Source organism: Triticum dicoccoides, chromosome 7A (genome assembly GCF_002162155.2).
Source record: "Triticum dicoccoides isolate Atlit2015 ecotype Zavitan chromosome 7A, WEW_v2.0, whole genome shotgun sequence".
Taxonomy (NCBI): domain Eukaryota; kingdom Viridiplantae; phylum Streptophyta; class Magnoliopsida; order Poales; family Poaceae; genus Triticum; species Triticum dicoccoides.
This window is the reverse complement of record NC_041392.1, coordinates 607,306,449-607,364,543: the sequence shown is the minus strand read 5'-3', so window position 1 is coordinate 607,364,543 and position 58,095 is coordinate 607,306,449. Positions and strand designations below refer to the sequence as shown.

Sequence of the window (58,095 nt, the reverse complement as noted above, 5' to 3'; positions counted from 1 at the left end):
GGAATCCTACTCCCGGAGGGAGTAGGACTCTCCTAGCGCGCCCCTTGTGGCCGGCCAGCCTCCCCCCTTTGGTCCTTTATATACTGAGGTAGAGGCACCCTAGAACACACAAGTTGATCCACGTGATCTATTCCTTAGCCGTGTGCGGTGCCCCCTGCCACCATATTCCTCGATAATACTGTAGCGGAGTTTAGGCGAAGCCCTGCTGCTGTAGTGCATCAAGATCGTCACCACACCGTCGTGCTGACGGTACTCTTCCCCGATACTTTGCTGGATCGGAGTCCGGGGATCGTCATCGAGCTGAACGTGTGCTCGAACTCAGAGGTGCCGTAGTTTCGGTGCTTGATCGGTTGGATCGTGAAGACGTACGACTACTTCCTCTACGTTGTGTCAGCGCTTCCGCAGTCGGTCTGCGTTGGGTACGTAGACAACATTCTCCCCTCTCGTTGCTATGCATCACATGATCTTGCGTGTGCATAGGATCTTTTTTGAAATTACTACGTTCCCCAACAGAGGTTCAGTGGTATCTTGTTCTGAAGTTTCATGATCATTATCATTAGCTTCCTCACTAATCGGTGTAGGTGTCGCAGAAACAGGTTTCTGTGATGTACTACTTTCCAATAAAGGAGCAGGTATAGTTACCTCGTCAAGCTCTATTTTCCTCCCACTCACTTCTTTCGAGAGAAACTCCTTCTCCAGAAAGTTTTCGAATTTAGCAACAAAAGTCTTGCCTTCGGATCTGTGATAGAAGGTGTATGCAATAGTTTCCTTTGGATATCCTATGAAGACACATTTCTCCGATTTGGGTTCGAGCTTATCAGGTTGAAACTTTTTCACATAAGCATCGCAGCCCCAAACTTTCAGAAACGACAACTTTGGTTTCTTGCCAAACCACAGTTCATAAGGCGTCGTCTCAACGGATTTTGATGGTGCCCTATTTAACGTGAATGCGGCCGTCTCTAGAGCGTATCCCCAAAATGATAGCGGTAAATCAGTAAGAGACATCATAGATCGCACCATATTCAGTAAAGTACGATTACGACGTTCGGACACACCATTACGCTGAGGTGTTCCGGGTGGCGTGAGTTGCGAAACTATTCCACAATTTTTCAAATGTACACCAAACTCGTAACTCAAATATTCTCCTCCACGATCAGATCGTAGAAACTTTATTTTCTTGTTACGATGATTTTCAACTTCACTCTGTAATTGTTTGAACTTTTGAAATGTTTCAGACTTATGTTTCATTAAGTAGATATACCCATATCTTCTTAAATCATCTGTGAAGGTGAGAAAATAACGATATCCGCCACGAGCCTCAATATTCATCGGACCACATACATATTTATGTATGATTTCCAACAAATCTGTTGCTCTCTCCATAGTACCGGAGAACGGCGTTTTAGTCATCTTGCGCATGAGGCACGGTTCGCAAGTACCAAGTGATTCATAATCAAGTGGTTCCAAAAGTCCATCAGTATAGAGTTTCTTCATGCGCTTTACACCGATATGACCTAAACGGTAGTGCCACAAATAAGTTGCACTCTCATTATCAACTCTGCATCTTTTGGCTTCAACATTATGAATATGTGTGTTCCTACTATCGAGATTCAACAAGAATAGACCACTCTTCAAGGGTGCATGACCATAAAAGATATTACTCGTATAAATAGAACAACCATTATTCTCTGATTTAAATGAATAACCGTCTCGCATCAAACAAGATCCAGATATAATGTTCATGCTTAACGCTGGCACCAAATAACAATTATTTAGGTCTAATACTAATTTCGAAGGTAGATGTAGAGGTAGCGTGCCGACTGCGATCACATCGACTTTGGAACCGTTTCCCACGCGCACCGTCACCTCGTCCTTAACCAATCTTCGCTTGATCCGTAGTCCCTGTTTCGAGTTGCAAATATTAGCAACAGAACCAGTATCAAATACCCAGGTGCTACTGCGAGCATTAGTAAGGTACACATCAATAACATGTATATCACATATACCTTTGTTCACCTTGCCATCCTTCTTATCCGCCAAATACTTGGGGCAGTTCCGCTTCCAGTGACCAGTCTGCTTGCAATAGAAGCACGCAGTTTCAGGCTTAGGTCCAGGTTTGGGTTTCTTCTCTTGAGTAGCAACTTGCTTGCCGTTCTTTTTGAAGTTCCCCTTCTTCTTCCCTTTGCCCTTTTTCTTGAAACTAGTGGTCTTGTTGACCATCAACACTTGATGCTCCTTCTTGATTTCTACCTCCGCAGCTTTCAGCATCGCGAAGAGCTCGGGAATAGTCTTATTCATCCCTTGCATATTATAGTTCATCACGAAGCTCTTGTAGCTTGGTGGCAGTGATTGGAGAATTCTGTCAATGACGCAATCATCTGGAAGATTAACTCCCAATTGAATCAAGTGATTATTATACCCAGACATTTTGAGTATATGTTCACTAACAGAACTGTTCTCTTCCATCTTGCAGCTATAGAACTTATTGGAGACTTCATATCTCTCAATCCGGGCATGAAATATTAACTTCAACTCCTGGAACATCTCATATGCTCCATGACGTTCAAAACATCGTTGAAGTCCCGATTCTAAGCCGTAAAGCATGGCACATTGAACTATCGAGTAGTCATCAGCTTTGCTCTGCCAGACGTTCATAACATCCGGCGTTGCTCCAGCAGCAGGCCTGGCACCCAGCGGTGCTTCCAGGACGTAATTCTTCTGTGCAGCAATGAGGATAATCCTCAAGTTACGGACCCAGTCCGTGTAATTGCTACCATCATCTTTCAACTTTGCTTTCTCAAGGAACGCATTAAAATTCAACGGAATAACAACACGAGCCATCTATCTACAATCAAACATAAACAAGCAAGATACTAATCAGGTAGTAAGTTTCATGATAAATTTAAGTTCAGTTAATTTACTTAAAGAACTCCCACTTAGATAGACATCCCTCTAATCCTCTAAGTGATTACGTGATCCAAATCAACTAAACCATGTCCGATCATCACGTGAGATGGAGTAGTTTCATTGGTGAACATTATTATGTTGATCATATCTACTATATGATTCACGCTCGACCTTTCGGTCTCCGTGTTCCGAAGCCATATCTGTATATGCTTGGCTCGTCAAGTATAACCTGAGTATTCCGCGTGTGCAACTGTTTTGCACCCGTTGTATTTGAACGTAGAACCTATCACACCCGATCATCACGTGGTGTCTCAGCACGAAGAACTTTGGCAACGGTGCATACTCAGGGAGAACACTTCTTGATAATTTAGTGAGAGATCATCTTATAATGCTACCGTCAATCAAAGCAAGATAAGATGCATAAAAGGTAAACATCACATGCAATCAATATAAGTGATATGATATGGCCATCATCATCTTGTGCTTGTGATCTCCATCTCCGAAGCACCGTCGTGATCACCATCGTCATCGGCGTGACACCTTGATCTCCATCGTAGCATCGTTGTCGTCTCGCCAAGCTTGTGCTTCTACGACTATCGCTACCGTTTAGTGATAAAGTAAAGCATTACATCGCGATTGCATTGCATACAATAAAGCGACAACCATATGGCTCCTGCCGGTTGCCGATAATTCGGTTACAAAACATGATCATCTCATACAATAAAATTCAGCATCATGTCTTGACCATATCACATCACAACATGCCCTGCAAAAACAAGTTAGACGTCCTCTACTTTGTTGTTGCAAGTTTTACGTGGCTGCTACGGGCTTAAGTAAGAACCAATCTCACCTACGCATCAAAACCACAACGATAGTTTGTCAATTTGACTCCGTTTTAACCTTCGCAAGGACCGGGCATAGCCATACTTGGTTCAACTAAAGTTGGAGAAACTGTCACCCACAAGCCACCTCTGTGCAAAGCACGTCGGGAGAACCGGTCTCGCGTAAGCGTACGCGTAATGTTGGTCTGGGCCGCTTCATCCAACAATACCGCCGAACCAAAGTATGACATGCTGGTAGGTAGTATGACTTATATCGCCCACAACTCACTTGTGTTCTACTCGTGCATATAACATCAACATATAAAACCTAGGCTCGGATGCCACTGTTAGGTTTCGTAGTAATTTCAAAAAAAATTCCTACGCACACGCAAGATCATGTGATGCATAGCAACGAGGGGGGAGTGTGATCTACATACCTAGTATATCGACAACGGAAGCGTTTGGTTGATGTAGTCGTACGTCTTCACGATTCGACCGATCAAGCACCGAAACTACGGCACCTTCGAGTTCGAGCACACGTTCAGCTCGATGACGATCCCCGGACTCTGATCCAGCAAAGTGCCGGGGAAGAGTTCCGTCAGCACGACGGCATGGTGACGATCTTGATGTACTACAGCAGCAGGGCTTCGCCTAAACTCCGCCACAGTATTATCGAGGACTATGGTGGCTGGGGGCGCCGCACACGACTAAGGAATAGATCACGTGGATCAACTTGTGTGTCTGGGGTGCCCCTTGCCTCAGTATATAAAGGAGCCAGGGAGACGGGGGCGGCCGGCCAAGGTGGGCGCGCCAAGGGGGAGTCCTACTCCCATCGGGAGTAGGACTCCTAGTTGGACAAGGAGAGAGGGGAAAGAGGTGGAAGAGAGGAAGGAAAGGGGGCGCCGCCCCCCTTCCCTTGTCCTATTCGGACTAGGAAGGGGAGGGGCGCGCGGCCACCTCTTGCTTCCTTCTCTCTTCTCCCTCAAGGCCCATGTAGGCCCAATAAACCCCCCCGGGGGGGGGGGGGGTTCCGGTAACCCCCCGGTACTCCGGAAAAATGCCGATTTCACCCGAAACGATTCCGATGTCCAAATATAGGCTTCCAATATATCAATCTTTACGTCTCGACCATTTCGAGACTCCTCGTCATGTCCGTGATCACATCCGGGACTCCGAACAACATTCGGTACATCAAAATGCATAAACTCATAATATAACTGTCATCGTAACCTTAAGCGTGCGGACCCTACGGGTTCGACAACAATGTAGACATGACCGAGACATGTCTCCAGTCAATAACCAATAGCGGGACCTGGATGCCCATATTGGCTCCTACATATTCTACGAAGATCTTTATCGGTCAGACCGCATAACAACATACGTCGTTCCCTTTGTCATCGGTATGCTAGTTGCCCGAGATTCGATCGTCGGTATTCCAATACCTAGTTCAATCTCGTTGCCGGCAAGTCTCTTTACTCGTTTTGTAATACATCATCCCGCAACTAACTCATTTTAGTTGCAATGCCGAGAGGGCCCAGAGATACCTCTCTGACAATCGGAGTGACAAAACCTAATCTCGAAATACGCCAACCCAACATGTACCTTTGGAGGCACCTGTAGTACTCCTTTATAATCACCCAGTTACGTTGTGACGTTTGGTAGTACCCAAAGTGTTCCTCCGGTAAACGGGAGTTGCATAATCTCATAGTTATAGGTGTTGGGGAACGTTGCAGAAAACAAAAATTTTCCTACTCGTTTCACCAAGATCATCTAGGAGTTCATCTAGCAACGAGTGATTGGATGCATCTACATACCTTTGTAGATCGCGCACGGAAGCGTTCAAAAGAACGGTGATGATGTAGTCGTACTCGACGTGATCCAAATCACCGATGACCAGCGCCGAACGGACGGCACCTCCGCGTTCAACACACGTACGGAACAGCCACGTCTCCTCCTTCTTGATCCAGCAAGGGAGGGAGGAGAGGTTGAGGGAGATGGCACCAGCAGCAGCACGACGGCGTGGTGTTGATGGAGCTGCAGTACTCCGGCAGAGCTTCGCTAAGCACTATGGAGGTGGAGGAGGTGTTGAGGAGGGAGAAGGAGGCAACCAAAGGCCAAGGCGTTCAAGGTATGAAGTCCCTCCTCTCCCCCACTATATATAGGGGTGCCAAGGGGGGTGGCCGGCCCTAGGAGATCCAATCTCCTAGGGGGTGCGGCGGCCAAGGGGGGTTTCCCTCCCCCCCAAGGCACCTAGGAGGTGCCTTCCCCTCCTAGGACTCTTTCCCCCTTAAACCCTAGGCGCATGGGCCTATGTGGGGCTGGTGCCCTTGGCCCATGTAGTCCAAGGCGCAACCCCTACAGCCCATGTGGCCCCCCGGGACAGGTGGACCCACCCGGTGGACCCCCGGGACCCTTCCGGTGGTCCCGGTACAATACCGATAACCCCGAAACTTGCCCCGATGCCCGAAACAGGACTTCCCATATATAAATCTTTACCTCCGGACCATTCCGGAACTCCTCGTGATGTCCGGGATCTCATCCGGGACTCCGAACAACATTCGGGTTACTGCATATACATATCCCTACAACCCTAGCGTAACCGAACCTTAAGTGTGTAGACCCTACGGGTTCGGGAGACAAGCAGACATGACCGAGACGACTCTCCGGTCAATAACCAACAGCGGGATCTGGATACCCATGTTGGCTCCCACATGCTCCATGATGATCTCATCGGATGAACCACGATGTCGAGGATTCTATCAACCCCGTACGCTATTCCCTTTGTCTATCGATATGTTACTTGCCCGAGATTCGATCGTCGGTATCCCAATACCTCGTTCAATCTCGTTACCGGCAAGTCACTTTACTCGTACCATAATGCATGATCCCGTGACCAGACACTTGGTCACTCTGAGCTCATTATGATGATGCATTACCGAGTGGGCCCAGTGATACCTCTCCGTCATACGGAGTGACAAATCCCAGTCTTGATCCATGTCACCCAACAGACACTTTCGGAGATACCCGTAGTCTACCTTTATAGTCACCCAGTTACGTTGTGACGTTTGGCATACCCAAAGCACTCCTACGGTATCCGGGAGTTACACGATCTCATGGTCTAAGGAAAAGATACTTTGACATTGCAAAACTCTAGCAAACGAACTATACGATCTTGTGCTATGTTTAGGATTGGGTCTTGTCCATCACATCATTCTCCCAATGATGTGATCTCGTTATCAATGACATCCAGTGTCCATAGTCAGGAAACCATGACTATCTGTTGATCAACGAGCTAGTCAACTAGAGGCTCACTAGGGACATGTTGGTGTCTGTTATTCACACATGTATTACGATTTCCAGACAACACAATTATAGCATGAATAAAGACAATTATCATGAACAAGGAAATATAATAATAATGCTTTTATTATTGCCTCTAGGGCATATTTCCAACAGTCTCCCACTTGCACTAGAGTCAATAATCTAGTTACATTGTGATGAATCAAACACCCATGGAATTCTGGTGTTGATCATGTTTTGCTCTAGGGAGAGGTTTAGTCAACGGATCTGCTACATTCAGGTCCGTATGTACTTTACAAATCTCTATGTCTCCATCTTGAACATTTTCACGAATGGAGTTGAAGCGACGCTTGATGTGCCTTGTCTTCTTGTGAAACCTGGGCTCCTTGGCAAGTGCAATAGCTCCAGTGTTGTCACAGAAGAGATTGATCGGCCCCGACGCATTGGGTATGACTCCTAGGTCGGTGATGAACTCCTTCACCCATATTGCTTCATGTGCTGCCTCCGAGGCTGCCATGTACTCCGCTTCACATGTAGATCCCGCCACGACGCTTTGCTTGCAACTGCACCAGCTTACTGCCCCACCATTCAAAATATACACGTATCCGGTTTGTGACTTAGAGTCATCCAGATCTGTATCGAAGCTAGCGTCGACGTAACCCTTTACGACGAGCTCTTCGTCACCTCCATAAACGAGAAACATTTCCTTAGTCCTTTTCAGGTACTTCAGGATATTCTTGACCGTTGTCCAGTGTTCCTTGCCGGGATTACTTTGGTACCTTCCTACCAAACTTACGGCAAGGTTTACATCAGGTCTGGTACACAGCATGGCATACATAATAGAACCTATGGCTGAAGCATAGGGGATGACGCTCATCTCTTCTATATCTTCTGCCGTGGTCGGACATTGAGCTGAGCTCAATTTCATACCTTGCAACACAGGCAAGAACCCCTTCTTGGATTGATCCATATTGAACTTCTTCAATATCTTATCAAGGTATGTGCTTTGTGAAAGACCTATGAGGCGTCTCGATCTATCTCTATAGATTTTGATGCCTAATATATAAGCAGCTTCTCCAAGGTCCTTCATTGAAAAACTTTTATTCAAGTAGGCCTTGATGCTGTCCAAGAGTTCTATATCATTTCGCATCAAAAGTATGTCATCTACATATAATATGAGAAATGCTACAGAGCTCCCACTCACTTTCTTGTAAACACAGGCTTCTCCATAAGTCTGTGTAAACCCAAACGCTTTGATCATCTCATCAAAGCGAATGTTCCAACTCCGAGATGCTTGCACCAGCCCATAAATCGAGCGTTGGAGCTTGCACACTTTGTCAGCATTCTTAGGATCGACAAAACCTTCCGGCTGCATCATATACAATTCTTCCTTAAGGAAACCATTAAGGAATGCCGTTTTGACGTCCATTTGCCATATTTCGTAATCATAGAATGCGGCAATTGCTAACATGATTCGGACGGACTTCAGCTTTGCTACCGGTGAGAAAGTCTCATCGTAGTCAACCCCTTGAACTTGTCGATAACCCTTAGTGACAAGCCGAGCTTTATAGATGGTCACATTACCATCCGCGTCTGTCTTCTTCTTAAAGATCCATTTATTTTCTATGGCTCGCCGCTCAACGGGCAAGTCAGTCAAAGTCCATACTTTGTTTTCATACATGGATCCTATCTCGGATTTCATGGCTTCTAGCCATCTGTCGGAATCCGGTCCCGCCATCGCTTCTTCATAGTTCGAAGGTTCACCGTTGTCTAACAACATGATTTCCAAGACAGGGTTGCCGTACCACTCTGGTGCGGAACGTGTCCTTGTGGACCTTCGAATTTCAGTAGGGGCTTGATCAGAAGTATCTTGATCATTATCATTAACTCCCTCTCTAGTCGGTGCTGGCACCTCAGGAACATTTTCTTGAGTTGCGCCATTTTCCGGTTCAAGAGGTAATACTTCATCAAGCTCTACTTTCCTCCCACTTACTTCTTTCGAGAGAAACTCTTTCTCCAGAAAGGACCCATTCTTGGCAACAAAGATCTTGCCTTCGGATCTGAGGTAGAAGGTGTACCCAATAGTTTCTTTTGGGTACCCTATGAAGACGCATTTTTCCGATTTGGGTTCGAGCTTTTCAGGTTGTAGTTTCTTGACATAAGCATCGCATCCCCAAACTTTTAGAAACGACAGCTTAGGTTTCTTCCCAAACCATAATTCATACGGTGTCGTCTCAACGGATTTCGACGGAGCCCTATTTAAAGTGAATGCGGCAGTCTCTAAAGCATAGCCCCAAAAAGAAAGCGGTAAATCGGTAAGAGACATCATAGATCGCACCATATCTAACAGAGTGCGATTACGACGTTCGGACACACCATTACGTTGAGGTGTTCCAGGCGGCGTGAGTTGTGAAACTATTCCACATTTTCTTAAGTGTGTGCCAAACTCGTGACTCAAGTATTCTCCTCCACGATCTGATCGTAGAAACTTGATTTTCCTGTCACGTTGATTTTCAACCTCACTCTGAAATTCCTTGAACTTTTCAAAGGTTTCAGACTTGTGTTTCATTAAGTAGATATACCCATACCTACTTAAATCATCAGTGAGAGTGAGAACATAACGATAGCCACCGCGAGCCTCAACACTCATCGGACCGCACACATCAGTATGTATGATTTCCAATAAGTCGGTTGCTCGCTCCATTGTTCCTGAGAACGGAGTCTTGGTCATTTTACCCATAAGGCATGGTTCGCATGTGTCAAATGATTCATAATCAAGAGACTCTAAAAGTCCATCAGCATGGAGCTTCTTCATGCGTTTGACACCTATGTGACCAAGGCGGCAGTGCCACAGGTATGTGGGACTATCATTATTAACCTTACTTCTTTTGGTACTCACATTATGAATATGTGTAGCATCACGTTCGAGATTCATAAGGAATAAACCATTCACCATAGGAGCATGACCATAAAACATATCTCTCATAAAAATGGAATAACCATTATTCTCAGATTTAAAAGAGTAGCCATCTCGAATTAAACGAGATCCCGATACAATGTTCATGCTCAAAGCTGGCACTAAATAACAATTATTAAGGTTTAAAACTTAATCCCGAAGGGAGATGCATAGGTAGCGTGCCGACGGCGATCACATTGACCTTGGAACCATTCCCGACGCGCATCGTCACCTCGTCCTTTGCCAGTTTCCGCTTATTTCGCAGCCCCTGCTTTGAGTTACAAATGTGAGCAACTGCACCGGTATCAAATACCCAGGAGCCACTACGGGCACTAGTAAGGTACACATCAATTACATGTATATCACATATACCTTTTGTTTTGCCGGCCTTCTTATCCGCTAAGTACTTAGGGCAGTTCCGCTTCCAGTGTCCGCTTCCCTTGCAATAAAAGCACTCAGTCTCGGGCTTACGTCCATTCTTTGGCTTCTTCCCGGCAGCTTGCTTGCCGGGCGCGGCAACCTCCTTGTCGTCTTTCTTGAAGTTCTTTTTACCCTTGCCTTTCTTGAACTTAGTGGTTTTATTGACCATCAACACTTGATGTTCCTTCCTGACTTCTACCTCCGCTGATTTCAGCATAGCAAATACTTTAGGAATGGTCTATTCCATCCCCTGCATATTGAAGTTCATCACAAAGCTCTTGTAGCTTGGTGGAAGCGACTGGAGGATTCTGTCAATGACCGCATCATCCGGGAGATTAACTCCCAGCTGAGTCAAGCGGTTATGCAACCCAGACATAGTGAGTATGTGCTCACTGACAGAACTGTTTTCCTCCATCTTACAGCTGAAGAATTTGTCGGAGACTTCATATCTCTCGACCCGGGCATGAGCTTGGAAAACCATTTTCAGCTCTTCGAACATCTCATATGCTCCATGTCTCTCAAAACGCTTTTGGAGCCCCGGCTCTAGGCTGTAAAGCATGCCGCACTGAACGAGGGAGTAGTCATCGGAACGTGCCTGCCAAGCGTTCATAACGTCTTGTTCTGCAGGGAGAACGGGTGCGTCACCAAGCGGTGCTTGTAGGACATAATCTTTCTTGGCAGCTATGAGGATGATCCTCAGGTTCCGGACCCAGTCCGTATAGTTGCTGCCATCGTCTTTCAGCTTAGTTTTCTCTAGGAACGCGTTGAAGTTGAGGACTACGTTGGCCATTTGATCTACAAGACATATTGCAAAGATTTTAGACTAAGTTCATGGTAATTGAGTTCAACTAATCAAATTATTAGTGAACTCCCACTTAGATTAGACATCCCTCTAGTCATCTAAGTATTACATGATCCGAGTTAAACTAGACCGTGTCCGATCATCACGTGAGACGGACTAGTCAACATCGGTGAACATCTTCATGTTGATCGTATCTTCTATACGACTCATGCTCGACCTTTCGGTCTTCTGTGTTCCGAGGCCATGTCTGTACATGCTAGGCTCGTCAAGTCAACCTAAGTGTTTGCATGTGTAAATCTGTCTTACACCCGTTGTATGTGAACGTCTGAATAAAACACCCGATCATCACGTGGTGTTTTGAAACAGCGAACTGTCGCAACGGTGCACAGTTAGGGGGAACACTTCTTGAATTTTATTGTGAGGGATCATCTTATTTACTACCGTCGTTCTAAGTAAACAAGATGCAAAACATGATAAACATCACATGCAATCAAATAATAAACGTGACATGGTATGGCCATTTTCACATAGCTCCTTTGATCTCCATCTTGGGGCTCCGTGATCATCTTGTCACCGGCTTGACACCATGATCTCCATCATCGTGTCTCCATGAAGTTGCTCGCCAACTATTACTTCTACTACTATGGCTAACGCGTTTAGCAATAAAGTAAAGTAATTTACATGGCGTTTCTCGATGACACGCAGGTCATTAAAAGAATAAAGACAACTCCTATGGCTCCTGCCGGTTGTCATACTCATCGACATGCAAGTCGTGAATCCTATTACAATAGCATGAACATCTCATACATCACATATAGATCATTCATCATTCATCACAACTTTGGCCATATCATATCACAAACCACTTGCTGCAAAAACAAGTTAGACGTCCTCTAATTGTTGTTGCAAGTTTTACGTGGCTGAATTAGGGTTCTAGCAAGAACGTCTTCTTACCTACGTTAAAGCCACAACGTGATTTGTCAACTTCTATTTACCCTTCATAAGGACCCTGTTCATCGATTCTGCTCCAACTAAAGTAGGAGAGACAGACACCCGCCAGCCACCTTATGCAACTAGTGCATGCTAGTCGGTGGAACCGGTCTCACGTAAGCGTACGTGTAAGGTTGGTCCGGGCCGCTTCATCCCACAATACCGCTGAAGCAAGAAAGGACTAGTAACGGCAAGAAAGTTGACAAATCTACGCCCACAACAAATTGTGTTCTACTCGCGCAAGAAGAACTACGCATAGACCTAGCTCATGATGCCACTGTTGGGGAACGTTGCAGAAAACAAAAATTTTCCTACTCGTTTCACCAAGATCATCTAGGAGTTCATCTAGCAACGAGTGATTGGATGCATCTACATACCTTTGTAGATCGCGCACGGAAGCGTTCAAAAGAACGGTGATGATGTAGTCGTACTCGACGTGATCCAAATCACCGATGACCAGCGCCGAACGGACGGCACCTCCGCGTTCAACACACGTACGGAACAGCCACGTCTCCTCCTTCTTGATCCAGCAAGGGAGGGAGGAGAGGTTGAGGGAGATGGCACCAGCAGCAGCACGACGGCGTGGTGTTGATGGAGCTGCAGTACTCCGGCAGAGCTTCACTAAGCACTATGGAGGTGGAGGAGGTGTTGAGGAGGGAGAAGGAGGCAACCAAAGGCCAAGGCGTTCAAGGTATGAAGTCCCTCCTCTCCACCACTATATATAGGGGTGCCAAGGGGGGGGTGGCCGGCCCTAGGAGATCCAATCTCCTAGGGGTGCGGTGGCCAAGGGGGTTTTCCCTCCCCCCCAAGGCACCTAGGAGGTGCCTTCCCCTCCTAGGACTCTTTCCCCCTTAAACCCTAGGCGCATGGGCCTATGTGGGGCTGGTGCCCTTGGCCCATGTAGGCCAAGGCGCAACCCCTACAGCCCATGTGGCCCCCCGGGACAGGTGGACCCACCCGGTGGACCCCCGGGACCCTTCCGGTGGTCCCGGTACAATACCGATAACCCCGAAACTTGTCCCGATGCCCGAAACAGGACTTCCCATATATAAATCTTTACCTCCGGACCATTCCGGAACTCCTCGTGATGTCCGGGATCTCATCCGGGACTCCGAACAACATTCGGGTTACTGCATATACATATCCCTACAACCCTAGCGTAACCGAACCTTAAGTGTGTAGACCCTACGGGTTCGGGAGACAAGCAGACATGACCGAGACGACTCTCCGGTCAATAACCAACAGCGGGATCTGGATACCCATGTTGGCTCCCACATGCTCCACGATGATCTCATCGGATGAACCACGATGTCGAGGATTCTATCAACCCCGTACGCTATTCCCTTTGTCTATCGATATGTTACTTGCCCGAGACTCGATCGTCGGTATCCCAATACCTCGTTCAATCTCGTTACCGGCAAGTCACTTTACTCGTACCGTAATGCATGATCCCGTGACCAGACACTTGGTCACTCTGAGCTCATTATGATGATGCATTACCGAGTGGGCCCAGTGATACCTCTCCGTCATACGGAGTGACAAATCCCAGTCTTGATCCATGTCACCCAACAGACATTTTCGGAGATACCCGTAGTCTACCTTTATAGTCACCCAGTTACGTTGTGACGTTTGGCATACCCAAAGCACTCCTACGGTATCCGGGAGTTACACGATCTCATGGTCTAAGGAAAAGATACTTTGACATTGCAAAACTCTAGCAAACGAACTATACGATCTTGTGCTATGTTTAGGATTGGGTCTTGTCCATCACATCATTCTCCCAATGATGTGATCTCGTTATCAATGACATCCAGTGTCCATAGTCAGGAAACCATGACTATCTGTTGATCAACGAGCTAGTCAACTAGAGGCTCACTAGGGACATGTTGGTGTCTGTTATTCACACATGTATTACGATTTCCGGACAACACAATTATAGCATGAATAAAGACAATTATCATGAACAAGGAAATATAATAATAATGCTTTTATTATTGCCTCTAGGGCATATTTCCAACAATAGGAACATGTATAAGTCATGAAGAAAGCAATAGCTACATACTAAACGATCGGGTGCTAAGCTAATGGAATGGGTCATGTCAATCAGATCATTCTCTCAATGATGTGATCTCGTTAATCAAATAACAACTCATTGTTCATGGTTAGGAAACATAACCATCTTTGATTAACGAGCTAGTCAAGTAGAGGCATACTAGTGACACTTTGTTTGTCTATGTATTCACACATGTATTATGTTTCCGGTTAATACAATTCTAGCATGAATAATAAACATTTATCATGATTATAAGGAAATAAATAATAACTTTATTATTGCCTCTAGGGCATATTTCCTTCAGTTCCATGTCTAATTGGCCTGCTTTGGGCGCTGCTTGCCTGCCAACTGGTTCGCATGACAAGGTCTCCCGCACCTCGACACACTATGTCTACGCGATTAGTCTTCTGAGGTCATGCAACACCTCTTGGCGGGCCATGTCTTCACTAATACACTTGGCATGTGGTACTTTCCTGGGTTAGATCCACAACACGCCCGTTGGCCATCAATAATAGCTTTCCACAACATTGGATGACCAGCATCTTCGCCATTGCGGCAAAGGTGTGCAAGGTTTCTTCTATCCTGATCATGCTCACGGTTTGGTCCATCTTGAAGGAGCGGATCACCGCAATCTTCGATAGGTGTCACCCCGGGTGTTGCTCGTTGTGTGCATTTCATCAAGTCCGAGGCACATGACTGGGCTAGGGCTTCACGATTACACGCCCCCCCCCACCCCTTGTGGTCTCGTGTAACCTTTTTCAAGGCCTTTTTGGTCTTCTACATATTCTTCTGTCTATGAAATACATCGAGACACACTCATGCATTTTCTTGGAAAAATGATTGCAATTGTTATGTTTTTCAATATAGTAGCATGTGGTGAAAGTAAGACGCCCCTACAACATTGGACACGAGTAGGGCGTGTGATTCTAGGTTGTTGTTGTTTGGGGCCATTCATGCCTTTGTGTGCATTCTATCTAATGTATTTTGGTCCGCTGAAAATTGTCTTAATCTCTCCCATTTCTCTCAGTTATGTACATTATAGAAAAAAGCTAGATAACTGACATCATGTCTCTCTACATCTCTTTTGTCCTTAGACTGGAGTCACGAAACTTTAGGATTGAAGAAGTCACCATTGTCATCTCGCTATCGACGAAAACTCGTCAGTTACTAATAGAACAATCCAATTAATGAGACACCAAGACGTAAAATGCAATGTTTAATTATTGATGGGCCGAGGATACAACAACACCTCATAAACATCCAACCAATGGTTGGTCCTCGACTTTGGGCTTATTTACATAATAGAATTTAAAATAAATAAGAAGAAAACATGGAATTAATGAGTCACCATATAATAATCTGAAAAACACAATGCTATTTAATATAGTGAATTTGATAGTGCACTGAAAATTAATACTTGAAAACTTTGAGGAATTAAAAAAGAGAGCGAGCGAGAGAGACAAAAAGAGGGACATGAACGGATAAGGAAGAGATTGAGATAGAGAGTGCATTGAATTTCTCAAAAGGACAATAATGTGAATGATTCGCCGGTTATAATCTTGGTGACACGTCGAGGCCAGGTAACGGGTGATGACAAGTGAGAGGGGTTCGACGACCTCAATTCTTGCGGTGATTTGTGCCTAGTGATCAGAGGCGTCGGGTTGTAATCGCCGGGTGTTGTTTGTCTCAAGGTTTGTGTGTTTTGATCACGCCGTAGTCATCTTGTGCTTAGTACTGTAATCGTCAGGTGTTGTCCGTCTTAGGGGCCGCATGCTCTTTCCATAAACACATCAATCCGCGAGGCTTTTGCGTTTTATCGAAGAGAAAAACCGAAATGGGATTCCTACGCGACCGCGGGCACATCGGTGCACGCTATCTGAACTCGATAATTCCAATCGTGTTATCCACGTCACTCTTATAAATCGCAAACATAAAATTTCAAATCTTAAAATTGATGAGAACCTCTTTTTTTCAGATTAATAACTTGGTGGAAAACCGTGCGATCCAAAGATGCCCGAGCCGACCAGTGCTCGCCGGTGGCCGAACAAAGACGGTACATTTCAGGCTCCCCACGCCACATTTTCCATGGCCAGCAGACAGGCCCCTACGCCCTAGACGACGGCAAAATTAATAAATTTAACCTATGGACGAAATTAAATCACAAAATGAACTGTCCGTGAAACTATTTCACGCGGCTGACCCTTTTGTGTGACGCCCAACACGAAGGCGCCACACTATACTGTGCAACGCCTAACAGATAGGCGCTACACGCCTGGCCAGCGTCGCACCCATGTGATCCGAAAATTACTAAGTCAGTGTGCAGCGCCTGAGAGCTAGGCGCCACACTATACAGTGTAGCGCCTAGTTTCTAGGCGTTGCATTAGTGGTTGCTTCATTTTGTAGTGCAAACACTAGTGCAGCGCCTGAGAGCTAGACGCTATACTATACAGTGCAACGCCTAGCTCGTAGGCTCTGCACAATGATTTATCAATTTTTAGGCTGTTTGGGGTGCAACGTTGGCCAGGCGTGTAGCGCCTATTTGTGAGGCGTTGTACAATGAAGTGTGACGCCTTCGTGTCGGGCGTCACACAAAAAGATCAATCGCGTGAAATAGTTTCACGAGCAGTTCATTATGTGATTTGATTTCGTTCACAGGTCAAATTTGTCAAATTTGCCCCAGACGACAGTGGACTCCGGGGCTGCGTGTCCGGCTCGCCCAGAAAGATCGACGCTTTGCGCACCTGACCACAGCTGTACCGGAATTCCGGCACCACCACCCATACTGCGCCCGCGATCCTTCCCGGCAGCGGCAAGCCGGTCAATCCTCTTTCTCTCCCCCGGGTACGCGCCGCGCGGTTTTTTTTTTTGAAAGTCGCGCCGCGCGGTTTGTTTGCCTTCGTCAACACACACCGTGTGTGAGCGAGCGTGTGCTGTGACAGCTTGTATCTACGTATCACTCACCCGCACGGCAAAAAAACGCAGAGGCGAGGGCCGGAAAAGGAGAGAAAATTCCTTCCGCCCCGCCCCCAAATCGCGCCGGGCAGTATAAGAGCACACCCCGCCGTTTGCGCCCCGCATCCAATCCGTCCGTCCTCAGCGCCGACGACACCGCCGGAGATAGCGGCCGAGCACTCCACCTCGAGCCAGTGAGTGGCGGCGGGAGGGGGAGGCGAGAAGAGTTGGTGGAGGAGGAGGAGGAGGAGCTGTGGGCTGTGGCTGGAGGAGGCGGCTAGCAGCTAGCCAATGCCGCAGGGGTAGGGAGGGGATACATGGGGGGAGGGAACGGCATCGTCGACGGCTTCCGCCGCTTGTTCCACCGCCGCACGCCCTCCGGCTCCGTGCTCGGCAGCTCCAACCAGTCCTCCGCCGGCGAGGACTCCTCCGACGCCGAGGCCGCCGAGGACCTGGATCTCGTGGGCCTCCGCCCCATCCGCGTCCCCAAGCGCAAGATGCCGCCCCCCGTCGAGAGCCACAAGAAGGTGAGAGGAGTACTCTGATGCTCTCTGCTGCTTATTCTCGATGCTTCCAGATTGGGACCCGGAGCTTCTGGCAGATGCTATCTCCATTTCTCGTGACCCTCGATTCGTCGTCACGACGAGTTCTTAGCCAAGATCGGATCTTTGCGGCACCTGCTTAGCTCAGATACGCCACTACCGTACAATACTAGCTTGCCTTTTCTTTTTCTTTTCTTTTCTTTTCTTTTACTATTACTAGTAGTTGACACGGCAGCTCGGCAGGCGAGCTTGATTCTTCGATCCAATTTCATATCTCCGGATCGATACGACGTAGGCGGCACTGCTTGTGATCGAGTTACCGATCGGCCTGCTGCTTGACTGATATGGGAAAATGTTATGCAAAACCGAATGTTGTTTCTTCAGAGATGCGTAGTTGGAGCATCTGCCGCATAAAGCCCGGTGCCCTTTGGGGCTTCTCTTCACACTTTTTTTTTGTTGATTTTCAACTACTACGGTTGCTTTCAGCATCCGCATTGAACTTATCCGAAGGGGCTCCTCATGTCCAATTTGTCCACTTGGTTCTACAGCGACTGAATCGGCTACTGACCAGTTAGGCTGACTTGGTCTGGACCTCGTGCTCAACTGCTCATGTCCACCTCACTCTTGCACCATGGTGGCTGCTTCCTTAGTTTCTCGGTAAACCTGACCATTTCCCTGATTGCTCATTGCTGAGAATGGTCCTCCACCTACCGGGCTAGACTTTTTCCGTTCTGGGGGTTCGGGCTGTGTGTTGTGGTGGTGGTACTCTAAGATCTCTTTAGGAGCCCAACGACCTGGGGACTGGGATCGGTCTAATGGGATTGAGGATCCACATCGTTAAAAGAATGGTGTTTGGTCATGATAAATTATAGGTGAAGATATTGTATTTTATAACCAAATGTATTTATAAGCTTGTGCGTTTGCGTATGACATTCGCTTTCCCGTCGAATTGCTTTTACTTATCAACTATTGAAGTAACCTTAGGTTATTTTACTACTAAATATAGTACTTTAACACAATTCTGAATTCATTCTTCAGTTTCTTCAATCCAAAATGTTCCATACATGAGTAACCGGTTTTAACTTGCTCTTGTGAATTCTGGTCTTGTAGAACATAATGGAGAAAGAATTCTTCACAGAGTATGGAGAGGCAAGCCAGTACCAAATCCAGGAAGTTGTTGGCAAGGGGAGTTATGGAGTAGTTGCTGCTGCAATAGATACCCGCACCGGCGAGCGGGTTGCGATTAAGAAGATCAACGATGTGTTTGAGCACGTCTCGGATGCCACACGCATCCTCCGCGAGGTCAAGCTCCTTCGGCTGCTACGTCATCCAGACGTGGTGGAGATCAAGCACATAATGCTCCCCCCTTCTCGGAGGGAGTTCCAAGATATATATGTTGTTTTCGAGCTCATGGAGTCGGATCTCCATCAGGTCATCAGAGCTAATGATGACCTCACGGCGGAGCATTACCAGTTTTTCCTTTACCAGCTTCTCCGTGCTCTCAAGTACATCCATGGCGGTAAGTCAATGAATGCTAATCTCCATGGATCTGCTAGCCCATTTATTAGCACAATCTTTGAGTTGATTTACCAAATTGTGATTGGACTTCTGTTCATATTCTGACATATTTTGCTGTTTATCTTGGCACAGCTAATGTATTTCATCGCGATCTGAAGCCCAAGAATATACTGGCCAACGCAGACTGCAAACTGAAAATTTGTGACTTTGGACTTGCGCGTGTATCATTTAATGATGCTCCTTCAGCTATATTTTGGACGGTAAAGAGCTTGTCATTGTATGCCATAATTCACATTTTACTATAATTCTTACTTTTTGCATTGTTTTTCTTTGTGAAGGATTATGTAGCAACAAGGTGGTACAGAGCCCCTGAATTATGTGGCTCCTTTTTCTCGAAAGTGAGTTCTTCACTCCTGAACTCATAAAGTCTCATCCAAGCAAGATTAATGCTTTTGGAGCACTATATGTGCAGATGCTGTCTTTGGATTTGTAATATATTTATTGTGTTACATTTATATATCCCTATTGCTATTTTTATTTTTGAGTCAATTACACCACAGATGCTAGAACTTGGCACGAATAATCACTTTAGTGCTAGAACTTGTGGTATACATGTAAATGGTTTAAAAACTTGGCTTGACGGTGCAAATACGGTGTTGTATACGCCTGCTGCGTTGACTAGGTGTGTCAGCTAGGCGTGAGGCCCGCTGTCAGTGAGAAGAAGGAGAGGGCAGGGCGTGTGGTCTGCCTTTTTGCGAAAAGCCACTTGATAATTTTTTCTCTCTCACGAAAAAGTTGCTCTAGAGAAATTGTACATAAAAGAAAAATGCTACTCCTCAGATTCAAACTCACGACCTACACGCGCGGTTGGCTATCCAGCACACAGAGTCAGATTTGACAACACAGTAAGATATATAAGCTTTATATACTTTAGGCTGAACAATATAAATTAAGAACTTTAATCCCATAAGCAAAATATAACAAGTTAAATACCCAGGCATACCACCCCAACACAAGACATCTCTTGTTTAAAAAGTATAATTCATGTTAAATAGAATTAATGTGTTATTTTAAAACATATTCATACAATTTAATATACTAATGAATTACAAAATACGCTTATATGATTTGAATAGTACACATCAGAATCTGCAATCCGATGGCACACTAGGCTCCTATTTATTTTTCATACATATTTTATATTTAATTTTAGTTACAAAATATGTAAAAAAAATAGAAAACACATAAAATTTATTAAACACCTGAACTCTTTTAAACAACCTAAAATTTCCTTAAACCATGATCACTTTTATATACTACATGAATATGATATTGAAATCAGGAAACAATTAACATATATATGAATTTATTTAAATATAAAAAATTCTAGAAGTAATTTACTATTTTCTTAAAATGTGAACACGTTTTAAATCATAGTTTTTTTTTAAATTCATAAGTTAATTATATGGTTGTTAAATTTAGTGCGGGGACATGTTTTGATGTTATATGAACTTCTATAATGTAATTTGTTTTCTTTGTATATATATTATTTATAACACATCATTATAATTTACAAAAAATTAAAATGCAAAAAACTAAAACGTTGCAATTGTCCACACTGACTACAATTCAGTTTAGCCACACGATCGTTTTGTGTTATAGTCATAAAATTTAATTATATGGATTTTTGTTAAATTAGTACCTGGATATGTTTCTATTTATATGAACATTTTCAATGTAGTTTATTTTATTTATATGTATATTATTTATAACGCATGATTATAGTTTACATATTTTTTATAAAATTTAAAAAATGTGAAAAATTAAAATGTTGAAAATGGTTGCGCCGAATGCAATTCAGTTTAGTCACACGATCGCGGTGTGTTATATTCATAAATTGTAATTTACATCAAAATAAGTTGCCTTGTCGGTTGTGGTGCAATGCCCGGGCACTTATTTACCTGATTAGGTTCCTGGTTTGAATGACCGACCATGCACTGATTTTTGGGACTAAAAAATGCACTGATTTTTTCCGCAAAATAATGCACTGGTTTTTGGGATTAAAATTGTTCAGGAACTCCGCAGGTCACATGTTCAAACCTCTGGCGGACCATTTTATTTTCTGTACTTTTTTCTGAGATAAAAAATATATCAGGGGCTTTTTGGAAAATAAAAAGGCCACACGCCCAGCCCTACCCTTTCGGCCACTGAAAGTGGGCTCCTCGATGCTGGAACGCCAAGTCAGAGCTGCAGGAGTATACAACACCGTATTTACACAGTCAAGCCAAGTTCTTGAACCACTTATATGTACAGCACAAGTTCTGGCACTAAAGTGACTATTTGTGTCAAGTTTTAGCACCAGTGGTGCAATTGACTCTTTATTTTTCTTAAAAAACTCTGTAATCTACAGCTTGTACTAAGTAAAGTACACAAAATTAATGATTAAACAGTACAACAAGTTTTTGTTGTTATTTCTCATTGTAATTGTGCATACACCCAGTTCTTCTGTCAAAACAAGCTGCAAACTAACTAAATCAGTTGCAAATTAGACTAGTAAAATTCATGTAGAGACTTAGTATACTCTCTGTGCAAGTGTCAGATTCGTCCCATCGTTCTGATAAGCGCCCATTTTTGTGCAGTACACTCCTGCTATTGATATTTGGAGTATTGGATGCATATTTGCCGAGCTTCTCACTGGACGGCCACTCTTTCCTGGGAAGAATGTTGTACACCAGTTAGATATAATAACAGATCTTCTTGGAACTCCATCATCAGAAACCTTATCTCGGGTATGTTTGTTCCCTGTCCCTTATTTTTGCTTCATTCACTCACAAGGTACTTAAACATGTTGCATTTCACTAACAAGGTGAAACAATGCATTTCATTCCTGCTGCACCCTTAAGGGTGTGTTTGGTTCGGGAAGGAAGTAGAATGGAATGTCATGGTTCATTCCATTAGAATGGGTCGGTTCCGTCTTTGTGTTTGGTAGTGACAATTTGAAGGAATGGAATGGTTACATTTTGATGTTTGGTTTGTCAGATGGAATGAAATGGGTTTATTCATCTCACCATAAACTGAATTGGATTCCAGATCAGGAACTACCCAAATACCAAAGTCTGCATCTGATCTGATTGCTACAAGCAAAAAATGCAGCTTGCCAGTCCAGTCTTGACCGCAGCCTTGCTCCTCCAATCCAGAAGATCAACAGCGGCGGCCTTCCTGTCACCACGCCACACGCACACTTGTGTCTCCTCACGAACGGTGGCGTTTGGATCGCCTACTCCGTCAGGGGCAGCGCTTGGAGCTTCTGCTCCGTCAAGAGCGGCAGCGCGGTGTTTCCCAGTGTGACGCGCGAGTGCGGCGGCAGCGTGGCCTCCCAGCCTCGTTCCGCTGATTATGCGCAAAAAAAAAAAAGCCTCGTTCCGCTGATGGATCTCCCGCCATGGAGCAGAGTGCTCGCCTCCTTCTTCCGCCAGATCCTTGGTCGAGGTGCGGGGTGGGGGAGGACGAGGGGCGGGAGACGCCGGCGAGGCTGCACTTCCGGCCGCCGCCATGGCCATCGAGGGAGAGAGGAGGGCACAGGTCGTGGTTGGCTGGGGCGCCAGGTGGCTGAGTCGGGGAGAAGGGGAGAGAGGCGCGAGTGAGGCGTTCCGCGTGGTCCGGCCGATTCGGAGGAACGCCCAGGTTCGGCATAAACAGGGAATATGCCGTTCTCTGGAATTAGTGGGTTCTGGTTCCTTCGCCAATCTAAACACAGGAACGGGCCCTCGGGATGGAACCGACCCGTGACATTCCGCTTCATGATAGAAACCAAACACACCCTAAGTAAAATGCATTGTAGACTGCTAGAGCAATTCCCCAAATCCCATCTAATTATATCTCTTGTGATATATGCTGGCCTTCATCTGCAAATTTTGCAATGGTACATTAGGTTACAGGAGTAATAACTTACAGCTGTCTATGACCATTGCAGATTCGAAATGAGAAGGCCAGGAGGTACTTAAGTTGCATGCGGAAAAAACACCCTGTACCCTTGACTCAGAAATTTCCTAATGCCGATCCATTGGCGGTTCGCCTACTGGGTCGTTTACTTGCATTTGATCCTAAAGACCGGCCTTCAGCTGAAGAGGTAAACTCATCTACATTTGTTTAACAGTTTCACAAACACATATATGTGTCTTGGTATGCTATAATTTTGTCGTGTCTGTAATTCTTCAGGCTTTAGCAGACCCATATTTTGCATCTCTTGCCAATGTGGAGCGTGAGCCATCAAGGCATCCAATTTCGAAACTCGAGTTTGAGTTTGAGAGACGAAAGGTTACAAAAGATGATGTTAGGGAATTGATCTATCGAGAGGTAAGGAGGCATAGCTTGGGTTTCCTATTTTGTGTTAATAAATATATTTATGTCTCTTGATAATTGATTATTTGTTATGAGAACAAACAGATTTTGGAGTACCATCCACAGATGCTGGAGGAATACATGAAAGGTGGAGACCAGATTAGCTTCCTCTATCCAAGGTGTGCAACGCGGACTTGCTTTAATTTTGATGCAAGTTATCAGACTTAATAAAATACACAGCTAACATATCTTTATATGGGCTATTATGACGCTGCAGTGGTGTTGACCGCTTTAAACGGCAGTTTGCACACCTGGAGGAGCATTACAGCAAAGGAGAACGAGGTTCTCCGCTGCAAAGAAAGCATGCCTCTTTACCAAGGTACATATAACACCGCAGTCATCAGAAATTAGAAGTGCCGAGCTTGTTACTCTGATCTCGGTTATTCAGTTATTTGTGCTGAGTTCTGCATTGACTTGTGTGCAACAGGCAGAGGGTAGGTGCATCGAACGACGGTAATAATGAGCAGCATATTAGTGATCAGGAGATGAGTGCAGAGCCTGATGCCCATGGTGCAGTGAGCCCTCAAAAGTCACAGGATGCACCCGGTGTTGGCCAGAATGGTCTGAGCCCCACCAGCTTGAGCTCGCGGACCTACCTCAAGAGCGCGAGCATTAGCGCTTCCAAGTGCGTCGTTGTCAACCCGAATAAACAGCCAGAGGTACTAGTGCTGTACTACCTGAATTCTTCATTGATTATTGCAAACGACTAGGCATGGCATAGCTCTGCACTATCAACAAATAAGAAAGGATGGTGGTGCAAGTTGAACTCAAGCACTGACTCTTTGTTTCTATTATTGTTCAGTATGACGACGCGATCTCTGAGGAAACAGAAGGAGCCGTCGACGGACTATCCGAGAAGGTCTCAAAGATGCATGCCTAGTGCAGCAACGACGACGGAAGTCGGCACCGCATTTCTCATTTCTGTCAGGTACACCGGATGCTGATAGCTGATAGCAAAGCACTGCAAGTTGGAGATGGTTTAGCGGAGTGCATGTTCCTGTCAAGCGTCGTTGCTGCACGCAGGAGCTGGCCCTGCATGGATTGATGTATTTTTACACTCAATGTAACACTGGGATTAGTTCCTACACCTATCATCTATGCATGATTGTAACAACGAACAGAGCAAGACATCTTGACGCTGTCATGTTTCCCTGTCGAAAATTCTTAATATATCAAGAAGCGTTACTGCTGCGCATCTACTGAGTTTGGCGTTGAGTTTTACTTATTGTCGTGTTTGGATAAAAATTGCGATAAGCCGAACCCTGAGTGCAAATTTAGAAATGCCCAGTAGTATGTCTCGATCGATTTCAATTTGTACTCAACGCCGATTCTTAGGCTGGCGTGTAACATTGCTCCGCATCGACTCAAAATTCCACGTCGTCATGGCGGACATGGTTTTTTTCTTCTTCAGAATTTGTACTCAGGGTTCAGCTAGTCAGCCGAGCACAATTTCTTACCAGGACGAAGCCAGAGGTAGAATTGAAGGCTCAGACGCTTGGCGTGGAATTTGTTGCAGGTTTATACTGTATTTTTCAAGCAAGTGCCGCCTGAGAGCACTAGAATTTCCACGGAGTAGTACTGAATCCTGGACGGCAGCAGGTCTTCAATCACACTCGAATCACCAGCGCACGGAAGGGAGGTGTCAGAATGGATGGCTTCAGGGCAAACACCAGGAATTCCCGGAACGACGAAGCTTCAGAGCAAGCGGAGAACGTGGGGGGGTGGAGCCTCCGGGAGAAGACGAACCAAAACCACTCGACTCGTCGCCGATCTGCCCCGACACTTGGAGCCCGAGGCCGCTGAGGCGCAGCGACCAGACCCTGTTCTGGTCGGCGGACCAGCACTCCACGCCGGCGAATCCGCATATGTAACCCTTTGCTGTGGCGTTGTCGAACCTCCACCAAGGATCTCAGCGCGCCGCAAGCTCTTGAGGCGGCGGACGTCGGGCTCATCGCCGGAGCCGGAGCACGACGCTGAGCCCAGAGGAGGGATTTCTTCAGGCAGAGACTGTGATTGACGACGGCTGGTGTGGTAAAGTGAGCCAGCCCAAAAAACTCCTTCGTCGCGAGAATTGGGCTGGCCCACTTTACCACACCCAGATATCTATGTTTTCTTTTACCGTTTTTCTGGTTTCTTTTTTCTTTCCTTTTTCTGTTCCTTTTCATTTTTTTATTCTTTTTGATCTCCCCCCTTTTTCATCTTTCATTTCTTTTTTCTTCATTTTTTCATAAATTGTTTATGTTTCTTTAAATTGTGCTTTCATTTTATTTTTGAAAATTTCAAAAACTATTGGGGTTTCAAAATTTGTTCATTAATTTGAAAATGCTCGGGATTTTGAAGAAATGCTCTTGCTTTTCAAAATTTGTTTTATAATGTCAAAAAAATGCTCTCATTTCAAAAAAAAAACCTCACAACCTCAAAAATGTGCACAATGTCAAAAAATGTTCGGGAAAGCCAAAAAAAATCATGCCTTTCAGAAAACGTTTAGGATTTTTAAAAATGATCCCATTATCAATTTTTGTTCTCACATAAACAGGTATAATGCTTTTCGTTACAGATACGTGTGTACTGCTATACGAGCGTGAATACATGAATCAGACAAACAAATTTCCGAATCTTGACGCAGATCGATGACCCACAATCAACATGCTTCAGCCCCTGCGTGCCACAAATCCCCTCTCAAAGTTGTCCTTGTGTTTTGTTTTTGGCGAAGATCCTTGTTGTTGAATTTTCCAAGACTAATCTGGACGGGGGACGACCAGACCGGTCTTTTGTTCTTTTTGGGCGTGTAATAACATGGAAGGAAATTGTCCCATGGTCTGCGAAATACCGAAGAAAAGTCTAAGGCCACGTGGAGGGATTCTCCCTTTTAAGAGCTGTGGGCATGCAGTTCCCGGCACAAAGCTTCGAGCAGGCGACGCACCTGGCTGCAACTTAGAGCATCTCCGGCCTCGTCCCTAACAAATCCTTCTCAGACATTTTTTTCGTATCGGCGCCTAAAAAACGGCACAGTCGCGTCTTCAGGAATCCGTTTTTCGTCGGCTCGGGCCAAAATTAATGCCGGTGTACACAGGCCGAACCCGGCGTGCTGGGGGGCGTCCGGGGGCGCCGGGGCGAGCGTTTTTGACGCGAAAGAACCGCGGGCCAGCCGCGTCAGCGAAACGGCGCCTCGTCTTCCCCTAGAGCTCCTCGGTTTCCCGCGGGGAATCAATGGCAAGGCTGCCGCCGGTCAGTCAGCCTTGCCATTGATTCCTCACGGGCGGCGCGACGACGCTTCCCCTCCCGCCACGCGTACACACGACGCGGACTATAAAACCCGCCGCCCCCCTCGCCCGCTGGCCACACTAGCCCGAGCTCAAACCAGCCGCCGCGCCACCGAGCTCCCCCGTCTCTGCTCTCTCCCGTCCGCGCCGCCAAGCTCCCCCGATGACGACGACGACGACGACGAGGACGGTGGCAACGTCGGCGACTTCACCGCGCTCAGCGACTTCTTCGCCCCATAGGTGTCTTTTTTTAATAATTTATGTACCGCCGAACATGTTGAATATTATTGTCAGGTTTGCCGAATTTAGCTGAACTTTGCCGAATTCAGATTTTTTAAAATAAAAAAAACCGCGTCTGGGGCGACCCTGGGGCGAGCGGCTGGGAACCCGCTCGCCCCCGCGCCGATTTTAGCGCCGGCTCGCCCCCAGGGGGCGCGTAAAATCGCCGCCTGGGGGGCCAACGGCTGGAGATGCTCTTAGAAAGTTAGAAGGCCGCGCAGAACAGTTGTTTCCACTCCTTCACGTAGCAGTAGCACGTCTCAGAGAATGTCCGATGGTATGAGGAAATCCATCCTCTCGCTGATGCTCCTCTTGAGCTGCTGCTCAAGGCCGTGCTCCGGCTCCGGTGACGAGCCTGACGTCCGCTCACTAGTAGAAAACAGGGTTTTGGTCCAGGCCGGGCCAGCCCATTAGTCCCGATTCAGTCATGAACCGGGATCCATGGGGCAACGGGCCCGGTTCGTGAGGCCAGGGGGCCGGCCGGGTCTCGTGGGGCATTGATCCTGGTTCGTCTGGACCCTTTGGTCCCGGTTCCAGCCATGAACCGGGACCAATGAGATGTCTATATATACCCCCTCGCCCGCGAGCAGAGCACTCCACTGCTCTGTTTTTCTGGCCGGCCGTTGGAGACCTTTGTGGCGCTCTAGCTCACCTCCTATGCTCATGAGGTGTTCGATGAAATGCCCGAGCCATACTTAAGCTTTCTCCTCTCAAAGCTCCTTGTCCAAACTCCATTTTCCTCGAGATTTGTCTAGGTTTGGCAGTCCGTCCTGTCCCGTCCCCGTACTCACCGCCGTCGATCGCCCGCGTCGATCTTGTCGCCGGCACCACCGTGGTGAGCCTCTTGATCTTATGTTCTTTCTAAAAAAAAGTTCTTACTTGTATGATTTAGATAGATACTTGTGTACTTTTCTTACTTTTATTATTGTTTGTTATTATATAGTGCGATGATTTTGGTATCCGCCTTCGTCGGCCCTCGTCCTGTCTATGATTCAGATGTGGCATATATTATCTTTTACAACTATTTGGTTAATTTATTGTTTATGACATTTATGCCAACCAACGTGACATATTTTTTTATCTAGGAGGTATGTGAACCGGAAATTCCAACCGATTCTATTGTCGAGAGGTTAAATTTAGTTGAAGAAGAAAACAATTACTTGAAGAAAAAATAAAAAAAATTGAGGAGGAGAAGATGATATTGAAGTTGCGTGTTGCGGATGTCGTCGATGATCACACGATCAAGATGGATGCAATACACTTGAAGATTAGAAAGATTAGAAAATATGCCATTCATACCGAGCCTTGGTATCACTATGCCATTGGATCAATTGTTACCTTGGTTGCGATTACGATCGCATTTGTTGTTGCATTGAAATGTTTTAGATAGTTTCAATGTATGGTTTAATTAGATTCTCTGGAGAGCTATATGTTGTTCAATGAGAACTATGTATGTACTTTGGTTTTAATATGATGATGGACTTCTATTAATTTGATCACTTATCTATTCATGATATTCTGTAATGGTTTTTGACACACTTAATTATATATAATGCACATACATGAACAGACAATGATTGACCTGCTCTCAGCAACCTTTCAGGACAGACAAACAAGGGATACCACGCATGCACGCTTGGTTTAGATGACACCGAAAGTATATACCTAGACAAATGCATGAAGAATGTGTACCTGGGGCATCGTCGATTTCTTCCGACCAACCATCAATGTCGAAAGAAAGGCAAGCATTTCAAAGACGAGGCAGATCATCGGAAGAAGCCCGCCATCCGTACCAGTGATCACGTACTTGCTATGATCAATGATTTACAAATAATCTTTGGAAAGGGTCCCGACGGACTATCTGTTCTGAATGATGCTGAGGGACGCACACCCATGTGGAAGAATAAATCTATATTTTGGGACCTACCCTACTAGAAGGACCTAGAGGTCCGCTCTTCAATCGGCATGATGCACGTGACAAAGAACCTTTGCGTGAACCTGCTAGGCTTCTTGGGCGTGTAGGGGAAGACAGAAGATACACCGGAAGCATGGGAGGACCATCAACGTGTGCACGAAAAAGACGACATGCCTCCAAAGCAGTATGAAGGTCCTGCCAGTCACACTCTTACCAAAGAAGAGAAGGAAATCTTCTTTGAATGCCTGCTCAGTATGAAGGTCCCGTCTGACTTCTCGTCGAATATAAAGGGAGATTGTCGTTCCAGAACCTAAAGTCTCATGACTGCCACGTGATTATGATGCAACTGCTTTCAGTTGCATTGAGGGGGCTTCTAACGAAAAATGTTCGATTAGCCATTGTGAAGCTATGTGCATTCCTCAATGCAATCTCTCAGGAGGTGATCGACACAGAAATCCTACTAAGGTTAAGGAGTGATGTGGCGCAATGTCTTATCAGTTTCGAGCTGGTGTTCCCACCATCCTTCTTCAATATCATAATGCACGTCCTATTTCATCTAGTCGACGAGATTGTCGTTCTGGGCCCTGTATTTCTACACAATATGTTTCCCTTTGAGAGGTTCATGTGAGTCATAAAGAAATATGTCCGTAATCGCTCTAGACCAGAAGGAAGCACCTCCATGGGCCATCAAACAGAGGATGTCAATGGGTTTTGTGTTGACTTTATTCCTGACCTTAAGAAGATTGGTCTCCCTCAATCGCGGTATGTGGGGAGACTGACTGGAAAAGGCACGCTAGGAGGGGCCTCAATAATATGTAGGGACGGGAATTCTTGGTCTCAAGCACACTACACAGCTACAGAACTCTACCTTGGTGACTGCGTATGTCGATGAACACAAGAACATTCTGCGCTCCAAACACCCGGAGCAGTGTGACGACTGGATTACATCTGAACACATCAGGACTTTCGGCAGTTGGTTGCAAACACGTCTCAGGGGTGACAACACTATTTCTGGTGAGTTGTACTCGTTGGCCAGGGGACCATCTTAGACTGTATTAACTTACAAAGGGTACGAGATAAATGGGAATACATTTTACACGATCGCCCAAGATCAAAAGAGCACCAACCATAACAGTGGTGTTCGCTTTGATGCATCAACCAAGAGAGGAAAGGACACATATTATGGTTACATAGTGGACATACGGGAACTTGACTATGGACATGATTTAAGGTCCCTTTGTTTCAGTGCAAATGGGTCAATCTATCAGGAGGCGGGGTACAGGTAGACCCATAGTACGGAATGACAATAGTGGATCTGAACAATCTTGGGTACACAGACGAACCATTCGTCCTAGCCAATGATGTGGCGCATGTTTTCTATGTGAAGGACATGTCTACCAAACCGAGAAAAAGAAAAGATAAGGAAGCGAATACATCATACGATGAGCCAAAGCGCCACATAGTTCTTTCAGGAAAAAGAGACATCGTGGGATTGGAGAGCAAGACAGACATGTCTGAAGATTATGAAAAGTTTCATGAAATTTCTCCCTTTAAAGTCAAGGCTGACCTAAGCACCCTATTAAACGATGAAGATTATCCATGGTTACGGCGTAATAAGTGCAAATGAGTAATGACGGCTTAAGTAAGGGCTAATGTCATATAAGGGAAAAGTGAGCCGGCGTAATAAGCCGCCATGACTACAGATATTTGAGAAATGCTAGAAACAGAATTGGCCAAGTGTTGAGGCAAACAAGTTTCCTAATTTCTTGATATTATTCTGGATCAAATGGCCATTCAAAATGGAAAATATTCTAGACCTAAAAATCTAGCACAGATGTTCATGAGTTCTAATGAGGTATTTGTACCAGAAAAAGGGATCTACTAGTATCAAGAATGGGCACAAAACAACTACCACATGAGTATATGTTCTTTTTGGATCAAGAAGAAGCTGTAGTGGAAGAACTACGAAGAAACTGTGATGAACTATGAAGAACACGCAGAAACCTAGAAACCCTAATGCGGATCTGAGGAGCAGGAAGGTAAAACACTTACAACCACAGATCTTCTGCGGAGGGTCGCCGCCGTTCTCTGGACCGATTCAGGTTGATGCAGCGGCCAAGGTCGACGAAGACGAGGTGCTCTGCGACGGCGGCGGAGCTCGAGCAGCAGTAGGGTTGCGAGAGGAAGAAGATGAAGAGAGGGAAGAATGAGAAAAGACCAGGTCGTGCCTATTTATAAGGGGATAAGCGAACAGGCAGGTGCGAAAATCGAGGAAGACCCAAATAATGATTATCCAACTAAAGACCAGGTTGAAGATGATGTCATAGCAGGCTTTCGTGTTTTCAGAAGATGACATCATGGCGGGTTACAGAGTTTTTACGAAGAGAGGAAGATGGATTTCGTTTAAGTATTGAAGATTGACAAAGAACAAAGTTCAAGTCAACCTGGGGCCTAATGTTGGGAATATAGCTACCAGGTAAGACCCGCCAGGAGGGGCCGGGTCAACCCCAATGGCGGGTTACAAAAGAAGCCCAATAATATTCAAGGCGATAGTTTATTAAGACTTGTAGAAGGCCTAAGCCCAGAGGCGGCTTAAGGCCCAATATTGTAAATCACCGTATGTAAAGAAAGACTTGTAAAGAAAGGCATATAAAAGAAGTCACCGAGCCAGACACGTTTTATGAGCCGTCCGGGACTTTATAGGCCGCCAGGCGTCAACCCATGTATATAAGGGGACTACCCGGCGGCGTCTTAGGACAAGAAACAACAACTCGAAGCCAGGCAAAGCGGATTCGCTCCGTGGTCATCGAAACCCCATCAATTCCAACACAACTAGACGTATGCTTTTACCTTCATCGTAAGGGGCCGAACTAGTATAAACCTCTCGTGTCCTCTGTCCTGATCAACCCCTTTAAATTTCCTAGTTGCGATGGCCCTACGACTAAGTCCTTTTTCTAGGACATCTGCTGTGACAATTCCACGACAGAGATCATGACGGTGCTTTGGAGATGGAGATCAAAGGCACAAGATGATGATGGCCATATCATGTCACATATTTTGATTGCATGTGATGTTTATCCTTTATGCATCTTATTTTGCTTAGTACGGCAGTAGCATTATAAGATGATCCCTCACTAAATTTTAAGGTATAAGTGTTCTCCCTGAGTATGCACCGTTGCTATAATTCGTCGTGCCGAGACACCACGTGATGATCGGGTGTGATAAGCTCTACGTTCACATACAACGGGTGCAAGCCAGTTTTGCACGTGCAGAATACTCGGGTTAAACTTGACGAGCCTAGAATATGCAGATATGGCCTCAGAACACAGAGACCGAAAGGTTGAACGTGAATCATATAGTAGATATGATCAACATAGTGATGTTCACCACTGAAAACTACTCCATCTCACTGAAGGAAATATGCCATAGAGGCAATAATAAAGTTATTATTTATTTCCTTATTTCATGATAAATGTTTATTATTCATGCTAGAATTGTATTAACCAGAAACATAATACATGTGTGAATACATAGACAAACAGAGTGTCACTAGTATGCCTCTACTTGACTAGCTCGTTAATCAAAGATGGTTATGTTTCCTAACCATAGACAAAGAGTTGTTATTTGATTAACGGGATCACATCATTAGGAGAATGATGTGATTGACATGACCCATTCCATTAGCTTAGCACCCGATCGTTTAGTATATTGCTATTTCTTTCTTCATGACTTATACATGTTCCTATGACTATGAGATTATGCAACTCCCATTTGCCGGAGGAACACTTTGTGTGCTACCAAACATCACAACGTAACTGGGTGATTATAAAGGAGCTCTATAGGTGTCTCCAAAGGTACATGTTGGGTTGGCGTATTTCGAGATTAGGATTTGTTACTCCGATTGTCGGAGAAGGTATCTCTGGGCCCTCTCGGTAATGCACATCACATAAGCCTTGCAAGCATTGCAACTAATGAGTTAGTTGCGAGATGATGTATTACGGAACGAGTAAAGAGACTTGCCAGTAACGAGATTGAACTAGGTATTGAGATACCGACGATCAAATCTCGGGCAAGTAACATACCGATGACAAAGGGAACAACGTATGTTGTTATGCGGTCTGACCGATAAAGATCTTCGTAGAATATGTAGGAGCCAATATGAGCATCCAGGTTCCGCTATTGGTTATTGACCGGAGACGTGTCTCGGTCATGTCTACATTGTTCTCGAACCCATAGGGTCCGCACGCTTAAGGTTTCGATGACAGTTATATTATGAGTTTATGAGTTTTGATGCACCAAAGGAGTTCGGAGTCCCAGATGAGATCGGGGACATGACGAAGAGTCTCGAAATGGTCGAGACGTAAAGATCGATATATTGGACGACTATATTCGGACATCGGAAAGGTTCCGGGTGGTTCGGGTATTTTTTGGAGTACCGGGGAGTTACGGAAATACGGGGGAAGAAGTATATGAGCCTTATTGGGCTTTAGGGGAGAGGGAGAGGCAGGCCGCCCCCCCAAGGCCTAGTCCGAATTGGACTAGGGGGAGGGGCTGCGCCCCCTCCTTCCTTCTCTTCCCTCTTCCCCTTCCTTGTCTCCTACTCCTACTACATGGAAGGAGTCCTAGTTGGACTAGGAAAAGGGGAATCCTACTCCCGGTGGGAGTAGGACTACCCTAGGGCGCGTCATAGAGAGGGCCGGCCCTCCCCTCCTCCACTCCTTTATATACGGGGGCAGGGGGCACCCCATAGACACACAAGTTGATCTTCGTGATCGTTCTCTTAGCCGTGTGCGGTGCCCCCCTCCACCATAATCCTCGATAATATTGTAGCGGTGCTTAGGCGAAGCCCTGTGACGGTAAAACATCAAGATCATCACCACGCCGTCGTGCTGACGGAACTCTTCCCCGACACTTTGCTGGATCGGAGTCCGGGGATCGTCATCGAGCTGAACATGTGCTAGAACTCGGAGGTGTCGTAGTTTCGGTGCTTGATCGGTCGGGCTGTGAAGACATACGACTACATCAACCGCGTTGTCATAACGCTTCCGCTGTCGGTCTACGAGGGTACGTAGACAACACTCTCCCCTCTTGTTGCTATGCATCACCATGATCTTACGTGTGCGTAGGAATTTTTTTGAAATTACTACGTTCCCCAATAGTGGCATCCGAGCCTAGGTTTTATGTGTTGATGTTATGTGCACGAGTAAAACACAAGTGAGTTGTGAGCGATATAAGTCATACTGCTTACCAGCAGGTCATACTTTGGTTCGACGGTATTGTTGGATGAAGCGGCCCAGACCGACATTACGCGTACGCTTACGCGAGACTGGTTCTACCGACGTGCTTTGCACACAGGTGGCTGGCGGATGTCAGTTTCTCCAACTTTAATTTAACCAAGTGTGGCTACGCCCGGTCCTTGCGAAGGTTAAAACAGCACCAACTTGACAAACCATCGTTGTGGTTTTGATGCGTAGGTAAGAACGGTTCTTGCTAAGCCCGTAGCAGCCACGTAAAACTTGCAACAACAAAGTAGAGGACGTCTAACTTGTTTTTGCAGGGCATGTTGTGATGTGATATGGTCAAGACGTGATGAAATATAAGTTGTTGTATGAGATGATCATGTTTTGTTGAAGTTATCGGCAAATGGCAAAATCCTAATGGTTGTCTCTCTATTGCATAAGATGCAAGCGCCAAATAATTGCTTTACTTTATCGCTATGCGATAGCAATAGTTGCAAGAGCAATTGTTGGCGAGACGACCATGTGACAACACATTGATATAGATCAAGATGATGGAGATCATGGTGTCATGCCGGTGACGATATAGATCATGATAGTACTTTGGAAATAGAGATCAAAGGCACAAGATGATGATGTCCATATCATGTCACATATTTTGATTGCATATGATGTTTATCTTTTATACATCTTATTTTTGCTTTGTTTGACGGTAGCATTTCAAGATGATCTCTCACTAATTATCAAGAAGTGTTCTCCCTGAGTATGCACCATTGCGAAAGTTCTTCGTGCTGAGACACCACGTGATGATCGGGTGTGATAGGCTCTACGTTCAAATACAACGGGTGCAAAACAGTTGCACACACGGAATACTCAGGTTATACTTGACGAGCCAAGCATATACAGATATGGCCTCGGAACACGGAGACCGAAAGGTCGAGCATGAATCATATAGTAGATATGATCAACATAGTGATGTTCACCAATGAAACTACTCCATCTCACGTGATGATCGGACATGGTTTAGTTGATTTGGATCACGTGATCACTTAGAGGATTAGAGGAATGTCTATCTAAGTGGGAGTTCTTAAGTAATATGATTAATTGAACTTAAATTTATCATGAACTTAGTCCTGGTAGCATTTTGCAAATTATGTTGTAGATCAATAGCTCGTGTTGTTGCTTTCAAATGTTTATTTTGATATGTTCCTAGAGAAAATTGTGTTGAAATATATTAGTAGCAATGATGCGGATTGGATCCGTGATCTGAGGTTTATCCTCATTGCTGCACAGAAGAATTATGTCCTTGATGCACCGCTAGGTGACAGACCTATTGCAGAAGCAGATGCAAACGTTATGAACGTTTGGCTAGCTCAATATGATGGCTACTTGATAGTTTAGTGCACCATGCTTAACGGCTTAGAATCGGGACTTCAAAGACGTTTTGAACGTCATGGACCATATGAGATGTTCCAGGGGTTGAAGTTAATATTCGAAGCAAATACCCGAGTTGAGAGATGTGAAGTCTCCCAACAAGTTCTATAGCTAAAAGATGGAGGAGAATCGCTCAACTAGTGAGCATGTGCTCAGATTGTCTGGGTACTACAATCGCTTGAATCAAGTGGGAGTTAATCTTCCAGATAAGATAGTGATTGACAGAATTCTCTAGTCACCATCACCAAGTTAGTAGAACTTCGTGATGAACTATAGTATGCAAGGGACGACGAAAACGAATCCTGAGCTTTTCATGATGATGAAATCGATGAAGGTAGAAATCAAGAAAGAGCATCAAGTGTTGATGGTTGACAAGATCACTAGTTTCAAGAAAAGGGCAAAGGAAAAAAGGGGAACTTCAAGAAAAACAGCAAGCAAGTTGCTGCTCAAGTGAAGAATCCCAAGTCTGGTCCTAAGCCTGAGACTAAGTGCTTCTACTGCAAAGGGACTGGTCACTGGAAGCGGAACTACCCCAAGTGATTGGCGGATAAGAAGGATGGCAAAGTGAACATAAGTATATTTGATATACATGTTATTGATGTGTACTTTACTAGTGTTTATAGGAACCCCTCAGTATTTGATACTAGTTCAGTTGCTAAGAGTAGTAACTCGAAACGGGAGTTGCAGAATGAACAGAGACTAGTTAAGGGTGAAGTGACGATGTGTGTTGGAAGTGGTTCCAAGATTGATATGATCATCATCGCACACTCCCTATACTTTCGGGATTAGTGTTGAACCTAAATAAGTGTTATTTGGTGTTTGCGTTGAGCATGAATATGATTTGATCATGTTTATTGCAATACGGTTATTCATTTAAGTTAGAGAATAATTGTTGTTCTGTTTACATGAATAAAACCTTATATGGTTACACACCCAATGAAAATGGTTCATTGGATCTCAATTGTAGTGATACACATATTCATAATATTGAAGACAAAAGATGCAAAGTTAATAATGATAGTGCAACTTATTTGTGGCACTGCCGTTTAGGTCATATTGGTGTAAAGCGCATGAAGAAACTCCATGCTGATGGTATTTTGGAATCACTTGATTATGAATCACTTGATGCTTGCGAACCATGCCTTATGGGCAAGAAGACTAAGACTCCGTTCTCCGGAACAATGGAGCGAGCAACTGACTTATTAGAAATAATACATACTGATGTATGTGATCCGATGAGTGTTGAGGCTCGCGGCGGGTATCGTTATTTTCTGTCCTTCACAGATGATTTGAGTAGATATGGATATATCTACTTAATGAAACACAAGTCTAAAACAGTTGAAAAGTTCAAAGAATTTCAGAGTGAAGTGGAGAATCATCATAATAAAAATAAAAGTTTCTACGATATGATCGCAGAAGTAAAATATTTGAGTTACGAGTTTGGCCTTCAGTTAAAACAATGTGAAATAGTTTCACTACTCATGCCACCTGGAACACCACAGTGTAATGGTGTGTCCGAATGTCATAACCGTACTTTATTAGATATGGTGCGATCTATGATGTCTCTTACCGATCTACCAGTATCGTTTTGGGGTTATGCATTAGAGACAGCTGCATTCACGTTAAATAGGGCACCATCTAAATCCGTTGAGACGACACCGTATGAACTATGGTTTGGCAAGAAACCTAAGTTGTCGTTTCTTAAAGTTTGGGGTTGCGATGCTTATATGAAAAAGTTTTATCCTAATAAGCTCAAACCCAAATCGGAGAAATATGTCTTCATAGGATACCCAAAGGAGACTGTTGGGTACACCTTCTGTCGTGGTTTTGTCACGGCAGATGTCCTAGAGAAAGGACTTAGTCGTGGAGCCATCACGACGGGTTAGCTTGAAGGGGTTAAAGCGGACACAGGGACGCAAGAGAGTTTATACTAGTTCGGCCCCTTCGATGAAGGTAAAAGCCTACGTCTAGTTGTGATGGGATTGATGGGGTTTCGATGACTAGGGAGCAAACAAGCTTCGCCTATGTCTCGAGTTGTTGTCTGTTGTCCTTGAACCGCCGCCGGGTCGTCCCGTTATATACACGGGTGACTCCCGTCGGTTCACAGAGTCCCAACACCGGTCGATATTCGTATCCGGGTTGGTCTCTCCTTATTCCTAACTTATAATACAAGTTTATATACAAACGCCGGTTTATAGCTACAAGTCTTGCACCAACTATGGGCCTTAGGCCCTCAGTTGCCCTCTTGGGCTTTAGCACTCTTGAACTACTGATGAAGTTGATTCGGCCCAGATAGGCCGGTTTACGCCCAGAAGTAATATCCCCAACATTAGGCCCCAGATTGATTTGAACAGGTTCATGTCAATCCTTTAACAAAAACTTCATCTTCAACATCTTCTCATAAATTGGTGAACCGCCATGATGTCATCGTCTCTGATTGTTGTAAACCGGAGTGACATCACCTGTCATAACGAAGATATCCATTGTGCTTCTTTGTTTAATAGATATGCGGAAATCGAGGTGACAGCTCCATTTCGTGGCCCCTTGATTGTCGCGCCTGACACATGTCCTTTGCCTTATAAATAGGACCGAGGGGTCATTTCCTTTCTCTTTCCCTTCTTCCCCTTCTGCTTTGTCTTCCTCGCATCGCCCGGCTTCAGAGATCCGCCGCCACCGTCGACCTCTGCCTCAACCTTGGCCACTGCATCAACCTGGGCGCACTAGAGCATCGCGGCAACTTTCCGCGTCTTCCTCAGCTCCGGTAAATCTTCTATCCTTTCCCCCGCAGATCTGTTTTAGGGTTTCACAGTTCTTCAGTGTTCATCGTCTGCCGCTTGCTCATACGACAGATCTTTAGATGAATCCGCAAACCTTTATCCTGTGCAATGGTAGTTGTTTAACCTTCGCCTTCACTTACGCATCTCAAAACCATAAATCTATATGAATGTTTTGCTCATTGATTCGGTACTGCTCCTTTTGAACCTCTAAATAATTATCTCTTTTCTGAACTTGCTTCAGATCCAACGCTGTAGAAAAATCTTGTGAAACCTGTTTCTGCATACTTATCCATCCGCAATCTCAGCTGTTTCAATGTTTAGACCAGGCGGTTTAACCTTGTAGAAAAAACTTGCCAAACCGGTATATACCATTAGTCCCCTTGTTGAACCGCCAGATGTTGTTGCTTCATAAAACTCCGGTTCAGATAGATCTGTCTCCGGTTTAGCATTGCACATATCAATGTACCTTGATCACTGCATTTTTGAACTGGGATCTTCTACCTTGTAGATTTTATCATGGCCAAGCAAGTATATGAGTGCAATTGGGTTCCTTCTCGCGTCACAGAGTCTCAGCTGGACGATTTAGTCCTGATCGGCGCTTTAGGAAGCAAAGATACCATCCATTGGAGGGCTCCTGGCAAAGAATGCCCTCCCACACCTCAAGAAGGAGAGGTCGTTGTTTTCGTAGATCACTTAGCCCGGGGCTTTAAGCCGCCCGGTTCCAAATTTTACCGGGATGTTTTAGCCGATTTCCAACTCCATCCACAAGACACTGGCCCCAACTCTGTTACAAATATGTGTCACTTCCAAGTGCTCTGTGAGGTGTTTTTTCAAGAGGAGCCCACAGTGGAATTGTTCAGAGACCTTTTCCATCTAAACCGCCGTACTGAGTTTACTGACGGCTCTAATACGGAGTTGGGTGGCGTGGCGATCCAGAAAAGGAAAGAGGTCACATACCCTCACGCCAAACTACACAGCCACCCCAAAGAATGGAATCAGACATGGTTCTATTGCAAAGACACCTCCCCTGCTGGTGAGAATCCCTTGCCTGGCTTTCATCCGGAGCGGCTCAGCAATACACACCCTTTTCCGCAAAGATTGACTGCCCAGGAGAGAAGCAAATATGCTCCTCAACTGTCAAAGCTCAGAGCCTTTATGGCCAACAGTTTAACAGGGGTTGATCTCGCTCGCTGTTGGATATCATGGAGCATACTGCCCCTTAGTCAGCGCTCCGGTTTGATGTGCGAGTATACCGGCAGTGTTGATGACCCACTGCGACATTCCAAAATCCAGCTCACCGATGAAGAAATCATAGAGGCTATGAACAAGATGCTGAATGAACCGGAACACATCTGTGCTAGAAACGACCTACTTCCCTTCTGTGCCACCAACAAACCGCCAGCTGTAAGACTTTGATTTTTCTTTTTGCTGAATCTGTTATTGATATATCTGGTCATTGTTTAATATCAGTATCTGTGTAATCAGGGCAATGATCCGTTTTGGAGAAAGAAACTGCCGCAGGAGAAACCAGAAAAGCCAGACAAACCGGAAAGAGCAACTCGGCAAAAGACTAAAGCTGTGAAGAAGACTGCCCACAGGAAAAGAACCACTGCATCCTCTAATCCAGCCCCTGATGATGATGTGGATAATCCATACCTTGAGGTAGAGCTTGACTCACTTGGTTTATTTTCATGCGTCTTATTGATGATGATATTTGTCAGGATGATGCCGAAGCCAGCCACACGGATGCTGCAGAGGTAATTATTCTCTCTTCCGATTCAGAACCTTTGCCTTCACAAAAAATCCGTCAGGCAAACCGGAAAGTTAAATTTTCTCACCCTCTTGCTTATTTGGATCCTAAATTTCTTATGAAGACCCAACAACACAAAGCTTGTCGCACAACCCGGCACAACGGCCAGGTAGTTACCTCCGCCGGTTTACCGAACAGTCCGGTTCGGAAACGTCGTTCAGAGGTCTCTAATTTGCTTGTCAGTGCTTGTCCTAAAGCGGGCTGCTTTTGTCAACCTCTTAATCCGTCTGACTCCGATTACCAGGTTACTTCCCACTCATCTTCTGGCGAGTCATCGACTACTCAGCTGCCACCGCTTAAAACGGTGCTTGGGTAAGCTATTCTTATCATAATATTTACAGCACATCGCCTTGGAACATATGTTGTATTTGATTTTGTTATTCCTTTTAGGCCAAACCTAGGCCAAGCAAGAAGGCTCGCCTGGACAAAGCGGCCGAAGAAGATGCCTTCCTTGAACCGGGCAAGACGCCAAATATTGAAGCGACTATTCCTGATGATATACCCAATGATCTACCGTAGCAAGAAGACTATCTTATTGCTGAAGAAATACCTATTGATACCTCAAATCCTGTCAATCAACCCACAAGCTCCATCCGGATTGAGAAATCCACCGGTCCAACAAAGCCTACTGACAAGCCAACAGCCCCAGTGCAAACCAGTGGTACCAAGGATGATGAGGTTGTCATTACTGGCACTGGCCATACTGAGCCAAGCAATCCTGTCGCTTTGTCCAAATATTCTGCCAAGGAAGAATTTGCTGCCTTTGGCAAAGGCAAGTGGAATGCTGATCTGGTGACTTACGCTGCTCTGAACGCCCAAGATATCCATTCCGGCTACCTGAACCGGCTGTATACCAGTCGTGACTATGAAGCCGGTCTGGTTAATATGATGAAAGATAAATATGAGGTAACTTCCATATGCTCTTTCCTGCTTGTATGCTTCAATTCTTGCTGACTCTCCTAGTCCCCAAGGGCCGGTTTGTAATCTTCTTTCAAACCGGGACTTACTAATATAATCTTGATGCTTTGAAATTCGCTGACGTAGCCCCCAAGGGCCGGTTCAACTTAGCATAGTTAAACCGGTACTTTAAGTAATTGAGATTGCCGCATCAGAATATATACGAGCAAATAGCCATTAGCCCCCAAGTGCCAAGTTGAATACTTGTATTGATCTTGGGACTTTGTAAGCAATTGAAAGATGAAGATCGAATATGCATTAGCCCCCAAGTGCCAAGTGCATAACTTGTTATGTGGTTGGTACTTCAATCCTTGTACCATTTTGTTGAAGCATATAACTGTCTGCATGCAGGCTGAGCTGAAGATGAAAGAAAACCAAGTCGCCGATCTCCAAGAAAACCTGAAAACCCAACAAGCTGAAACCTCCAAAGCAAAAGAGGAATTAGCCAGCGCTTTAAGCACCATGGAACAGCTTAAGGAGAGCTTCAAGAAGAAGCAGGAGGATTGGGCCACTGAAAAGTCCACTTTAATCAAACAAGCAGAGGATGCCGAGGCTGCACTTAAACCGGTGGCAGATGAACTGACCAGTATAAAGCGGCACATGCATGCCATGACTACTGCTATCTTTGGTAAGCCAGTTTGACTTCTGAATTGGCTCTGCCTTCTTACAGAGTTGCCGGTTTATTAACCCTTTATGGTATTTCAGGGACACGCATTGGTCACTTGGGGTCAGATGTGCGGAAAAAACTGAAAGCCGCCTATACATTGGTTGAACAATTGTATATTGGTGCCCAGCGGATCATCTGTACCGCATCCCATAACAAACCGGCGCCCACTTTGATTCAAGACACTCTGATGAAACTGTCGGTGCTTCCTGCCCGGGTTGAAGAGCTGAAAAAATCTGTTGCTCGAACCGGTGCGATCAATGCCTTAATCCGGGCAAAAGCATGGGTGCCGGATTTTGATCCTATTGAAGCGGCTCAGGGCTATCCCAACTTGAAGGAAGACGGGTCAGAGTTTGGTGAAGCGGATCTGCGAGCAATAAACCGGGAGGTACGTCCGCTAGCTTGTCAATTGGCTGAAGAAGCAGACTTGTCTCATTATCAAGCCCAATATGACAATCAGAACAAGCAAATAGCTGCACCAATCCATGAATCAGAAAATCTGATCCCTCCAATCCGTAAGCATACTTACGCTCCCGATATTGACCCGTCATTGCTGATCCATGATGAAGCTGTTTTTCAAGCATTAATGGGAATCGACTGGACAACTGTTGATTTCCAGCCACTTGGTAGAGAAACGGAGGCTGAAGCGGCGCAGGATGACCCACAACCATCAGGCCAGGCTGGTGACCAAGCTTGAACCGGAAGCCGGTTTTAAAACTGCCTCTCCTTTGCGAAAAACAATGATATTATTATGGGCACCGTGTTTCCTTGTAATAGGCTAGCTGATACTTTTGATGTTGATATGCCTTCGTGCATAATTTGCTCTTCCTGTGGTGATGAACTTTCCAAAGCACTGTCTGCAATAAGAAACTCTTCAAGTGCCACCGCGGTTGTACCGTCCGGCGGAATATGATGTCTGCATATATGAAGTCAAAACATCCAAAAAATTCTTAAGTATATGACCAAATTTTTGAGATACATAATACCTGCCATCGTTAAGCGTGAAGTTGGCTTGGCCAATCTTGAAGCGGAGTTTTGCAAACCCACACTGTTGGAGGAGATAACAGCTCCTGTATATACATGACGCTGGTTTACCATGTAAACCGTGCTGGGTTATAATAAACACCGTGTTACTCCATAAGAGGATGTTAACAACAAGGATCAAACCGGGCAAATAGTCTCTGGATTGACGTGAACTGTGTTCCGTCAATTGATTGGTTGAAAAACTTTGTCGGTTTAAAAAACGCAATAAAAAGCAAGAAAACCCCTTCAAAGAAAAGTGTAAAGCAAATGCAATGACAAAACCGTTTGCAAAAAAGGTTTATTTGAGCTGATCAAATGGCGTTACCATGGCCGAACACGACCAAGCTCCCGTTAGGTGTAACTATGGTTCTAGTTAGCCAGGTCCCCAAATGAAACCGTGGCATTTATGCCGACCAAGTGGCATGGCAATGGTTCGGGTTCGACCAAGCCCCCAAGTGATTCTGTGGCCTTAGGCCGACCAAGAGGCATGACTGGTTCAGACGTGACCAAGTCCCCAAGTGATCTGGTGGCTCTCGCCTATCAAGAGGTATGGTATTGGTTCGGACACGACCAATCCTCCAAGTGATATAACATGATGCTTTTTCAAAAAAAAGTGAACTCAAGGGGTAAACCGGAGGCCGGTTTAGAGCAACTCCGTGTAGCCACACATGATGTAAAAGAACAGATACCCCGCTTTAGCTGAGGTTCCGGTTTATTATATTTAATCATAATATATACATCATCGTAATATGTACATAAGTATAGCCAATGGCTCACGTATAGTAAGGCCGAAGATGAGCTATGTTCCACGGCCTGTTGGTCTCCTCCTCTGATGTACGTGAGTCCTTATGCTCTCGAATATCGATCAGATAGTATGACCCATTGTGCAGATTCTTGCTGACCATGAAAGGCCCCTCCCAAGGTGGGGATAGCTTATGCATATCAGTCTGATCTTGGATGAGCCAAAGCACCAAATCTCCTTCCCGAAAGGTTCTGGTTCTGACTCGGTGACTGTGATAACGACGAAGATCCTGTTGGTAAATCGCCGATCGGGCGGCTGCTATGTCACGCTCTTCATCCAACCGGTCCAAAGCATCTTGCCGTGCTGTCTCATTGTCCGCTTCAATATAAGACGTCACACGAGGTGAATCATGACGGATATCACTGGGGAGAACCGCCTCTGCTCCATAAACCATGAAGAACGGTGTGTATCCTATTGATCTGTTGGGTGTTGTATTGATGCTCCATAAAACAGATGGTAATTCTTCTACCCAACAACCCGGCGTTTTTTGTAAAGGAACCATGAGCCGGGGTTTGATGCCTCTCAAGATCTCTTGATTAGCCCTTTCTGCTTGACCATTGGACTGTGGGTGTGCCACTGATGAAACGTCGAGCCGGATGTGCTCCCGTTCGCAGAACTCCTTCATGGCACCTTTGGACAAATTGGTACCATTATCCGTGATGATACTATGCGGAAAGCCAAACCGGAAAATCACTTTTTTGATGAACTGAACTGCCGTGGCCGCATCACACTTGCTAACAGGCTCTGCCTCCACCCACTTTGTAAACTTATCAGCCGCCACCAGGAGGTGGGTCTTCTTATCTTTGGATCTTTTGAAAGGCCCAACCATACCCAGCCCCCAAGTCGCAAACGGCCAAGTAATTGGAATCATTCTCAATTCTTGAGCCGGTACATGAGCACGTCTTGAAAACCTTTGGCAACCATCACATCGTCTGACCAGATCCTCCGCATCAGCATGAGCAGTTAACCAATAGAAGCCATGGCGAAACGCTTTAGCCACCAGAGACTTTGAACCGGCGTGGTGACCACAATCTCCTTCGTGGATCTCACGCAAAATTTCACGGCCTTCTTCAGGAGACACACATCGTTGAAATGCTCCTGACACACTGCAATGATGCAACTCGCCATTGATAATAGTCATAGACTTGGATCGCCGGATTATCTGTCGGGCCAGAGTTCATCCTCTGGTAACTCGCCCCGGTTCTTGTACGCCAGGTAAGGAAGCGTCCAATCCGGAATAACATGAAGAGCTGCCACCAATTGAGCCTCCGGATCAGGAATAGCCAAATCCGCTTCACCAGGGATCTTGACCGACGGGTTGTGCAGCACATCCAGAAAAACATTGGGCGGGACCGGTTTACGCTGAGAGCCCAGCCGGCTTAAGGCGTCCGCCGCTTCATTTTTCCGCCGGTCCACGTGGTCCACCTGATAGCCTTTGAAATGACCTACAACAATATCCACCTCACGACGATATGCTGCCATGAGTGGGTCCTTGGAGTCCCAAGTGCCAGACACTTGCTGAGCCACAAGGTCCGAGTCACCGAAGCACTTAACTCGACTTAGATTCATCTCCTTAGCCATCCGGAGACCATGGAGCAAGGCTTCATACTCAGCTGCATTGTTAGTACAAGGGAACATTAAGCGGAGAACATAACAAAACTTATCACCTCGTGGGGAAGTTAATACGACTCCAGCCCCCGAGCCTTCCAATTGCCTGGATCCGTCAAAATGGATGGTCCAATACGTGTGATCCGGCTTTTCTTCAGGTGCTTGCATTTCCGTCCAATCATTGATGAAATCAACAAGTGCTTGAGACTTAACCGCCGTTTGAGGCACATACTTCAAACCGTGCGGCCCAAGCTCTATAGCCCACTTGGCAATCCGGCTAGTTGCTTCTCGGTTCTGGATGATATCTCCCAAAGGAGCAGAACTGACCACCGTAATTGGGTGCCCTTGGAAGTATTGTTTAAGCTTCCGGCTTGCCATAAAAACTCCATACACCAGCTTCTGCCAATGCGGATACCTTTGCTTGGACTCGATTAGTACCTCGCTGATATAATAGACCGGACGTTGAACCGGATGCTCCTTACCTGCCTCCTTTCACTCCACCACAATAGCCACGCTGACCACCCGAGCATTAGCAGCAACATATAGCAGTAACGGCTCCTTGTCAATGGGAGCGGCGAGCACAGGCGGATTGGCCAATTGCCGCTTTAAGTCCTCAAATGCTTCATCAGCGGTGGAACTCCAAACAAACTGATCCGTTTTTTTGAACATTTGCTACAAAGGGATTGCCTTCTCACCAAGACGACTGATAAACCGGCTTAACGTGGCAATCCGGCCGGCCAGTCGTTGAACATCTTGATACACTTCGGTTTAGCCAGGGAGGTGATGGCCGTGATCTTCTCCGGATTAGCCTCAATTCCCTTGTTGGACACCAGAAAACCCAATAGCTTGCCTGCCGGTACACCAAAGACACACTTGTCCGGATTAAGCATCATCTTGTATGTCCTCAAGTTATCAAAGGTTTCCTTCAAATCATCAATCAAAGTCTCCTTCTCCCCGGACTTAACCATGATATCATCCACGTAAGCATGTAGATTACAGCCAATTTGCTTGTGAAGACAATTTTGTACACACCGTTGATAAGTTGCCTGGGCACTCTTGAGCCTGAAGGGCATAGACACATAGCAGAAGGCTCCAAAGGGAGTTATGAATGCCGTCTTCTCCTGGTCCTTAACTGCCATTTTAATCTGATGATAGCCGGAATATGCATCCGAAAAACTTAAACGCTCACAACCCGCCGTAGCATCAATAATTTGATCAATACGGGGGAGGGCAAAAGGATCTGCTGGACAAGCTTTATTAAGATCTATGTACTCCACACACTTGCGCCAGGTGCCATTTTTCTTGAGGACCAGCACCAGATTGGCAAGCCACTCAGGGTGAAAAACTTCAACAATAAAGCCAACTGCTAAGAGCCTGGCTACCTCTTCTCCAATCGCCTTGCGTCTCTCTTCGTTAAACGGGCGGAGGAACTGTTTCACCGGTTTATATTTAGGATCCACATTAAGGGTGTGCTCAGCGAGTTGCCTCGGTACACCTAGCATGTCAGAGGGCTTCCATGCAAAAATGTCCCGATTCTCACGATGAACTCGATGAGCGCGCTTTCCTATTTCGGATCCAAGTTGGCAGTGATGCTAAACTGCTTGGACGAATTGCCAGGTACGAAGTCAACAAGCTTAGTTTCTGCTGCCGATTTGAACTTCAGGGCCGGATCATGCTTCGTAGTTGGCTTCTTTAATGGAGTCATGTCCGCCGGATCAACATTGTCCTTATAATACTTCAACTCCTCGGTGGCACAAACCGACTCTGCATATTCCGCATCTCCTTCCTCGCACTCCAAAGCGATTTTGCAGCTTCCGTGAACCGTTATTGTCCCCTTGTAACCCGGCATCTTGAGCTGCAAACACACATAACAGGGCCGTGCCATAAACTTGGCGTAGGCCGGTCGCCCAAATAGGGCGTGATATGGACTTTGGATTTTCACCACTTCAAACATCAATGTCTCCGACCTGGAATCATGATTATCCCCAAAGGCCACTTCCAGAGCTATCTTACCAACAAGATACACTGATCTGCCAGGTACTACATCGTGGAACACCGTATTAGATGGTTTAAGATTTTTATCTGTCAGTCCCATACGACGGAAGGTCTTATAGTATAAGATATTAATGCTGCTACCTCCATCCATGAGCACCTTGGTGAATTTATAACCTCCCACCTGAGGCGTCACCACCAGAGCCAACTGACCCGGATTATCGACCTAGGGAGGGTGATCCTCTCTGCTCCATATGATTGGCTGTTCAGACCAACGTAGATAACGGGGTATGGCCGGTTCAACAGAGTTGACCGTCCGCCTCTGAACCTTCCGTTCTCGCTTGTCCAAGCTAGTGGTGAAGACATGGTACTGCCCACTACTCAACTGCTTTGGGTTGCTCTGGTAACCTGACTGTTGCTGCTGTTGGTTGTAACCACCCTGGTTGTTCTGACTATTTTGACCATTATGTCCGCCCGGATTACCATTAAATCCTGAACCGGAACTTCCTCCACCGTAACCCGGACCGGATCCTGAGCCACCGCCAGATTCGCGATCATACCGGAAATTATTAGAATTCTTGAACTCCTGCATAATAAAGCAATCCTTCCAAAGGTGGTTTGCTGGCGCCTCCTTCGTCCCATGTCTTAGACAGGGCTGGCTCAGTAGATAATTTAGGCGGTCTGGGTTAGGGTTGGGTGCCCCATTGCGGTTTTTCGGTCTACCCTTGCGTCGCTGGCCATTGTCCTGCATGTTGGTATTAGCCACAAAGTCCATGTTACCATCCGCTTTACGCTTGCCTCCACTGCCGTTACCTGCCCAGTGATGCTGCTGACCTTTGGAGTTGCTATTCCTCTTTCCCTTCCCTGCCTTGTCATCATCAGATTCGGGATCCTTGGTACTATCAGAATCAGCATACTTCACCAAAGCGGCCATGAGGGTCCCCATATCCGTGCAATGACGCTTCATCCATACCAACTTCAGCTTTAGGGGCCCAAACCGACAGTTGCCTTCTAGGGTTAATACTGCGGTGTCAGCGTTGATACGGTCTGATGAGTGTAACACTTGTGAAACCCGGAACACCCAATGAGTCGTTGACTCTCCTTCCTCCTGGATGCAGGCAACTAAGTCCACTATCGACATAGGCTGTTTACATGTATCCTTGAAATTGCTGATAAACCGGGCTCGTAATTGGGCCCATGAACTGATATAATTAGCCGGCAAACTTTTTAACCAAGTACGGGCCGTTCCCTCAAGCATCATGGTGAAGTATTTCGCACACGCCGCGTCATCCACATCAAGCATCTCCATGGCCATCTCATAGCTCTCCACCCATGTCTCTGGAGGTTGATCCGCCGTGTAATTTGGTACCTTGCATGGGCCTTTGAAATCCTTGGGCAGGCGCACGTTGCATAAAGCGGGGATAAGGCAAGGCACCCCCAAAGAACTAGAAGTAACACCAGGTTCAATCGAGATAGTTGGACGAACCGGCGTGAGCTGCCGAGCCTGATGCTGTGCAGCCAACTCGGCCTCCCTGCGCGCGCGGGCCCGGTCCACCACTCCCTGAGCGTTATCAGCACCACCCGCCGGGTTGTTGCCACGGGGTGCTCCACGTCATTCATTACTCGATACTGCCGGTTCATCCATATGTCTGCTATAGCTCTGGCTTGGACGGGGGGTCGAGTGGATCCGGTCGCGGCTGTATGAGTACGCTTCCTGTTGGACCAAAGCTGTCCTCAGAAGTTCCTTGACCCGTCGCGTCTCTACTGCCTGTGGCGAGTCACCTTCAATTGGAATGGCCTCCAGCCTGCAGCGGCGGCAACAAGATTGTCCATTGGGTTGGAGTAGTGACCTGGAGGTGTTAAAGCAGCCTGAGGTATACCGGTGTTTTGACGAGGCGGGTTCATCTGACGCGGCTGAACCGGTGCACCGGTCCTAGGGGCTTCTGCCCGGTTTCCCTCCAGCGGATTGCCGGTTCTTGCTCCTAGAGTGTTGAAAAGGTCCCTGGCCTTGAAAACCGGAGGCAAACGGGATCGGTGCTTCCTCCTCATGACTTCCTGTGACGCGCTCTGGTCCAACATGAGCCTGTAGGCCTGTGCGTCCAAAGCGGCCCGCTCTGCGGCCATCCTGGTGTCCTCAGCTGCCAGATCCGCCTTGGCCTGGGTGATCTGTTCCTTTATCTTTGCAATATCCGCGTTGTGGATGTCCTGATCCGCCGGATTAGCTTCCGCCATAAGCACAACCAATGCATCAAACAGCTCTGAGAGAACCTGAGCCGGCGGGCACACAGGGCCTCCTGCCACGGTAGCCGTCGCCGCTGCTGAACCGGGGATTGTTGCCGTAGCTGTCGAAGAATGAAGCGCTGCTTGTGTTCCGGCCATGAATATTCCAACTCGGTTGGGCAGATCAGAGGGGTTCGGAATACTGTCGCCATCGGAACAACCCCCAATCCGGCCATCTTGTAGCTGATAAAGAGACTCGGTTTCTCCGGTCGAAGACTCATCATCGGAACAAACGACGGTCGCGCCGTGAGATTCCGATCCGTCCCCATAGCTTCCTCCATGGATGACTCCCACGAAGGCACGCTTCATGGCTGGTTTAACCCAGGCGGATCGCGCACGCTGAGCCGTCTCGATGAGGTTGGTGCAGATGTCCGGCTCAGGGCCCGGTTCACCGATCTTGCCAATGAAAAACGTGAATGCCACCAAAGGGGACCCAGTACCCGTACTCCACTGAGCCGGCCTCAGGGCCCCAGCCTGCGTCGTCGATGTAGAGCTTGCCGCGACGACTCTTAGTCATCCGGCCTACAACGTAGCCCTCAAGTCCTTCAAAGCGGCCCTCCAAGAACCTGAAACCATCGTGCGATAGCCCCACGGTGGGTGCCAACTATCGTGGTTTTGTCACGGCAGATGTCCTAGAGAAAGGACTTAGTCGTGGAGCCATCGCGACAGGTTAGCTTGAAGGGGTTAAAGCGGACACAGGGACGCAAGAGAGTTTATACTAGTTTGGCCCCTTCGATGAAGGTAAAAGCCTACGTCTAGTTGTGATGGGATTGATGGGGTTTCGATGACTAGGGAGCAAACAAGCTTCGCCTATGTCTCGAGTTGTTGTCTATTGTCCTTGAACCGCCGCCGGGTCGTCCCCTTATATACACGGGTGACTCCCATCGGTTCATAGAGTCCCAACACCGGTCGATATTCGTATCCGGGTTGGTCTCTCCTTATTCCTAACTTATAATACAAGTTTATATACAAACACCGGTTTATAGCTACAAGTCTTGCACCAACTATGGGCCTTAGGCCCTCAGTTGCCCTCTTGGGCTTTAGCACTCTTGAACTACTGATGAAGTTGATTCGGCCCATATAGGCCAGTTTACGCCCAGCAGTAATATCCCCAACACCTTCTATCACAGATCCGAAGGCAAGTTATTCATTGCTGAGAATGGATCCTTTCTAGAGAAGGAGTTTCTCTCGAAAGAAGTGAGTGGGAGGAAAGTAGAAAACTTGATAAGGTAATTGTACCTTCTCCCTTATTGGAAAGTAGTTCATCACAGAAATCTGTTCTTGTGACTACTACACCAATTAGTGAGGAAGCTAATGATGATGATCATGTAACTTCAGATCAAGTTACTACCGAACCTCGTAGGTAAACCAGAGTGAGATCCGCACCAAAGTGGTATGGTAATCCTGTTCTGGAAGTCATGTTACTAGACCATGACGAACTTGCGAACTATGAGGAAGCGATGATGAGCCCAGATTCCGCGAAATGGCTTGAGGCCATGAAATCTGAGATGAGATCCATGTATGAGAACAAAGTATGGACTTTGATTGACTTGCCCAATGATCGGCGAGCCATTGTGATTAAATGGATCTTCAAGAGGAAGACGGACGTTGATAGTAGTGTTACTATCTACAAAGCTAGAATTGTCACAAAAGGTTCTCGACAAGTTCAAGGTGTTGACTGCGATGAGAGTTTCTCACTCGTATCTATGCTTAAGTCTGTCCGAATCATACTAGCAATTGCCGCATTTTATGAAATCCGGCAAATGGATAAACAAAACTGCATTCCTTAATGTATTTATTAAAGAAGAGTTGTATATGATGCAACTAGAAGGTTTTGTCGATCCTAAAGGTGTTAACTAAATATGCAAGCTCCAGCGATCCATCTATGGACTGGTGCAAGCATCTCGGAGTTGGAATATACGCTTTGATAAGTTGATCAAAGCATATAGTTTTATACAGACTTGCGGTGAAGCCTGTATTTACAAGAAAGTGAGTGGGAGCACTACAACATTTCTGATAAATATATGTCAATGACATATGTTTGATCGGAAATAATGTAGAATTATTCTACAAAGCATAAAGGAATATTTGAAAGGAGTTTTTCAAAGAAAGACCTCGGTGAAGCTGCTTACATATTGAGCATCAAGATCTATAGAGATAGATCAAGACGCTTGATACGTTTTTTCAATGAGTATATACCTTGACAAGATTTTGAAGTAGTTCAAAATGGAACAGTCAAAGAAAGAGTTCTTGCCTGTGTTGCAAGGTGTGAAATTGAGTAAGACTCAAAACCCGACCACAGCAGAAGATAGAAAGAGAATGAAAGTCATTCCCTATGCCTCAGCCATAGTTTCTATAAAGTATGCCATGCTGTGTACCAGATCTGTTGTATACCCTACACTGTGTTAAGTGAGGGAATACAATAGTGATCTAGGAAGTAGATCACTGGACAGCGGTCAAAGTTATCCTTAGTGGAATAAGGATATGTTTCTTGATAATGGTGGTGACAAAAGGTTCGTCGTAAAGGGTTACGTCGATGCAAACTTTGACACTAATCCAGATGATTCTAAGTCTCAATCTGGATGCATATTGAAAGTGGGAGCAATTAGCTAGAGTAGCTCCGTGCAGAGCATTGTTGACATAGAAATTTGCAAAATACATACGAATCTGAATATGGCAGACCCGTTGACTAAACTTCTCTCACAGGCAAAACATAATCACACCTTAGTACTCTTCAGGTGTTAATCACATAGCAATGTGAACTAGATTATGGACTCTAGTAAACCCTTTGAGTGTTGGTCACATAATGATGTGAACTATTGGTGTTAAATCACATGGCAATGTGAACTAGATTATTGACTCTAGTGCAAGTGGGAGACTGAAGGAAATATGCCCTAGAGGCAATAATAAAGTTATTATTTATTTCCTTATTTCATGATAAATGTTTATTATTCATGCTAGAATTGTATTAACCAGAAACATAATACATGTGTGAATACATAGACAAATAGAGTGTCACTAGTATGCCTCTACTTGACTAGCTCGTTAATCAAAGATGGTTATGTTTCCTAACCATAGACAAAGAGTTGTTATTTGATTAACGGGATCACATCATTAGGAGAATGATGTGATTGACATGACCCATTCCATTAGCTTAGCACCCGATCGTTTAGTATGTTGCTATTGCTTTCTTCATGACTTATACATGTTCCTATGACTATGAGATTATGCAACTCCCGTTTGCTGGAGGAACACTTTGTGTGCTACCAAACATCACAACGTAACTGGGTGATTATAAAGGAGTTGTACAGGTGTCTCCAAAGGTACATGTTGGGTTGGCATATTTCGAGATTAGGATTTGTCACTCCGATTGTCAGAGAAGGTATCTCTGGGCCCTCTCGGTAATGCACATCACATAAGCCTTGCAAGCATTGCAACTAATAAGTTAGTTGCGAGATGATGTATTATGGAACGAGTAAAGAGACTTGCCGGTAACGAGATTGAACTAGGTATTGAGATACCTACGATCAAATCTCGGGCAAGTAACATACCGATGACAAAGGGAACAACGTATGTTGTTATGCGGTCTGACCGATAAAGATCTTTGTCGGTGTCAAAACCGGCGGATCTCGGGTAGGGGGTCCGAACTGTGCGCCTAGGCCGGATGGTAACAGGAGGCAAGGAACACGATGTTTTACCCAGGTTCGGGCCCTCTTGATGGAGGTAAAACCCTACGTACTGCTTGATTAATATTGATGATATGGGTAGTACAAGAGTAGATCTACCACGAGATCAAGGAGGCTAAACCCTAGAAGCTACCCTACGGTATGATTGTTGTATGATGAAGTTGTCCTACGGACTAAAACCCTCTGGTTTATATAGACACCGGAGAGGGTTAGGGTTACACAAAGTCGGTTACAATGGTAGGAGATCTTGAATATCCGCATCGCCAAGCTTGCCTTCCACGCCAAGGAATGTCCCATCCGAACACAGGACGAAGTCTTCAATCTTGTATCTTCATAGTCCTGGAGTCCGGCTGAAGGTATAGTCCGGCTACCCGAACACCCCCTAATCCAGGACTCTCTCAGTAGCCCCTGAACCAGGCTTCAATGACGATGAGTCCGGCGCGTAGATTGTCTTCGGCATTGCAAGGCGGGTTCCTCCTCCAAATTCTTCATAAAAGTTTTTAAACACCAAAAGTAGTGTCCCGCTCCGCAAAATAAGTTTCCACGTATTGCCACGGAGAGAATAACATTAACACAAATCTAATCTGCTGACGTATTCTACAGCGTGACATCACACTACGGCCAAGCCTTTATTCAAATCGTTTTAATTTTTCCACCTCAACGTGTTTTGTGAGGCGGTTTCCTTGGCACGTCTTGTCAAAGCAGAGATTGTGTCCCCTTTATTTACGGGATTCTCATTGATACGGACGTGGGTAACCCAATCGTGCCCGTTAGCATGTCTTCTCGATTAAAGGCGAGTCCCAAACGGTTACGGGGAGGGCTCCTGGTAGTCAACCTCTTATAAGGAGACCAGGGCCTTACTCCTTTTCTCCACTCTCAAAACAAGTTCGCCCGTCGCCTCGAGTTCCAACACCCTAGGCTCCAGATTCCAGGCGCCTCGGACCTTCGACAATGTCCAATTCCGACCTTCAAGGCCGATGGATGCAGACGGAGGAGGACGTGCTAAAGTTGAGAGAGGCTAAGTTCTTGACCGCCAAAATTTTGCATAGGTTACCTGCTCAAAGGCAGGCTATCCCTAGTCCCCAGCCCGGTGAGAGCGTAGTGTTCATGTCTCACTTCCTTCGGGGGTTAGGCTTCTCGATAGATCCCTTCGTGAGGGGGCTGATGTTCTATTACGGGCTGGAATTTCATGACTTAGCTCCGGAGTCCATCCTCCACATTTCCTCATTCATCGTTGTGTGCGAAGCGTTCCTCTGTGTTACTCCTCACTTCAGATTATGGCTCAAGACCTTTGGAGTGGAGCCGAAGATGATCAAGGGATGGCACACAGAGTGCGGAGGCGCTGTCATAAGTAAGAATGCCGATGCTCCATGGCCCGAGGGCTCCTTCCAAGAGGAGCTCGGCTTGTGGCAACGAGAGTGGTTCTATATCACCGCTCCCAGGAGCACCAAGTGGGTGGTGCCTCCTGCCTTTCGCTCGGGCCCCCACCATGGCTAACGTCATGGGTCAACAAAGGATTAGATTGGGGGTTATCCAAAGACGTGCCCTTGTTGCAGGGCCGCGTCAGGGATCTCTTAGAAAGAGACCTCAACCTGGTCAAGGTGACGCAGGTCATGCTGATTCGCCGAACACCGCCCGGCAAACATCACTCCCTTCGTCTGTGGGAGTTTAATCCGGAGGGACCACGAGCTCTCCAGCATTTTATGGGTGCAACGCCCGTGGAGATGTATAAAATGTTCTTCGGATCACAAGCAATGTGTCCGGATTTGACCGAGGACGCAGGTTTAAGCTGCAATCGCCCAGATACTCGAGTAAGTAACCTTGTGCCCGGACTCGCTATCGGTAAAATTGTCATAAATTCGACCCTAAAAGAGCTGTCCTTTTAAACAGGAGTGGATAGCGAAGGCAAAGCTGATCAGGTGTCCGGATCCCCTTCCTGAGACCAGGCCGGATCCCGTGCTAGTCAGGATGTTGAAGATCGTGCCTTTGGAGGGAAGTGAGGGGGAGGACAAGGAAACTATGGCCTCCTCAAGGGAGGCTGCTCCGAAGGGAGGAACCGACAATCCCTCTCCTAAGGGGAAGAAGAGGGCCACCTCTGACGACCCGGAGACCATGGCCTCAAAGCGGGGGAAAAAGTCCTCGTCAGAGGGTCCGACGCCGGGGAGATCCTCGGCCGAACTACGCCCTCAAAGGGATCAGCCCTCCAGCGAGCCGTAAGTAGAGAAATATTTTCCTTTAGAGGGATGAGAGAAATCCTTGATTTTATCTAAGAAGATTAACCGAAATTTTACTTTGTAGCTCGGACCTCAGCCCTTCTCAGCAGAGCTCGTCTTCAGGGGATCTTCTTCCAGAGATGATGGAGGGTGGAACGCCTCCCCCTGCCGTACCGCCTGGCGAGGCGGGCGACCCTGAGGTGTCGTCGCGGAGGGTTTTTCCGAAACTGGCAGGGGTGGAAGGTAGCCATATGTCCCCCCAAGGTTCTCCGCGTCCGGCCTTCGATGGAGGTCATAGGACGAGTCCGACACCGTCCGATGCACGGTCGGAGGAGCTGATGATTCTGCTGGGGCGAGCTTCTATCTCAGAGGAGCATCGTGCATTGATGGGTACGGTGATTGGAAGGATTTCGTACACGGAAAGCGGATTGCATGAGGCCGTCAGAAGTTTGCTGACGGGTTTTGAGGTACGTTTGGTAATGTACTTCTTTGTCAGTTGCCCATAAACAAGATGCGCCCTGTGTAGATAGTAGCCCCTGAGACTCTGTGCATTGTCAGAATTGACGGCGCGCAGAGGATCATAATCCCAGGTCTAAAATGTCGCCTTTGTATACAGGTGGTGAAGTGTCCAGAATCGAGCCGAACTGATGATTTTGCCGAACTAAAGCGGCAACTTGGCGTGGCAGATGCCGACATTGCGCTCGTCAACGAGCGGCTCGATGAGGCTCAAGGTAAGCAATTCCTCGGGCGGCATCTGGTAAGAGGAGCTTTATGCCAGTATCTTACAATGTGTGTGCTTGACGCAGATGGTGCGGCCGCCATGGAGAATCTTCGGGCGGAACTTGCCCGAGCTAAGGAACAAGCCAGGAGAAGTGACGCGGCTGCCGAGAAGGCCCTTGAAGAGCTGTCGGGTGGTATGTGCGACATATGCCAACGGGTGGCTTATCATTGTGGGAGTCAGTAAGACGTCACCGGTGCCTGGAAACGGGATGAGGCGAAGACATGCACGCCGGTGAATCTTACCCAGCTTCGGGGCTCTCCGTGGAGATAACACCCCTACTGCTGCTCTGCGGGGTCTCCGCATGATCACTAGATGAAACAAGTAGCTACACGATGCTCCTTGAGATGTTCGGCGAGAGGAGGAAGAAGGGCTCGGCTCGCTCTCTTCTCCTCCTTATGTGGTGTCTAAAACTAGCAGGGATCCCCCCTTTGCATGGGTGTCCCGAGGGATTTATATAGGCCTACCCCCCGGGGGTACAATGGTAATTTGGCTGGGCGTGGGGCCCAACCGTCTGTGTCTACACTCGCTGGCTTCTGCGCCGGCTGCTGGGGCCCACCGGCTGGTGGGTCCCGCCGGCTGCCGGCTCCTTGGTCGACAAGCATGCCCCACTGTCCAGGGCCCGGTCGGGGGCTGGTTACTGTTGCTCAATCCTGGTGACGAGGGCTTCGCCGTGGTGGGCGTGGCTACAGTGCCGCCGTCCGGCGAGTGATCGCTGTAGCCTCACCGCGTCTCGTCTCCTTAATGGGGCGTCTCCCTCGAGGGAGGTGGCAAGCCGGCTATGGAGAGCTGGCCTTGTCTTAGGCCGACTGGGGGAGGCCTGGCCGCCTTCAGGTGTCTCTCTGCCCGAAGGGGCCCACCGCTCGTGGGCCGCACTGGCGGCCCGTCATGGATGACATCAGGGTCAACGTGGCAACAGTGCCGCGCCAAACGGGCCATGGCCACCCGTACGGCGCACTGTGCCGGGCGTGCTCCGGGATTCGGGGGTGGCAGGCTTTACTGTAGCCACGCCCTGTCACATCGCCATTATGTGGATGCAGACTTCGAGGGTACGATGTTGACCGCTTTGTGGGAGCCGGCCTCTTGGAGTCGGCCTTCTCGCGGCCGGCTTCTTGGAGTCGGCCCTCCTGCGGCTTTCTTCATGAGGGCTGTAGTCGGGCCGCCTTCCGATAGTCAGCCGGGAAGACAGCCGGCAAGGGGAAGGCGGCCCCGCATCTTGGATTCTTGAGGGCCAGATCGGCTCGTAATTTTTTCAGAAGGGCCAGGGGAGCCGGCTAGGCTACCCATGGTCATTTACTCCGACAATAGTCCCCGAAGCTGGTCGAGCTTCGAGGCTGACAAAGGGACGAGAAGCTTGGTCAGCTTCCTACCCTGAGGGGCCGGCTTTGCTTGTGCGTGCCGTCTTCGGAAAGCTCCATTTCTCGTAGGCGGGAACGCGGGTCGCCCTACGAGCTGACCACACGCCATCCCGCGGGCCACATGGCAAGGAAATTCTACCAACGCACGCGCGCGACGGGACGCCGCCGCAGGCCCGGGCCTGCCACTCGTAGGCCTCGGCCCGAGCTCGGATCTTCTGCGGCCCACACGGACCGCTCGCCTTCCTGTGGCGGTTTTATTACGCCATCAGGGCACAATAACCGCGGGACGTGGGGGAGTGGGCGTAGTTGATCCCCACGTTCCCCCACGCCACGCCTCCTCGGCTCCGCCGCGCGGGT

At 46.6% G+C, this 58,095-nt stretch overlaps 1 protein-coding gene across 1 annotated transcript; it reads left to right on the top strand.

Moving 5' to 3' along the window:
* The first annotated feature begins 17,198 nt into the window (after positions 1–17,198).
* On the top strand, positions 17,199–24,861 carry LOC119331739 (mitogen-activated protein kinase 12-like). Its single transcript, XM_037604901.1, has 11 exons — positions 17,199–17,728; positions 18,854–19,262; positions 19,394–19,521; positions 19,600–19,659; positions 21,901–22,050; positions 23,235–23,390; positions 23,480–23,617; positions 23,708–23,781; positions 23,880–23,981; positions 24,090–24,321; positions 24,465–24,861. The coding sequence occupies exons 1-11, from the start codon at positions 17,519–17,521 to the stop codon at positions 24,540–24,542; spliced, it is 1,737 nt and encodes a 578-aa protein (XP_037460798.1). The 5' UTR covers positions 17,199–17,518; the 3' UTR covers positions 24,543–24,861.
* The last annotated feature ends 33,234 nt before the right edge of the window (positions 24,862–58,095 follow it).

Coding starts and splice junctions, on each gene's coding strand:
- LOC119331739 (XM_037604901.1), top strand. CDS start 17,519: ATGGGGGGAGGGAACGGCATCGTCGACGGCTTCCGCCGCTTGTTCCAC. Junction 23,391..23,479: donor ACCGGCCTTCAGCTGAAGAG/GTAAACTCATCT, acceptor GTAATTCTTCAG/GCTTTAGCAGACCCATATTT. Junction 23,782..23,879: donor ATTAGCTTCCTCTATCCAAG/GTGTGCAACGCG, acceptor ATGACGCTGCAG/TGGTGTTGACCGCTTTAAAC.